Below are 72089 nucleotides of genomic sequence, written 5' to 3' on the forward strand. Positions count from 1 at the left end.
AACTGTGTTTTGGCGCAACATGACTGGGATTGAATTGAGTCTGACTTGTTTACTGTGAGTCTTTGTCACCACTTTGTTCAGAATTTTTAAGGGTAGAATTTGTAGGTGGAGCCAAGTGGCAGAAGGCTTCTACTTTGGTGGCCACAGGATGTTGTGGCTGCTTTTTGTAGATGATGTGGTTCTCTTGAAAAACCAGGTGGTAGCTTGAAGCAGTGGGAAAGAGAATTAACACCTCCAAATGTGTCTCCATGGTTCTCAGCAGGAAAAGGGTAGAATTCCCACTCAAGGTCGGGAAGTGGAGAAGCTTTAGTATTTCTGGTTCTTTTTCACAAATGAGGGAGGAGGTAAGAGATCCCACACCACTGCAGATATGGGTGCTTTACTGGTCTGTTGAGATGAAGAGCGCTGAGCGTAAAAGTAAAGCTGTCAATTTACCGGTCACTCTATGTACCTACCCTCACTGATGGCATCAAGCTCTGGGTAATGTCCAATAGAATCGGATTGCAGATACACACAGTGAAAATGAGTTTTCAGCACTCAGCGTTAGAGATAAGGTGAGAAGTTCAGCCATTCAGGAGGGACCCAGAGCAGTCAGAGCTAGTTGAGATGGTCCCGGCATCTGATTAGGATGTCTCCTGGGTGCCTCCAGGTCAATGTGTTCCGGGTATGTCCTATTTGGAGGAGGTCCCAGCATAGACTCAGGACACGTTGGACACATTATGTCTCCAGCTGGCCTGGGACTGCTTAGGCTGCTTCCAACACGATCTGCCCCCAGATAAGGGATAAAAAAGTGGATGGATGATCACCCTGGATGTATTTAGGGCCTCCTCAGACCTTCGCCAGATCATCAGCTATTCTGTACCAGTAAATCGGCCTCTATGCTTGCTTTAAACTCCTCGTAACCTTCTGTGCTGTTTTGCTCTTTGTGTCTCCTGTCACCGGTGCTTTGGATCACCCCCCACGCTAACCTGTTACTTCCTCAGATTGTCTGAAGCTGGTCTGCTATCTGCTACTACTCACCTGCTGCCTATCCACTGCTCACTTTAAATAAGAAAAGGATCGGAGAGATCACCAACCTGCCCTACCTCCACTCTGAACACAAGTGGATGGGGTGATGCAGGTGAGAAAGAACGCTTCATGTCTCTTTGAAACCAAAACAATACAATTCGACAGCTTGTGCAACTATTTGAAGAGTTTGGGAAGTAGGAGTGCTGTTTTGCTGTAAAGGCAGCCATCACAACACTCTCTGTCAAATGCAAAAACACAAAGGTGCTGAAACTCTTTGAACACTGTTGTTGTAGTTATTTTGGTTTTGGACACATTATGTCTCCAGCTGGCATGGGACTGCTTGGGCTGCTTCCAACACGATGTGGCCCCGGATAAGGGATAAAAAGTGGATGGATGGATCTTGCAAATTCTAGTTGGAAGAGGCCCTGAATTCATAAAAAATGTTCTTTTCAGTCACCTGAACTTTTCACTATGTGTTAACAGCATTTAATACTGAAACACGTTTGTTTGAGATGGGCCTGTTTAAGCCAGATAAATTAATACATGTGAAAACAGTAAATATACCACATAGATTCAGCTCCAAAACCTTAACTGAAAAAAGAAAAAGTGGCATTTAATATTTTAATCTTCATCAGTGAAACTAAATACTGTATCGCTACTCTAATTCCATTTGTTCTCACACATTTTCAAATATGTATTTTTTCCTCTTTTTACATTCTTCTTTCAGACAATAAAACACTCACATTTTGAGGAGCATTGATGACACCAGTGTTGTAGCCAAACTGAAGCGAGCCAATCACAGCTGTCCCTACTGTGATCATCAGCTGGGGCGTCACCTATTGTTATAAGACAGAAAAAGAAGACTGATAATTACTGTTGGAAGAGGAAAAATCCCGTTTTAAACATGTTACAACCCTCATAAAACTGTGTGTGAATAGATCGAATTTGGTTTGAAGCTATTTTTTATTCTAATGACTTTATCACTTGATAACATTCATTTCTCTCGATCATTTTAATTCATGCAAAAATAAAAAAGCTAAATTTTCTTTTAATAGATTGCATTTATATAGCGCTTTTCAATTCATTCACACACTGGTGCAGGCAGCTACAGTTGTAACCACAGCTGCCCTGGGGCAGACTGACAGAAGCGAGCCTGCCATATCGCACCATTGGCCCCTCTGGCCAACACCAGTAGGGTAGAGTGTCTTGTCCAGGGACACAATGACCAGGACAGAGAGCCCAGGGATCGAACTGACGACCTTCCGGTTACAGATGCGCTTCCCAAACCCCTGAGCCACGGTCGCCCCTTTTGATATGTTGTACTTATCACTCACTCACTTTATTTCTCTAGCTGCAAACCTCGTTCATGCACCCACACAGCATTTTCAATATTTGCCTTTGCTTTGTCCAGCATTCAAATACTCACTGATTTGTGCAGTGTGGACACATGGTGTGTACACCATATCTTGCCCAAGACCAGGAGCCAGGGATCGAAGAATCAACCTTCCATTTAGAAGAAAACCTGCACTACTCTGATTGTTAAAGTCAAGTTTTACCAGGCTGCTACTCGTTTTCCTTTACTCTCTTGGAAACAGAAATCAGGAACCGCTGATTGCTCTAACAGTTGTAGTGCCCAGAATGAGGATTGTAATCCTGGAGGAGCTTCATATTGAACAATGAGCTGTTTCAGGAACCATCATCAGGAATGTGAGGTGTATGGTTAATAAAATGGATAAACTTTGTGAGCTGATCAAACCCCTGGGAGCAAATCAGAGTGAAGGTGGACGTGTTTCATGGAGGACTGCAGTATTGCAGTTAGATATGACACACTCAGACATGGCTTCAGGACTTTTTAGGTGAACAAAGAGGTTATTTTGCACTATAAGTAGAAATGCAGAGGAATTGAACTGTAGTTCTAATTGAAATGTTGTGTAAACTTTGAATGGATGGATGCGGCTCAGGTGGTCATGCAGGTTGTTTATCGTTGATGGATTGATCCCTGATGCATCGATTGGCATGTGTAAATATATCTATTGATCTGGTTAGTTAAGTAGCAGAGGGGGTTGTTAATCAAGTTCAGCTACTTTGGTGTTAATGAAATTAACAACAGGTGCACTAGAATACGAATACATTTGCTCCTCTTCATATTTTCTGACTATTTTTGATTAGCTTTACATTTGGCTAGGGTCAGTGCCACTACTGGTAGCATGAGGCAATACCTGGACCCTACAGAGGGTGCACAGGTAGTTCACCTCCTCCAGGATGGCACAAACAAGGTTTGCCCAGCTCCCCAGAACAGACTCAAGAGCATACCGGGGAGCTGGGCATGTTCATAGAAGGTCCAAAACTAATCAGCAGTACTGGTATCTGCCTCTTTTTGCAAGCAGAAAGTGGATTAGTGCTGCCATAGTCCTGCAAAATGACCTCCAGAAGGCCAGTAATGTCTCCCACCAACCAGTGACTTCTTGTGGGTGGCCTGTGGGCTCGACATCCTATAATGGGCCCTGTGCTCACTGCCTGGCACCATGCAGCCCAGCTGGCATTTGACACAGAATACCAGAACTGGCAGGTCCACCACTGGTGCCCTGTTGTTTTCACAGATGCAGGTTCAACCTGAGCACATGTGGCAGACATGAAAGGGTTTGGAGAAGTTGTGGAGAACATCATACTGCCTGTAGCATCTTTCAGCATGACCAGTTTCATGGTAGGTCAGTGACTGGGGGGCTAATCCACAGAGACCTCTACATGCTAGGTAACGATACCCTGATTTCCATCAGGATGTAATCCTTGGCCTCCATTGTCAGACCCTACACTGGGGCAACTGTAAGCAGTCAGTTCCTGTAGGATGAAGGAATTGATACCATTGACTGACCCTCATGCTTGCCTGACCTAAACCCAGTAGAACACTTATGGGACATTTGGTACAACCAACGCTTCCAGGTTGCACCTCAGACTGTCCAGTAACAGTCTGGTCCAGATCTGGAGCATGCACAGCCATGCAAACTATTATTTGTGAGTGTCATTTTGAATTGCTGCAGTAATATTTGGATAAAATGGACTAACCTGCTGCATGATGTTTTCACTTTGATTTTTGGGGTGTCTCTGATCTCATCCATTTGTAGGCTGATACTTTTACCTTCCATTAAACAAGATCCTTTTTTTCATGACTTGTTTCAAAGTGTTATCAGTGCAGATAAAAGCATTGTATCATTGTGTGTGCGACAGGGTGAAGGAAAGAAATTAATAATAATAGTAATTATAATAAAGTTTATTTTATATAGTTTATATGTATTTGTGTGCTTGCTCATTCATTTGCAGTGCTATAGCTTCTAAACTACTATTATAGCTAAGCCTGTAATAATATTAACGTCTAATCCCTGTCATGTCAGGAGTGCCTCTGCTGTACAATCAATTACATCAGCATATACAGTACAAATGTACACAGGTCCTATAATGTGTAAAACAACTTTACACAAAATTGCATGGCATGCTGTATAAAAGTGCTTAAATACTTAAATTCAGACCATCTTAAAAAACTGCTTATCCACATACTAATGCATCAATTTTACTTCTTTACTGATAGTTTAAGACTGATCGTATTTTATTATTTTACAGACATTTAAAATCACTTGTTGTAAAACTGTGTTTCTGCAAAACATTTGTAACACAAAGACTAAACTTCTCTTCTGTTGACGCTGCTATCTCACAGTGTAATAAGAAAATGGAAGCACTGCTTACAGCTGTAAGAAAAAGAGTAGAAGTCCTGACTGTGCTGCTGAATTTAGGTCAAACGCACCATTAAAACATCCTAATTTCTGTATCTGAAGTTGTTGTTTCACTCACTATGACATGATGTCTGTTGTGAAAAAGTGCTGCCACATAATGGATTAAACACTGGATTTTTTAAATTGTTTTCCTGACCTATTTATTTTTTCAACAAACAAAATCTTCATCGTGTATGAATCAAGCAGCAGTTACCTTGCCACTGCACTCCATGGCAGCCCACAAAATCCAAAATCCAGATTGTCAGTAATCAGTCAGGTAATTTACTATCTACAAGAAAATAGTGCTCATGATGTTGCCTGCTAGACTTGAGTCCTACATCAGTGTAAACAAATCTTTTTCAGTTCCTTCCTCCATTCACCTGCAGCAGTAAGCAGCTTAGTGACGTCAGCACTAAGTGGATCTTAATGAGCTGCTGAGGTCCCAGCAAAGCAGCACTATCATGATGTTGACATCCTAGAGCTGAAGTCTCAGAGCTCTAATACATTCACTGACTGATTTAGTCTTAGATGCATTTAACAGGAAATAAGAAGCAGCTGAAATATGAAATTGCTCACAAATGTTTTCAATGTACATCTTCTTATAGATGATTAAAAAATGTAAATAAAAATTTAATTTAAAAAAACCTAGTGGGAGTTGTCTCTTAAGAGGATTGTTGGCCCACTATTAATCATGAGCCTCATCACGTGAGCCAAGGAGTGAAAAAGGCGTCTGTAATGATCACCTGAGGTTTCAGGTGAAAACACTGTGAGACCTTGCCTCACCCTGTCATGTGACCTATTGAGGTCAAAACTACACAGTAAGTGGCTGACAGTTGGTGTGGTCAGCTGCCGCTCTGTTCAATAATGGTTACTCAGAGTGGACACAGAGGAACTCTACTTTTCTATCTGTCTTTTACCTGATTTAGTGCTCAGTTCAGATAAAATAGTTACAGTGGGTGATTTTAACGTCCATGTAGTTGCTGAAAATGACAGCCTCAATATTGAACATACTGTGACTCACTTGGCGTGAGTGTAAATTAGCCCACCCACCTCTCAGATCACACTCTGGCTCTCGTTCTGATAGAAACTGAATATTTAACAGTGTTTCCTGAAAACCTTTTGTAAAATCATTCTTAATAACTTAACCTTTTACAATACCAGTGACCCTTTACAATAATGAATTACACAGCAGCGGGGAACACACTATAGCAGATGTCTCTGTGAAAGTGCTGTAACTGAGAGTATGGACGTAATCCCACCAGTGTTATCTTCCTCAGTGCCATGTGCTAACAGTGCAGAGCAGCCACCTAAACTCTGCTCTCACAGAGGTCGGCTGTCGTGTTATTAGTGTTATATCGTGTGTACGACTCTGGATACTGACAAAGAAATCCACAAATCACAAGTACTTGACTCCCTGGTGTAACTCGCATATACATATGTTGAAAAAGATAAGATGGGAATAACCCCAGGTTTGTTTTCAGAGCTTTAGCCAGGCTGATAAATGCAGAGGGCCATGAGTGCCAAAATGAATTAAATAAATACATCATGAAGTATTAATTAAATGTGGCATCAATTAAAAATATATACATAATTGATTAAATATTAGTTCGTTTTATTTTAAAACATTGAATTAATTATTAATTAATATTATTGAATATTTTCTAGTCTAGAAATTAATGATCAAATCTTCAGAAATCTGGTCAATCTAACAAGATAGAGTCCATGTGCAAAAGTGCTCCAACATTTCTGGAGATGTTCGTTCCCGCTAACACTCAGCTCAGTTTTCAAAACTGCTGCTCCTCACTTCTGAGTGAAGGTAAAACCCAAGGTTTGACGTTGGGTTTAGCATTTCAGCACCTGATTTGTGTGGGTTTTTTTTGTCCAGGATCAGTATGACCTGAGACTAAACCACGCTATTGCTCTGTAGAATGCACTCCACACACACACACAGTTTGATGCTGAGAGATCTCACGTTTATTTCTGACTTTTGTACAACAGTTCACAGTCTGGTCAGCGCCGGGCACAGCTCTTCTGAGAACCCCCTTCTCTCATCTCCCGCCTCACTTAAAAGAGGGGAAAAGACCGTCATCAGTCCAAACGCCACCAGCTGTGTTCTCACCTGCCTCCCCGGCACCGCCCCATTGAGCTGGGTGAGAGCTCCAGTTTTGCCCCGAGTGAAGTTCCAGTTCCCCACATTCACCTCTCCTTATCTGCAGCGCATCTGCAGCAGTCACCCTGGATGTATTTAGGGCCTCCTCAGACCTTCGCCAGATCATCAGCTATTCTGTACCAGTAAATCGGCCTCTATGCTTGCTTTAAACTCCTCGTAACCTTCTGTGCTGTTTTGCTCTTTGTGTCTCCTGTCACCGGTGCTTTGGATCACCCCCCACGCTAACCTGTTACTTCCTCAGATTGTCTGAAGCTGGTCTGCTATCTGCTACTACTCACCTGCTGCCTATCCACTGCTCACTTTAAATAAGAAAAGGATCGGAGAGATCACCAACCTGCCCTACCTCCACTCTGAACACAAGTGGATGGGGTGATGCAGGTGAGAAAGAACGCTTCATGTCTCTTTGAAACCAAAACAATACAATTCGACAGCTTGTGCAACTATTTGAAGAGTTTGGGAAGTAGGAGTGCTGTTTTGCTGTAAAGGCAGCCATCACAACACTCTCTGTCAAATGCAAAAACACAAAGGTGCTGAAACTCTTTGAACACTGTTGTTGTAGTTATTTTGGGTTTTTTTTTAAGAAGAACTATGGTCGAATGACCAATGTCAACAACTAGTCTCCAGTCTAGTCTCTCGTGGTGTGGCTGTAGCTCAGGTGGTAGAGCAGGTCACCTACTAACCGGGTCGCATTCCATCAGAGTGTGAATGTGAATGCTAGATAGCAGTTAGAGGTTAGGGTGCTTGTGTGAATGGGTGTGATTGGGTGAATGAACGAGTTGTATAAAGTGCTTTGAGTGCTCAGATAGAGTAGAAAAGCACTATATAAGAACCGGCCCATTTACCAGTCCTTGACATTGTCCGTGTCTCGGCCTCGTCTGAGTATTATTCTCCAGGTTGTGATTAAAAACATGGATATGAAACATCATAATGCAAACAGCTGATCCTGATGTCCTCATATATGTTTTAATACTGCGAACATCGGTGCCATTATGAGGAAATGAGCGTCAAGTCACATTTGGAGTATTATAACATGCTCCCACGTGAAGGTAACACTTTGGTTATTATTGTTTATGTATTTGTATTATTATTTGATTCTGCTTTGCTAATGCCAAACTGCTTTAATAAAATATCCTGTAATTAAAGTCTAAATTGTAGACGTTCTCTTTTTGACCCTTTGTGAAACAGTATTAATCCTCAGTATAAACAGCACTTACAGGTTACTGGAGCCTTTTAAAAGTTACAGAACCTGGGGGCCTACTATTCAGGCCACTAAACTGGGACCAGTTAATTACCAAGTGCACAGGTGTTACTGGCTTTCTCTTTTCTTATCAGACGAGTCAGGGTAGACGACTGGACAACAGAGGCAGTAAATGTTGGGCAAATCCCCTCATCCATCAGGCTCCATACTACTTACTGTTACCTACAGGATCAGAGGTTAGGGCTTTTTAAACAGGGAGCCGTCCTGTGTTGGGGGAACACTACAGGTGTCCTTTATTATCAGCTCTGATGAGGAAGTTTGAGCAGAAGTCAGAGCTAAGCTACGTTGTGTAGCACTCAGCTGGCAACCTTTATTAAAGTGTTTTTATTACAAAGCTTCAGAATATCAGGATGTTAGAAAGCTAATGAAGCTAAATAGTTATTTTAAACTTATCTATGGATCATCTGCTCATCACTGTAAAACTTCGTTAGTTCAGAGAACTTTAAAAAGTATGTAAACTTGTTGCCTTAGAAAAACAAAGCAGTCAGTGATTTATTCATGTTTTAAAAAGTGGCCCAGGCAATGAACTATTCTTATCTAGCAACCCTCTTATGTTCTTATTGGATCTTAAAGCATCAGTATACAACTTATACAATATTTCACATTTTGAATATGAAGTGAACACTGTTGTGGCAAAGATTTTATTTTTATCAATAAAAACAGGCAGGTGGGGTTGTCACTGGAGACACAAACGTAAAGCAGAATTCATTTATCAGTCAGACGAGTGAACATGGATGCTTTCAGAACGAACACACTGTTAACAGGCTTTTAACCACTCGAGTGGAAGGTTTAAAGGTTTAAAGGCTGACTGATGAAAATGAAAACATTGTACAGACTTCAAAATCATATTTCTCTGTTTTCATTAGACTCTGGCATATATAATATCTTGAGCTTCTTGACTTTCATGCATTTCTCCAAACCTTTTTAAAGAAAATATTTTTTACTTAAAAAAATAGCATTACTTCTTTACTGAGTTTGCAAGACCAACATCAAGAAAAAGAGAGAGAATTTTAATTGCAAAGAAACTGAAAACAGATCATCTGTTCAGCTGCAACACTGGAGTGGATTAATAACATGTAAAATCAAGCAAAATGACAAGTTTTAAAACAACCAGAGATATATAAAGTGCTGCAGACTATAGCAGAGGTACCAACAAACATATTGGTGCAATTTGGAAGCATTGTTCTCACTGCAAGTCAGTCAAATAAATAATTTCATGTGAGAATCATTTGTAAATGTCCTTGTGGGTCTCAGCAACAAAACAGTGCCCATAGTTGGTGCATTGTTTGGAAGCAGGGAGGAAAGGGGTGCAGGCTGGTGTAATCATAACAATGAATGTGCTTCTATACTTCAAAAAAAAGTTCTGCTGCTTCAGCTACACGTGGCTGTCCGGATGGATACAGCAGGCTGATGACAAAGGACGGGATCAATATCTTTGGAAAATGTTTCTGAGCAGAAGGTGGCGATGACCATGTTAGTCCTCGATGGAGGTCAAGGGCACTCGGCGGAAAAAGAAACTGGATCCTCTAAAGAGGTGACCCTGATATGAGAAGGAGCATACATTAAAAAATATATTGTGCACTGAGGAACTCCAGCTCTGGTCTTCTGACTTAATCAGTTCCAGTGTAGCCACAGCCAGTGTTAGTTACCCAGTGGATAGACACGACCTGCATCTACACAGTAGTAACCCATCCAGAATGAAAGCTTTGGTCATTATTTGAGACACATGTGATAGAGTAAAGAGATTTATAAATCAAATATCCTGCTTAGAGTACTTATGATGTCTTCAAACACAATGTTCCTGGTGGGTTTCTCCCCTTTAGTTATTAAACCTGTACTCCTATTCTTTGTAGTCCTATTGCTTGTGCTTGTACAGCTCTGCTTCAATTCAAACTTCACATATTTTGTACTCCAACAGGACACCGTGTTTGGATGTCTTTAAGTACAGACATTGGCTACCACCGTGTCCAAGTTTAAACATTCCTATTGCTGGAACAATACAGGATTCATTTGAAACAAGCTTTAGGGAAACACTACCACATACTGCATTAACTGTTGAGTAATTACAGCCATAAAGTCATTTAAAATAATTGGACATATGAACATAAATACAATGATTGTTTTTTCATATCCTAATGAAAACCCTTTGACATCACCAGTGCAGCTTGACTTGCTTACAATGCCCTGTCAGGCTTTTTCTCCAGTTTGCTCTATGGTCTCTGTTTTTCCTTTTAGTAACTGCTGGCCACTGAACTATCCAGACTCTTGAGTTGCTTTTGCAGTATGCTTTATGCCACTGAAATACTGTCCGATCAGCTGTGCAGTATTTTACTGAGCCTGAGCAGAGAGTATAGGCCCGTACACGTCACAGTTCATCCTGATACTTCTATCAGCAGTCAAATTATCAGTAAGTGACCCGGTTCTACTGGCATCCATACATGCACACGTTGCAACACTACTGCCACCCTATTTGTCCCCCTTACTCTCCACTATCCTACTTTAGTGTAACTAGTGGTTTCCACCTTTTTGTAAACCCTCTGCATTTACCTTCACAAAGGGGTTTCTTCATTATAGATTTCGACAGTGATGGACCGACTGCCCCCTTTCTTGACATGGCTACATACTGTGAATGGTTTTTCTGATCTAAGGAAGGATTCTGCCTCTTTAGTTGTCTTCTGTGGTATTTCAGGCCTTTTGTTGCTGAACCAGCCAGTGCATTCCTTCTTTTACAGATTGTTAATTTCAACATTCCTAAAGTTTTTGCATCCATCAGCATCTCTATTACCTCTATTCTGAGTTCCAGTGAATTTGTCATGGAATAATAAAATGGCATTACAGAATCAAATGCCATGTGACATAGTGAGTGTACCTTGTTGCTCAGGTGATTCCAGCAGTGCAGCCAGGAGCTAAAGACGGGTGACAGAGGAGGAAGTCCTGCAGCCAGTCTGACAAGACAAAGCTCAGCAGTCAGACTGAAGCATCAGCAATTATTTTGCAAAAAAATATTAAAAGCATATTCACTGTAAACATAATGTAGAACAAAAAGCCCCTATTCTGGAGACAAAAAGGGTGAAAATGGTGAACCATTTATTGTATGAGCTTAACATGAGTCAGATTTCGAGATCTTAATTCCACACATACAGTGATTTGGAAATGCTGTCAGACTCCAATCAATGCATACATGGTAACACAAGAGCAGTTCATGGAGGAATTTGTAAACATACTTAAAACTTTAACTTCTGTTATGAGCACTGGTGCTCGTACTTCATCTACCAATGGTCCTTGAAATATTTCTACAACTTCAGTTCTGCTGAAATTATTGGACATAACTTGGAAAGCACATACTAAAGCCCTGGGTTCATAGTATATATAGAACTAAGCTGCTAGAAAACAGATGTATGTGGCAAACTTCCAAAACAGGAAGTTCCTCATTTAGAATTACACCACTTTGTTTTTAATCATTGTATGAAAAAAATCTATGAGATCAGGAATCCAACTGCCATTTGATTGAAATTATGGATTTTAAATGATATGAGCTCCAGTTTCTCTAATCTTTGTTGATATGGTCAGAATAAATTGGTAAAACTAAGGTTTGTGTAATTGTTGTCTTTTTATTCTTTTGCATTCCACAGACCTGCAATCACAGCATCATGTTTCAGTTGGTGAGAAAAATGATAGCAGAAACCATTTAATACGAGTGCGATAAAAAGCTAACTGTAAACCTTGAAAGAGTCTACAGCGTCAGGTTTAAATCAATATTACATTTTAACACTAAATTGAAAAAGTTCATAACTGTGTTTAGCTTAATGACTCACCCACAATTGTTTACCACCATAAGATCAGCAACCAGCATGAATGGATATGTAAGGACACTTACTGCAATCTAATGAAGCACAAAACGCACACGGCATTATTACTGAATTATGACATACAGGAGAAACCTTTCATGGTCTGAAGAGAGAACTTACGCCCATCACAAATTTAGTGTAGCTTCTCACTGCGGAGGCTTGACTGAGCTGTGAAGAAATGTAAAGAGAGGGGCTAAATGTTATTCAATGAATTTACATGTCTCCAGAAACAAAAACTAAAACTAATGCACTTAAAGTTCAATAGTTACAATTGTTTGTATAATAAACAACAAATTACCATGTAAGCATATACAAGTGTCTCTGAAACACCTGCATAAAATGATGAGTTTTCTTTCACTCATCATTTTAGTTTTTGGTGTGTGAGGAGTTTGTGTGCTCCAGTAATCCCAGAAGCTTTGTTCTCAAGTGCAATTTGCTGCTGGTAGGGTCTCCGAAATCAAATTGGTGAGGAGCCAGACACCCTACACAGTGTAATAAATCAATGGTCCAATGTACCCTGCTCCGGACAGGGTCAGCGGGGATCCTACCCTGCCACCAGGAACAGGATAGAGGCTTATGGGTGAATGTCTGCTGGCCAAGCCTTAGCTCACAGCCTGGCTAGGAGCAGCATGAAAAAGCTAAGTGGGTTTATTCTCCTGTGGGACCACCACTCTCACAGGACAGGCTGTAGAGGAACAAAATAATAATATAATAATAATGGATTGCATTTATATAGCGCTTTTCGTGACCCTCAAAGCGCTTTACAATTCCACTATTCATTCACTCTCACATTCACACACTGGTGGAGGCAGCTACAGTTGTAGCCACAGCTGCCCTGAGCCAGACTGACATGAAATGTCGGTAACGGCACATGAACATGCGCATGGTACCCGGACACTATAGATCACTGGATGATTTTGTAATCAATAAAGACCAAGGAATTGACCTCAGGAGCAGGACTGTATCATGGCACAGATCTGAGGATGGCTACAGAAAGATTTCTGCAGCACTGAAGGTCCTAATGAGCACAGCGGCCTTCATCATCCGTAAATGGAAGACTTTTGGAACCACCAGAACTGTCCTTAGAGCTGGCCACCATGTCAATCTACATGACAAGGGTAAAAGGGCCTTATTCGGGAGGTGCCCAAGAACCCGATGGGCACTCTAGTAAACAGCTCCCAGCACTGCTCTGTGGAGAGAGGAGAACATTACTCCAACAACCTGCCCTGTATGGTAGAGTAGCCAGGGTGAAGCCAACTCCTCAGTAAAAGACACATGAGAACCTGCCTGGAGTTTTCCAAAAGGCACCTAAAGGACTGAAATAATGAGAAAAAATTTCTCTGGTTTGATGAAACAAAGATGGCTTCAGGACTACTGTGTGAATGTCTGGCCCTGCCAGAGCCCTGACTGAAATCTGACTGAAACGCTCTGGAGAGAAATGGCTGTGCACTGATGCTCGCCAGCTGAGGTTCCACAGAGAATGGGAAATAAGCTGCCCAAAAATAGGTATGCAAAGCTTGTAGCATCATACTCAAAGAGGCATGAGGCTGTAATTGCTGCCAAAGGTGTTTCAAGTATTGAGCAAAGGCTGTGAATATTTAAGTACTTGTTATATTTTTGTCTTTATGAATGTATATTTGCAAGAATTTCAAGCAATTGTTTTCACTTTCTCATTATATGTTATTGTATTCAAATTTTGCAGTGAACAATGAATAGGGCTGTAACATGACAAAATGTGGAACAAATGAAGCTCTGTGAATACTTTCCAGATGTACTGTATAGAGCTGGGCGATATGACCCAAAATTCATATCTCGATATTTTTTAGCTGGATGGCGATATAAGATATATATCTCGATATTTTTTTAAAGCCATAAAGTAAGAACAAAAAGAGAGTTCTTAGTCAAAGCTGTGTCCCAGATGTCACACAGGCACTTTTATTAACATACAGCATAGATGTACATGAAAAAAATTACTCAAAAATAAATTATGAGCATTTATTAAATAATGATGCTCCATAAATAAAAGAAAACTATGTTGTTTTGTGCATAACAAAGAGCTCACAATTGTGCAGTCAAAATGTAAACTAACAGACGCTGAGCATAATAACAAAGACAGATTTCACAGCTGCTCTGTTCCCAACTTCTACTGCGTGACTGACAGCCTGGAGTTTGAAATCCGCTTCGTAACCATGCCTCTGAACAGGAGCCATTTATGGTCCTTATACACACACAGTACGGTAATATTACGTTGAAGCACAGTACGTATCACTCCGCGAGGCTCCTCGGTAGCCGTAATGCTCCGACAATCCATCAAGCGGTGCAGCTCCGTAGCTTAGCAACGTCGTACTAAAACATTTTTTGACAGATTGCTGAGCGCTGTGTATCACATAAAATCGGTTCGCGGTCATCAAGCACAACCAGAATTCATACAAAAGGCGCGCAGTCAACTTTTGAGAGAATGAAACGATTTTAGGGGCTGCACGGCGTTAGCTTGCTTAGCTCGTTAGTGCAGTTAGCTCGTTAACACGTTGACGCTGTCCAGCCCCACGCATGACAAGATAGACACAGCACGGAGATCTGCCGTGTCCATCTTGTCGCTGCCTGCAGGTGAAGCGATGGGGAGGAGAAGTTGTGTTCAGTGAAGGAGAGGCGAGGCCGAGTAACGTTGCGTAGAGACAAAAGTGGGACGAAAGAGGCAAACCTGCGGCTCCACAAGTATAATTATAACGTAACATAGACTATATCGATATAAAGGATATTGTCACATCTTATATCTCGTATAAAAATATATTGATATTTTTAAAAAACTCGATATATCACCCAGCCCTAGTACTGTATGTATTATGGGGGACATACATAAAAAATGTCTGAGCAACGGGTAATTAAAATATGAAAAAATAAACCTATCCTGTAAAATGCAAAAGACAACTAGTATATGAAGCTAAATTTTCAATCGTCATGAACTACCAGTCAAAAGTTTTACAACACCCCACATTTTCGAGTTGTTTATTGAAAATGATGCAGTTTAATGTCTCATTGCACTCTGAAATGAAAGCATAGTACAAATAAGTAATTGGAGTTAAAAAAGAAATCATGGAATCAGTTTATAGACCAAAGTGTATTCTAAACTCTGACTCATCAGAGTAGCCTCCTTTGGCAGATGTAACAGCTGAACACAGCCGTGACATTCTTTCTACAATAGAATCAAATATTCTCCCATATCTGTAGCAGAAGTTTCCATAAATGTGGACCTTGTAGGTTGCTTTGCTTTCACTCTTCTGTCCAGTTCATCCCAAACCAGCTCAATGGGGTTTAAGTCTGGAGACTGTGCTGGACACTCCATGTTTCCAAACTCATCATCTTGTTCTTTGTTCCTCTGGTAGTTCTGGCACAGCTTGGACTGATGTTTTGGGTCATTATCTTGCTGTAGGATGAACCCCTGACCAACTAGGTCCATACCAGAGGGTGCTGCATGGAGCTGCAGAAAGCTGTGGTAGCTGTTTTGGTTCAGGGAGCCTCTCACTCTGTACGAGTCACCGACCCTGGATCAGCAAACGGCCCCAGACCGTCACACTTCCTCCTAGGGCTGTGCGATATGACCAAAATCTCATATCCCGATAGGACATCTATCGTCCCGATAACGATATAAATCACAAAAATTTAACATTTTCTGTAAATTCTGTGAATCTCGGCCAGCTCAACTTGCCTGAAGTGTTTCCAGCTGGGTGTCGTGTAGCTGGAGTCCAGTGTTTTAACCGATGCATGAAACGATACATTTTTAGACACAAGTTGTAACAGCCGCTGTTTTCTTTGCATTTATTACACAGCGTGCTGCGGGGAAAAGCCTGTTCTAACGTTTGAGTCAAAGGTTTATTTTTTAGCACCCGACGGCTTTTTTTGGCTTCTAATCCGTAAATACCCTGCATACTCTTTCACGTGATTCAGTTTATTTTGAAAAGTCTCAACAGGATCTTGAGCTTTATTGTGAAAGGTTTATGTGGAAAATAAACAAGCGGACGACAATGCATAAAAACAAGCGCTTGTCCGTCTGTAGTGTGGTTATATTAAATATAAGAGAAAGAGAGAACTTTAGGAAATTAATATAGCCACTACAGTGACCATCAAAACGATGAAAAAATATTGCCGTAAACAGTTTATTTTGCGACACCACGAAACAAACGATAGCGTAAAATGAAACAATAGACGTTTTTATATCGTCATCTGATATATATCGTTATATCGAACAGCCCTAGTTCCTCCTCCATGTTTGACAGTCGATGCCACACACAGTGGAACAATCCTTTCACTAACTCGACGGCGAACAAAGATCCTGTGTGATGAACTGAAGATTTCAAATGTTAATCCATCAGTCCATAATACCTTCTTCCAGTCTTCAGTAGTCCAATGTCGGTGTTTCATGACCCAGACAAGCCTCTTTGTCTTATTCTGACGTCTGGCTTTCTTGCTGCAACTGTCAAACCTGCAGCTCAAAGTCTTCTCTTCACAGCTGAAACTCAGACTTTCTTACTACGACCCCTACTGAGCTGTGCTTGAAGCTGTTGTCCTGTGAGCCGCCGATCACACAAGCTGTTAACTCTCAGAAACTTGTCGTCTGATTCAGGTGTGTCTTTGGGTCTGCAGACCTCTTCCTGTCACAGTTTGTTTCTGAGCCTTTGGATGGTGAAGGAAACTTTACTCACTGACACTTTGACTTTCTTTGCAGTTTCTCTGTAGGACAGACCGACATTTATAAGTGTTATGATGGTCTGTCTCTCTTCCATTGTTAATCACCTTTTTCTGACCATTTTTGTAGCATCACACTACTTTCTGCAGTACAATACTGTTCAACTGATGCTGACGAGGGTTTGGTACCACAGTGTGTTCCAACACTGCTTAATGGTCTGCATGTATCAAGTGTGTCTCTTCTGTATGTTGTTTATTTGCAATAAGGCAACTTTGTCATTAGCCTAGCCCAGGCTTTTGTCTAGCTGGTGATGATGCTAATGCTACCTCTGCCTAAACCCTAGCTTAGCCTAGCTTTTTGTCCATGTGACTATCTACTTGTTAGGTGATGATGTAACAACCCTGCTTCTGGGTCCAAACTCCTCCTGCATTAAGGCTGTTGTCTTTTTAAAGTATTGTAATGCTTTGTATTTTCTTCAAACAACACTAAAAAGCCCTTAAAAACTGTAGGCCTCTCGGCCTTTTTATTAGCACTATTCATGTGCACTGCATCTTTAAGCTCAGTTTTTAAAACCTTACGATGTAACTTGAGTCCACAGGCTCACGGTCTGCCAGACGCCCAATATTTGTATGTTGGCATATCATGGCATATCATTTTCAGATGGAAACTGGTGAGGTAAATTTCTTCTAACTTAAAATACACTGAACTTTGTGAATCCTCTTTTTCATGGATGCCTGGGTGTTAAATTTTATAGAAACATCTGGGAGAACAGCCAAACTTATCATTTTATTGAAGATAAAAGACCATTTTGAACTCTTTTAAGAAGAGTTTTGACCCTGAAATGACTAATAACGTCAGATGTCAAAAATATATTTTTCTACAGAAAGCACTCAGACATAACATAGTTGTAAGACTGTGTGTGGAAATGGGACAAGCGGAGCAGAAAAGCACTATATAAGTACGAGTCCATGATCACATCAGGATAGCCAGTGTCAACTTTAAGAAAATATTTTGCGTTTTGTATGATTAGCAGCATTGGCCAAATAGTTTTCTACGATTTAATTGCTTGCTTTGCAATCATTTATATAAAGTTTACATTTCTTTCTAAATTAAATGTTATAATATTCCGGTCTACTTCCGGGCCTTTCCTCTGTTGACAGGAATCTGGATTAGTCTTATTTTGTTGAAGGGATATAAATTGGAATATATTAAGAGATTTTAAATTACGAAAGGAATTTTACAGTTTCATGAGAGCTCTTTTGTTTGTAACATTGTAGCTCTTACAGTATGTTTTTGAATATACACAGGAAATCTTACCACATTAACAGGATAATACGTATAATACAGAGATTCATTTGTCAAGTGTGCAACCTCACATTGTTTAATCCCCCTTACTGCACTGCACTGTCCATTACACTTTACACTTGAGCCACTTAATGTTATCTAATTTTTGCATTTTGACTACATTTTAAATTCTGTTTTTTGCTTTGTGGAAAATAAGAGCGCTCTATCTTCTGAGGCACAACCTCACGGGTAGGTGTGGCTCAGGAGGTAGAGTGGGTGTTGAACATGCTCTTCAGTGCCCATCTAGAACATACAATAGTTTTCCTATTACAAATATAGTACTATTATAAAATTATGTTTATTGTCAAAGCTTGTTGAAATAAGTAAAGGTGACAGACTTACACTTTCATCCACAGCATAGGTGTTAATAAAGTGAGCCAGGAGATTACAACACCACAGAAACAGAACCTCTCCCAGGACATGCGGTATGAGACCACTGCAAACACACAAACACTGCTATGATGGTTGGAGGTGAAAGATCACGATATCTGAGCAGTACGGACTGTACTAATAAAAGCATGACTCACACATAGAATCCAGCAACTCCTTCCTCCTTGAAAATCTTGACCATACAGCTGAGCATCCCACTGAAAATCAGACAGACCTTTATTAACACGGGCAGAAAGTCGAAACAAAGGTTTTTCCAGTTTCATCTTGTGTTTTTATGTAGATGTGAGTGCAGAATGTTTCTTTTAATCCACTTTCTTCATCTACAAAACACTTGTATGAAATTTATGTTGTATAAACCAAAGTCTTACCCATACTTGACTTCTCTGCCAACAAACTGAGCCATGCAGCGTACTGACATAACTGCCAACGCAGAAAAGCTTATCAGATCATTTCATTCAGACAAGATAACACTGTCATGAGGACTGGGAACATGCTACAAACTGTAAACTGCAAACAAAGATTGATGCCTCAGAATAGTTCAATATGTAAACAAGTCTGTTAGTCCAACATGAGATTCCTGCTTCATGTGACGACTCAAATCCTTCAGATTTTAGGCCACTGTTCACAATCAGACATTAAAAGAAGTTACAAATTTTCAAAGTACGCAGTAAAGACAGAATTCAATTAAAAATACTTAATCAGTAGTTAAAAACAACAAAAAAAAGAACACAGTACTTCTTTCAGTTATACTGACCACGCAAATTTATTTAGAATACAGTCACATTTTAATCACATGTTGACCGAGTGCTTTAGTTTATAAACTTTGAGCACTTCATCTACCTCAGACGTGTATTCACTTTAGACTCACAAACATGCATCTCTTTAGATTGTGGGCGGAGCCAGATAACCCATTGGAAACTCTGGATCTGGAGTTCAAACCAGGAAATGTCTTCCTGTAAGGTTATTTAACTAACCTCTGCATAGCTTTTTTATTTACTCAAAAGAAATGTTTCATGGCAGAATAAACATTTCCTGTTGCTGACATACCATGAAAAGGATGGGTGGCTACTCTGGACAGGCACTGGATGATCATCTCATGTGAGGTCTGGGAGACAAAGCAATGTAAAGAGAGCTTCTTCAAAGCCAGAAATAGCAAGACAATGTCTACAAATATCCTCTGCTTTCCAAATTTTTCACTTGATCATATGCCTACCACTTGCCTGTCTCAAATTTGCCTAGAGAAATTCCAGGGAAAAGATAAGAACTTCCTAACAGGAATTATGCACAATTTCTGGTTCCTACCATCATTTGGTTTCTCAAAAACAAGTATTTCAAGGGATGAAGGTTGTTTTTAGATACTTTTTAGCATTGTTTTTTTTTTTTTTTAAAGGAACATAATCTCTGATGAATGCTTTCAGGACCTGGTTGAACATCTGCCATGAAGAATTAAGACAGTTCTGAAGGCAAAAGGGGGTCCAACTTTCTTTTGGTCCATTTTATGGTCCTGCATAGGACCATTTCAGCTGACGGCAGGTTTCCTCATATATAAACAGCATAAAGTTATAAGTTATAAACATTACATTTTTTTATAATGACTATAATTAGTACTACTGATGAACAATGGGCGTTGAGGTCATTTTCCTTGATCATTAATATGCAAATTGTCATGACCAGTGATCAATGTCTCTGTGGCTTTCAAACCCCAAATCACACTGTGCCAAAAACTGGTCCACCCCTAGGATCGAGTCCCCCAGGACAAACAGAGTAATGTAGTGTTGTGATTTATATATTGGGAAAACCAAACAAACTCTGGCTAAGCAGATCAGATTCGGGGACCACGGTGTCAGTGTTTGTTTCCCTCATTGTGACAAACGGCAACAATAACGGCCTTTTTTGTTCGGCCTCAAAAAAGGCAGTTCTGATATTTGTGAAACCAAGGACGCCATTGACTGGTCAATCAGTGGCATGCAGTCTGCTCACATCAAACTTTCAAACTGATTGACTTGGAACCAGAGCTGGCAGGAACCTGGTAACACCACCCAATGGGAAACCTTAAAAACCAGGTCCAGTAGGAAGTAGTGCAAAAAAGGCTGTGTTTGTTTTCCATCATGTTGCTGACCCGTTACCTGACTTGTAGTAACTAGTTCTGAGATGTTTTGCAAAATTTATTGTTGTGGCATGATACCACGTTTCAGGTTTTACACTGTGTCCGTCCCAATTTTCTGGAAATGCATTGATTAATCAAATAGGATCCAATATTGTTTTCAAATAAACCCAAATCTATCAGTTACAGTATTTGATACTAATCATCGTTGAACTATTTACCCTTAAATTTAGGGCTTAAATGATTTTCAAATCCCTGTATTCTGTCTTTTTCACAACTTATGAATAAGCTGAATAAGGAAACATTTGTACAGTACAGCTACACTCTAAATGAAAGAAGTCTGGAACAGCCCTCACAGTGTTGTCTCACCTCTTTGACCACTTTCCTGAGTGAATTCTGCTGTTCGCCGTTCTTAAACAGGACGTCTACCTGCTGAACAAAGAACTCTGATTACCCTTCAAAACACACTATTGTGTAATCAGATATTTAAAGAACATAACATTCATCAACAACATGTTTTACAAAATGGAATAAAAATACAGGCACCAGTGCTACTCTATGCTCTGCTGAGAAGGTGATTGGCTGCAGACTCCCATCTCTGCAGGACCTGTACACCTCCAGGACACTGGGGCGTGCAGCTCGGATCAAAGCTGACCCTTCTCACCCTGGACACAGTCTGTTTGACCTGCTCCCCTCAGGCAGGAGGCTCCGGTCCATTCGCACCAGAACCTCTCGCCATAAGAACAGTTTCCTCCCCTCTGCTGTTGGACTCATGAACAATAACCACATGACTGTTCCCACCACTAACACGTGACCCTACACTATGTTCACTGCATCATTCCATGTTTGGACCTGATGATCACCTGCACCCATGTATATATCTATCTGCTTAGCACTTTTAATTCTTTAATTCTTATTTTTATGTCTATTTAAGCGTTATATGACAGTATGTTTGCACTAAGTACCGTAGCAATTTCCTAATGTTGTAAACCTGCTCAACATTTGGCAATAAAACCCTTTCTGATTCTGATTCTACAGCTCAACCTGCACAATCACTTAAAAAAACAAGTTTATTTTTGCAGAACCACAAATGCTTATGCATGTTTTCAATAAAATCATATACATGAGCACAGTGATTACACTTTACTGCCTGTTATTTCTCAAAGGTCTATTCAAGCACATCAGCGGTTCTTATTTGTAACCAGTAACAAATAAACACCATTTACGTCCTTTGAACCTCACTAATATTTTGACTACAAACTGCAGCAACATAAACAGAAAATTACAGACCATGAATACATGAAAGGCAAAAATGAATTAATTAACAATAAAAAGGAATTTAAAATGATTCCTATTGTAACACTTCTGCTATGAAACTGTGCCCTGGCTGAAAATCCATATGATACAGCAATGTGACAGCAGAAGGATTATTATCATTGTGAAAATTCACTGAATGGGAAAAAGCTTTGAATGTGCTTTTGTCAAAAGACTGAAATGGTAATGACAACAACACTGAGCAGCAATACAAACTAAATTAAAAATAATATTTAAAGAAAAAAAATTAGCACAACATTGACATGAAACCTGAAATAACTTGTCCTCTGTCAGGACATCACAACGAAAAGGGAACACAAACACTGGAAATGCCATCCCACTGATTCAGGAGACTTTCCTCTAACCAGACAAAAGCAGCCTGCAAAGCTGGGAGAGCTTGCTGCTAGTCATCGATAGAGGAGAAGAGTAAAAACCCAAGGTTTCTTTTCAACACTGATTATTATTTATTTAGCTTTAATAATAGGCGGCAAGGTGACGGTAAATAAACCACTTCCTGTTCGAGCTGTTTCAGCCAATCACAGATCATTGAGACTACAGGCATGTCTCAAGTTTTAATCATCTTAAATTAAGAAAACAATGAGGATTTGATTTGATTTTATAAAAGTAGTAGTTGTGTTAGTGCAGTATAGTGTCAGACGAGTGCCTGTAATCTTCACACACTTGGCAAATGCATTTAAATACACAGGGGGAAAAACTGACCATCTTATTTGCAGCATGGCACTGCTGGGCCCACAGTGACCCTGTGCTGTATCTGAAACACTGTGACGTGAAACATTTAGCAGCATGTTAAAGTAAAAATTCGGTAACACTCCAGTATGGGAAAAGTCAGAGTGTAGTGTTGATGTGTATTAGTTTTTAATACGAAGACTTGTAAGGAAAGTCTAATATCAGCTGTTTAAAAGTTTGGTTCCCACACTTTGTGTAAAGTACAGAGCGCGCCCTCATCCCTCATCATTGGCTGTCACGTTGCTTCTGTATAAGCCTTTGCAACATATGCAGCTCTGTTTTTGTTCTTTTTCTTTCAGATTTTAAATAGTTGGTCACACCAAGCATCAATACAATATTCCAGCTCGTCCAGGTTGAAATCTAAAGATAACAAAGAGAATTACATATTTGTCTCAATTTTCAGTTTAATGTTAAGTTCAAATTGAATCACAGAGGTCACACTGTCAGAACTGCTAATTCAAATGACTTATACAGGCACCTCTGATGGATCCAGCTATAGAGAAACATCTGCTCATTCATTTTACCAAAGTCGTAACATTTGTACCATCTTAATCTCATTTCCTGCTTACCTGTTTAACTTTGCTCCTCACCACAGTAGAGATGGCACTGGATACAATACGTGGTGAGAGGCCGCGAAGAAGTCCTCTCTTTCCATCCACCTTCACAATATGCTGCGCTGAAAACAAATTCATGTCCTATAAAACATTCATACTTTGTCCAGTTAGACAATAAGTCATCCATTAATCCCACTTCACTCACCATAAGAGAAAAAGCCAGGCAGGTATAAGACTCTCCTTCCAAACATAGTTGTGCCCACAGTCGGGGGAAGAGGCTCATGTCCCACCTGGAGACAACAGCACTTTCAATTAAACAGATTTTCTACATGACCATTTTCTTTTTTATTCAACTACAGCTTCAGGTGTTTGTTTTCCAAGAGGATCCTGGACGACTTAAACAACTGACCAAAATATATTCAGACCCTTTAAATCAGTGACAAACAGAACAATTCAGATTTTGAAAATCAGACATAATGAGCCAAAATGAAAGAGTAAAAAAAATTAAACACTGAATGAGATGAAGTTAAAGAAAGATGACCATCACAGCAACATGTCATCAATTTGCCTTTTGGAATAAAAAAGCCACCCTCAATAAAAACCAATTTATCTGGATGTGCTTATGCTAATAGTAAATCAGTTTTATTTAATCAAGATATAAAACAAAGCACAGGTCTGATTAATATGTTAAATGAGAAATGGGTTGAGTATGAAAATTATTCTCATGGCTGGATTTTTATAGACATGATCCAGATTTGACCCTGGCAGATTAGTGTCAGTGTGTGACTGCAGCAGTGTGAGAAACAACTAAATCTGTTTTGCTGTTATTTAGAGGCAAAAATAACAATAAGGGACCAATCATGTTAAGTGATGCGGTTTACAGGTGACAAGTTAGAAGAAAAATCAGTGTAAAATTTGTATGTTTTTGGACCTCAGTGTGCTAGAACAGCATGTGTCTGTTCACATTAAAGTCTCTACTGAAAAAACCTTCAATAAATCTTAAATACAGATGGTCAAGAGAGCTGTTTGGCACACGAGTCCAAAATATTTCACAGTCAATTATTAAGCTGAAATCTAATGACTGTGAGGTGTACAGTCTACAGTCCTATCAAAAGTTATGGAATCACCAACCTTGATTTGAATAAAGTAAAACACAGTAAAAACTCTGAAAGAACATCCTCAAACTACAGATGTGACACAAAACTATCAGTCCATGCAGTTCAACCCAGCTGTCACAGAGTGAAGCCCAAGGTGCATGTTGGACAGGTCGTCCATCACAAGCATCTGCAGTGGATCGAAGCTGGTTTATGTTTAAGAACTGGAGATTCTGGCTTCATTAAACAGGCCCAAAAACAAATCACATTGCTTTAATTAAAGTGGACATGAAACACTACAAGAGTAAAGGTTCATTTACACTATGGAGACCTGCTCTCAAAAGCAGAACAGGTTTAGCGCCATCTTGTGCCACATGGCATCACCGCGTTGGTTGGTTAGTTGTGGCTAATAGACTTAAGCATTATTCAGAGATTATCTCTCTCATACAATCATGGAAAGACCAGCCCCAGCACGGTATGTACCACCGGCAGACAGAGGAGGTGGCTGATATCCAGAAATCCTACCAGTGGCTGGACAAAGCTGGACTGAAAGACAGCACAGAGGCACTAATCATGGCAGCACAAGAACAAGCTCTGAGTACAAGATCCATAGAGGCTGGGGTCTATCACACCAGGCAAGACCCCAGGTGCAGGCTGTGTAAAGATGCCCCTGAGACAATCCAGCACATAACAGCAGGGTGCAAGATGCTAGCAGGCAAGGCATACATGGAACGCCATAACCAAGTGGCCGGCATAGTGTACAGGAACATCTGTGCCGAGTATAACCTGGAAGTCCCGAGGTCAAAATGGGAGATGCGCTCAAGGATGACCGAGCTAAGATCCTGTGGGACGTCCAGATACAGATGGACAAAATGGTGGTGGCTAACCAACCGGACATAGTGGTGGTGGACAAGCAGGAGAAGACGGCTGTAGTGATAGATGCAGTGATACCGAATGACAGCAACATCAGGAAGAAAGAACACGAAAAAGTGGAGAAGTACCAAGGGCTCAGAGAAGAGCTGGAGAAGATGTGGAGGGTGAAGGTAACGGTGGTCCCCGTGGTAATCGGAGCACTAGGTGCGGTGACTCCCAAGCTAGCTGAGTGGCTCCAGCAGATCCCGGGAACAACATCGGAGATCTCTGTCCAGCAGAGCCCAGTCCTGGGAACAGCTAAGACACTGCACAGGACCCTCAAGCTCCCAGGCCTCTGGTAGAGGACCCGAGCTTGAAGGATAGACGGCCCGCAGGGGGGAGAGGGGAGTTATATATATACCCAATTATTCAAAATAGTGTGCAGTGAAAAGAGAGTGCTTGCAGACCTTAATAAGTTGTAACACCTGGCTAGGTAAACGAAAGCATGGCCCCAAAATAATGCAAAAGATGTTGCTTGTTCCAAGTGAAGTGTGTTTAAAATTGAGAGAAAATGGAAAAAGGACCTCACAGTAGAGCCATCAGAGTCTTTCACTACAGGACTCGAGGCTTACAGTTTTTCCTGTCATCGAGCTTTTGCAATACATTTTCAGTGTTTAAAACAATGCTGGATGTTCATTTTAAGTTTGGACGGCTTTACAGAATGAACACAACAGAATGTCTTGATGCATCATCCACGTCAGGAAATCCTAAAAAGTTGATTCTGTTCATCTGGACGTTTTAGTGGGAGAAACATTAGTGGCATCGTCAGTTTCAGCTGACTGCAGCTTTACAACCGTATAAACAGTACATTTGTAAATTCGATTATGGTTCGACGTAGCAGAGACAACTGCTTAGATTTACAGTATTTTTGAGGTGAGGCTTGGATTTAAAAGTCAAACGCATTTTCGTATTGATGAAGGAAACAAGATAACACTAGACTCTTCTGCCCATAGCGGTTATAAATGTAACCCACAGCAAGCGATTACATTTCACTGCTAAGCTAAACGAGTAAATAGAAGCATGAGTTGACATATTTCCAAAAACAGTACGGAAGCTGTATATTCATATCCAGCCTCTATGATGACTGTTAGCTAGCTACATCGGCTACCTGTATTAGCAGCTTGACGTACAGCAGCGGGTGTGTGAGGGTTGTTACACCCGCTCCCAGCAGAAACACTGCGGTGTCCACGTCCACGGTGGTTGGTGTAGCATCCTGCCCGACACCGACTGCTGGACCATGCAGGTTTTCTGGCGACTCCATCTTTAGTTACCGTGAACGAGGGAGACGGCTCATTAGCGTTCTGTATCAAAACGGACTACAACAACTTCCGCTTTTCAGAACAATAGTCTCAGCTTCACAGACGATTTAAGTGGAGACATTTTCTAGTGAGTAAAACGCAGTCGTGTTTATAAGAGTGAGAGCAGATTTCACAACGTATTCTGTCTAAAAATAGCAATCTGTTACCAAAACTCGTGAAGTCATAAAAACACGTGCGTGTATTTCTTATCTGCCTCAGCCAGAGAGCTTCCTGTCAGTGTGGACAGAGATTAACAGCGCCTCTTGGGTAGTCTGCCTTACATTCTAGAAATAAATAATAAACATTGAAAGGCTTGGGTAGCATTCTGGTTAAAAACGTATGAACTGGTATATTTTTCTTATAGTGCTTAATTTAATTCTGGATCTAGACGAAGCCAATTGGACGGACTTAATCTCTCTGTTCCTGGTGTTTCTCACTATTTTAGTAGCAGCATTTTGCATCTTTAAAAAAAAAAAAGCATTATTTTTGAAATATTCCTGACGAAACCAGGAACTGCAAAAAAAAAAACAAAAAACAACAAAAAACTGCATATGTTCATTTCTGATTACATACATACACAACTATCAGCCTTCCAGTGCTTATTCAACATAGCAGTGCTGTTCATGGCTCAGTCAGCTCATCCATCCATCCATCCACTTACCCAACACATAACAAATGTTTTTAATTTTTGGTTTTGTTTTGTTTTGATTTTTTGGTTTTAAAGTCAGTTACAGTATAGAACATCCCTGAAGCAACCCAATTTATCAAATCATATGAGATCATGTGCAAAAATAAAAAACTAGATAAACATAAAACATAAAAAGAAAAATGCAACATTTTTGTAAAAAGGACAAGAGATGAATGCTGCAGGAAATTATCAATCTGGTGATAACAAAACCAATTAAATAAAAAATTTAATTGGTTGCAAAAGTGGTTGCAAAGCAATACATCTCACTATATGTTGCTGTCAGCTGAATTCTCTATTATTATTATTCATATTATTATTATCATTATTATTGTTATTATTATTATTATTATTGTTATAATCATTATTACTATGCTTCCTATTCTTTCCCACACCGTTTGTCATGGAGGCAGAATTTTCATACCAAATCAACCAATGAGATGTATGTTTTACATTTTTAGATTTTTTAAATTTATTTATTTCAAAGAATTCTCTCAGATTTAATTTAATTTCAGATCAGGTCATCGAGACGAATCATCTGCTCCAGTCTGCGTGCCAAATATCCCGGAGTCAATGATGCATGTTTTACAAAGTGCTTTGAGTGCCATGAGAGAGTAGATAAGTGCTTTATAAGAATCAGTCCATTTATTTATATGTTAGAAATGATACAGCGTGCTAAAACAGATGTTATCTATACGTGCTTTTGCTAATAGTAAATCATCTCTAATCATAATATAATCAAAGTATAAATCTAATTAATGTGTTGAATGAGAAATGCAATTTGAGAAATAAAAATTATTCCAATGTTTGAATTTTGTGTGTGTAGACATGATTCCTAATCATCCTTGGCAGATGTGTGTGTGTGTGTGTGTGTGTGTGTGTGGCTGGCTGCAGGAATGTGAAAGATACGATAGTATGAGTCTCCGCCCAGCATTATTCATGATTCTGAGTGAGAAAAAGGGTATTAAAAATGTTGTAGATGCTAAACACAGAATCATAATTTATGATGATTTCAATGCAGCAGACCCCTCCAAGCACTCGGAGGGATCTGCTGATAGTTCATCATGCTATTAACTATCAGTAGACCCTCCAAGCATCTGGGTCATTAAAACATGGCCAGATATTTGCTCTCCAACTACAGGACTGTTTTGATCTGATTGGTTCACTCAGTCTGTCCTTTTCTACATTAAGTGTTTTAAGAAAATGTGACAGTGACAAAAACCATCTAGGTTTTTCCTAACCAAAAACCTTGGATGACAAGTGAAGTAGACTACAGGCTCTGATCAGAACTCATAAATCAGCCTTCAGGCTGAGAGGCAGTTCCCTGTACAGCACTGCCAGAGCCAACCTGCAGAGGGCCATCAAACGTGCCAAGGAGGCCTACAGGAGGCGGATAGAGGGCGTCCTTACTGACAACAACCCCTGCCAGATGTGGAGAGGTATCCAAACTCTCACTAACTAACTAACTAGCCCCCCCAACCTCCAACAGCAGCCTCAAACTCGCAGAGGAGCTCAACAACTTCTTTGCTCAGTTTGAGGCCACCCCTGAAGCTGAATGTTCTTAAAACAGAAGAACTCATAATGGACTTCAGGAGGCACAGACAGGTCCACTCTCCTCTGATTATAAATGGAAAATGGGTGGAATCTGTCTCCACCTTCAGGTTTCTGGGCACCCACATCTCTGCTGTTCTCACCTGGACCCACAACACCACCGCCCGGTAAAGAAGACCCAGCAGCAGCTGCACTTCCTCCCTGTCCTGGGGAAGAATAAACTGGACCAGAAGCTGCTGCTGGCCTTCTACCGCTCCTCAGAGGAGAGTGTGCTGGCATTTGCCAGAGAACACCAAGATTGGCAACTTGGCCACTGGCACCCTGTGCTCTTCACAGATGAAAGCAGGTTCACACTGAACACATGTGACAGACGTGACAGAGTCTGGAGACGCCGTGGAGAACGTTCTGCTGCCTGCAGCATCTTCCAGCATGACCAGTTTGGCAGTGGTCAGTAATGGTGTGGGGTGGCATTTCTTTGGGGGGGGGGGCGCACAGCCTTCCATGTGCTCGCCAGAGGTAGCCTGACTGCCATTAGGTACCGAGATGAGGTCCTCAGACCCCTTGTGAGACCATATGCTGGTGCGGTTGGCCCTGGGTTCCTCATAATGCAAGACAATGCTAGACTTCATGTGGCTGGAGTGTGTCAGCAGTTCCTGCAAGACGAAGGCATTGATGCTATGGACTGGCCTGCCCGTTCCCCAGACCTGAATTGAGCACATCTGGGACATCAGGTCTCGCTCCATCCACCACTTTGCACCACAGACTGTCCAGGAGTTGGCAGATGCTTTAGTCCAGGTCTTGGAGGAGATCCGTCAGGAGACCATCCGCCACCTCATCAGGAGCAAGCCCAGGTGTTGTAGGGAGGTCATACAGGCACATGGAGGCCACACACACTACTGAGCCTCATTTTGACGTGTTTTAAGGACATTACATCAAAGCTAGATTAGCCTGTCATGTGTTTTTCCACTTTCATTTTGAGTGTGACTCCAAATCCAGACCTTCATGGGTTGCTACACTTGATTTCCATTGTTTAAAATCACACAAAAATTATCAAAGTATTTAAGGTATTTAATAAGAATATTTAATTCATTCAGATCTAGGATGTCTTATTTTTGTGTAAATATACATATACACATATATTTACATATATACATTTATTTTCTCCTGCACAGTTTGCATGGAGCACCCATAATTTCTTTGTACATGTACAATGACAATGAAGGGCTATTCTATTCTATTCTATTCTATTCTATTCTATTCTTAATTGCTTACAAACTGATCCTAAAATCAACTGTAAGTTTAACCAATAGAATTAATAAGAAAATTCAATAATGATTGTAATAACAGGCCTTCTATGCCAGAAACATTAAGTTAGGTGACTGATGTGTATATACATCTACATGTGTCAGTACTGTCTCTTTAAATGTTTTCCCATGACTCGTTTCATGTTGGCTTGAAATAAAATATCACCCTCTGCTGGTACTGCAGCTTACTGCGATTTGAGCGTGCGTGCACATTTCAAGCCTCAAGTAGAGACAAACTGTGACATCCACACAGTGGACCAGAGTGCCTGTTACACACTTGCATGATGTCGGGTTTAAGTGCTAGGTTTATTCTACACACGAGAACAACTCAAAAACAAGCATGGTGTAAAAGGCAGACACAGCAGATCAATTGATTTACTGTCATCATGACAGATGCTGGTTTCAGCTCACTGAGCATTTCCATTTACGCTGACAGACACAAGCCCTCAGACTGCTGTTAGATACATCACTTCACTAGACCATTTTATTCTGCTGCGATCTAAGCCAGAGGTAGTAAAAATTAGGCTTAAAGTGCAATCTTTTCTTCTATCACAACAGCCTGTGTCCATGCATCTTTCCTCAGTCTGACACTACTGATTTTACTGTAATGACTAAATGAAAAACAGACATAAAGTATTTTTGCCTCGTCTTCATACAAATGGTCATTGGTCAAATTAAATGTGTTGCCCTGTTAGTAACCACTATGGCTGTACTAATGAACAGCATTAGTGACTAATGCTTGTCCTTTGAGACGTCAGAGCAGCATTTTATATCACTGACCACAATATTGTATTAAAGACATTTAGAGCTGCAGCGGCTCGAATCATATCTGATAGATTCCAGATTGTGCATGTAAATAGTCACATGTTCAACAGACTTCTGTGTTGGGACCAACACATTTTGCACTATACATGCATCCCTTAGACAATATTATTAGAAAACAATGCATACATGTTAATTCCTATGCAGATGATACCCATCTTTATTTATCCACGAAGCTGATGATACAAATCAACTAGTTAAAGTACAGGCATGTCTTAAAGACATAACAGCCTGGATGACCTCTAACTGCGGTTATTGTACTTGGTCCTGAAACCTTAGAAACATTGTCTCTGATGAGATGCTTTCTTTAACTGTCATTAGCTTGGCTTCCAATAACACTGTCACAAATCTGGGAATAATTTATAATCAGGCTATGATTTGTGCAATATCTCTAAAATTAGAAACATCCCGTTTCAGAGTGATGCTGAAAAACATGCATTTATTAGATTTTGGCTGGACTATTACAGTCATCATTATCATATTCCTCTAGAAGCTCACTGAAAAGCCTTCAGTCGATCCAGAATGCTGCAGCGGGAGTATTGATAGGGACAAGGAAGAGAGAGAGCAGATTTCTCCCATGTTAGCGTCTCTTCATTGGTTACCTGTTGGATTCAGAATTTAATTTAAAATCTTTCTCCCCACTTCTCTTGAATAATCAGGCCCCATGTTATCTTAAAGACCTCATAGTACCTTAGTATCCTAACAGAGCACTTCACTTTCCATGAAGTGGAACTTGTGGTTCCTGGGGTATACAGAAATGGAAAGTAAGGCAGAGGCTTCAGCTATCAAACCCTTCTACTATGGAACCAGCTCCCAGTTGGAATAGGCTGTAGTGCAAACAGTAGTGTTATAAAACTCTGGATCTCTGTTCTGTAGTTTGCCATTTGGCCTGTCTCACTTTTCTCTTTAGTAAAATATTGTGATCAGTGGTGTCGAACACTGCACTAGGTCTAACAGGACCAGCACAGAGATGAGTCAGTTGCCAAATGCATTCTAAACCCTGACTCCTTAAATGACAAGTTAACTGTTTGAAAACGACTCTTTCAATAATTTTTTAAATGAAAAAACGAAGGTGAGAAAGCAGATTATAATGAGCTAAGACAGCTGAACCAAGTAAGGGCTCTTAAAGTAATGGTACTCTTAAAGTAATGGTTTTTAGTAATTAGTAAAGTAATTTTCTGACTTTTCAGCATGAAAAGTTGCAAGTTGACACATGTTTGAAAAAATTGGACATATTCCTAAATATTAAATGATAAATGGACTGGTTCTTAATATCACATTTTTCTAATCTGCTTTACAGATGCTTTATACAACAAGTCTCACTCACCCATTCACATACATTCATACGAGTCCTGGGGCTCGGTATCGATTTCAGTTTCTATAACTGATTCGATTCTGATTCATTTTTGACTCAGACAGTCAGAAATGTTATTGTTTTGGGCAAAAAACATTTATATTTAAAAAATCAATTCAGGATTTAATGAATCGATATCATGTTATCCAAACTAAAATTGGTTTCAACAAAAAGCATTATTCTGTAGATAAATACACCCCATCAGTGTTATATGGATCAATCTTTCTGCTGCAGGTTAGGCTCACTTTAAACAATTTATATTCTGTTTAATCTCCAGTAATGCAGTCATGTGGGGACCTCTCTAAATAAAAAGATCTGAATCAACCCAGAAATACAGATCTGCAACTTGATTTTAAAAAGTATTTTTAATGTATTTATTAAAAAAATACAGCTGAATTAAAAGACTTGAGTGTGAGCTTCTGTGCGACATGTTAACTCTCAATATCTTTGATTTAAATTTAGTCAACCAGGTGATGCTAATCTGAAAGTGTTGGCAGAACCAACACTAAACAACGCTGCTCCAGTTGGTATGGCAGTATTCCTGAGCAAGACAGAGATGTCTCTGATGCCTTCATTGGAGTGTGCATGAAAGCACTTAGGCACAGAAAAAGTGCCTGTATGAATGTTGTATAAATTACAAGTAGAGTAGAAAAGCGCTTTATAAGTACCAGTTTATTTACCATTTACCACAAAGATTTCAGTGGCTCTGGAATAAAGAGGAGTTAACTCTGCATCCAGAGACAATAGCCAACCATGGCTACATACAGTACTGGAGTAAGGATGGCTGTAAAGAGTCATAAAATAGCTTTATGACAGAATGCAGTATAAAGATGAAGAGATCACTTTGCTTTGGTATGTTTTAATGGATGTCTGTGTTTCACTACACAGGCAGTCCTGCCTCGCAGGCCCTTATGAAACACCACTGCAGTGCACTGTACAGACAGAACAACTAGTAGTGATACTGGAGCACCAACACTAACAGAGCCATGAATCAAGAAATAATTACAGACTAAAAAATACTGAATACAAATACTAGATATTATTCACGTAAACCAAAGCACTGATAGGGTTCTTCAACAAAAACAGGACATTATTTAATTATTTAACTACAAATTCTCCAAAAGGCAACAGGAGCACAAAAATGGTAAAGGGGCCTGCTGAATGAGTCAAATGAGAGGAGATGAGGCCAAGTAAACAGCGATCAATCACAGCTGCTTATGCTGGACTATCACTACTTCTTTAGCTCTACGCCTAAATAAAGGCCAGACTGAAAACAGTTCATAGGTGAAGTTGAGAATTTTAATGGCATGTGATTGACCATTGTTAAGGTTCAAAATATTGAGGAGGAATCCAAAAATAACCACAGATCCAGCCGGGTGCAATTAGACGACATTTTAATGAACACATGTGTGAGTTCAACAGCCCAATCAGTATTGAACTATCTTACAATAGTCAGACAAAGGTTTTATAGGGTTGGGAGTGATACTGCTCCCCCCCCTCTCAGACACAATACAGCATACGTCAATGCAAAACCACAAACGTTCAGTTAACTTTGACACAGTTTTAAAAGAACATCTTCTTCGGCCCGACCCCAGGTGCTTCCCCCAGCTCGCCTTCGCTGTCGCTTATCTCTGGGACATCTGGTGTACTTCCTGGAACAGACTACCACGTACGCACCCCACTTTGCAGTTATAGCAAAACATGATTAAACTCTTACCTATATAAATGAGTCTCTAATATGTGTGTGCGCGCACGCATGGGGCGCGCAGGCGTGCTGTGTACTGCGTGTCACGTGTCATGACCTCTCACTCACTATATGTGTCTGTATGTGTGTGTATGGGTGTCTCGCCCTTAAATGCTCTCTCATCTCACCCGTTGCACTTCTGACCTTTCACCAGAACCGAGGCTCATCCTTACATGTAATACCCTAACTGGAACTATATATGTAATATGTTGAGTAAATGTTTAATCAAGAGCCTCTACTAAAAGCTTAATACAGTTTCATAACCTACTCACAGTACTTGCACTCAGACTCTGCTTTCAGTTTCACTTCTGCAAAAGCATGTAACTTCAAAACATGTACTTCCTGTCGCTGCAGCTCAGTTTTCTCACCCACTGAAGACTCCAGTGTAAGAATATAAAAAACATTCAAAAGCCTTTAAAATTATAGATTCAACTCAACAGTTTAAAGTGGTTCTTCCTGGACCTGTAATAAAGACTTATATAATACCAATATATTTGAACATCTGAATGCATCTGAATGCAACATCACTATTAATAATGAAATGGTAATGATGATTATAAAAATAGCAGCAAAAATATCTTCCTCTTCCTGACACCATTTAAGAAATAAGTGCTTAAAGTGACGTCACTATTTTGGTTGTTTGGGTGGGGCTAATAGACTTACATTAGTAACTAACAACAGAACCAATTGCTCAAGGTCAAATAAGGAGATGGGTTCCCATATTCATAGAACTGTACCTTGTAATTAACTTGGGTTGCAGCATCTGGGAAGTTTATATACTGTCTTCTCAATACACAAATAGCCTTACATACTCTGTGAACGACTTCACACACTGTTGGTTCACTGAGCCCACATAAATCCCCAGCTTCTCTGTGAAAGGTGCCAAAAAAACAAAGTTATGAGCACCTGCAGACTTACTGGAACTGGCCATCCTCTTTGGGTAACAGATGAAAGACTGGGTTCCAAAATGAAATGATCTCCACATCATTCAATTTATGCATTTAAAAACAATCTCAAAAACTGCTGTTATCAAAAAATCGCAGTGGGTCACTTCTGTCAACAAGAATTTGTCTAGCAGGTGGTATTCACTGATCATCATTGACATACTTTAAGTGATCCATGTGTCTTCTTCAGCAAACAACAATCTGAAGTTAAACCTGCCTGCTGGGAGGTTTCATTTAAACTTTAATTTATGCCTAGACTAGCTCTAATCTTCCTTCAGGAAACAAGCTTAGCTAAGTCAGGAATAGACTTAGTCTAGTGCTGACCGAGGAAGCAGATTTCTGTTAGTCTGCCATAAAAGCCTGTTCAAATCTAGGACCATCTTTAATCTCCACTTTAGTGTTATGAGCTAACACTAGCCAGCACAGTGCACGCAGATACCTGCTAGTTGTTGCTTGCAGAGTAATAAATGTTTTCATCGGACTGAGGACTAATTTGCTTTTGAAGTCAGCCTAAAGAGCCGACTTGAGGAACTTCAGGTTTTGGCAGTCAACAGACCTCCCAATACTTTTAGCTTTTTTAGTTAAATTCTTAATTAAATTCATGGCACCTTGCAAACTTGTAAATATTTATTCCAAACAGGGATCTTTTTGATACTTGGGACATTTTCAAATCCTTTATTACCAACTGCTTATTTTGTACTTAGCAAGATTTTTTATTATTTTTATTGTTTGAACATACAGAACAAACTAAGGAAAATTTTCAATCAAAAAGTAATTGTTTAAGTAGCTGCTGTCAAGCATTAGTGATACCTTCAAAAAATTTAATTATATTAGTGCTCTGGATTTTGAAAAATCTCCCATAAACTTGAAGTGGAAGGTTGAGGAGTCTCTGAAAGTGTTTTACACTATCAGGAATACTACTTTATAATTATGTGGTTTTTAGCTTTCAATTGAATTCTGACCTTAATTAGACGAAAACCTGTTATTAGGATAGACAAGTGAATTCTGAAAAAATGACTGAATCTCAATATTTCAGTCTCACGGGAGCAGGCTGTACTGACGTTGGTCTGACTAGTAAACAGCAGGTATGTCAGACATAAATCATCCGTACCAAAGCTGTAGGTTGTGAAATGAAAAAGTCTGCTCTACAAATTGATATAAAGCAGGTCGAACAACCACCCCCTGTTCAAATGTAGTAGAGTGCTTAGGTGTTCAGTAACACGACCTAAATGCTTCATGTGATGGAGAAACTGTCATGTCTAAGCTCAAATAGGATTAAGGAGCACACGCAACAGGCCATCTGTGAGGGCTGGAAGAGAAATGTGCAAGGTGAGATGAATATTCATGGAGCAGGTAAGTGGATCGGTGATCTTAAAAGGTCCAATAAACCTGGGTGGTGGAAAAACAAACTGATTTTTTGATTGAACAGTATTTACACCGGCATTCATACAGAAATAAAAATACTAACAGCTTTTTTCTACTCAAACAGAGCTTCATGACTGAGCTGGATCGTTCTACCTCACATCAGTTTAGAGCATTTTCGGCTTAATGATTTATGGTCCAAATGTTAAACATATGGACCATATGTGCAGTGAAATTGTATCTTCATATTTTGAATACTTCTCAAGACAAAGTTTTTGAACTATGGCTGGTCAACTCATGTTCAAACCATTTTTTCAGACACTGAAATTAGCAGAATTTGAAATTTGAACACAAACATCTCAAAGCACCAAAGATAACAGAAATTTTCACCAGTCTTTCATACCACACGCACAATTCTACAGTGTTAATGATCTGAAATGACCTGTAGCATCCTCAACAACTCCCAGAGAGTTGAAGCAGATAAAGAGCTGCTCATACCCAGAGACTGTGCAGACTGTCAACATAAACTTTATTATTATTAGTTACCGGGACCTGTTGATTGGGTCTACATGGCTGTGGGAATCGCGTTTTTGGGATTGTTATTGTTGCATGTTTGATTTATATGCAAACTGTTCTGTACATTTCTGAAAGTGCAACTCACCAACAACACACATCACATTCTTGTGGCTACATGAGAAGGGGCCGCCTGTCAACAGATTATTGAAGGAGTAAATATGACCCTGTTGACTATCTTTATGATATGTTTCATTGTTTAAAGTTCTGGAGGTTTTGGTCAACTTTGGTCAACTTACAAGATGGTTTAGAACAGTTGTTTTTGATGACAGCTTTACAGGTCTTTGAACTGCACAGAAACTGAACACACTTGAAGGTGGCCACATAAACTGCATTTCAACATATTCATTGATTTCTTGAAACTCTGTGGGGACTGAAAAAAAGATACACAGGTAACACTGCATCAGGCATTAGTAAGATATTAGTAATTACTTAATTTGTCATTTATATTATTCATAATAGTTTGTCATTTCTAAATACAGACATGAATATTTATTCTTGCTTAATAAGCTCATATACTGTGTTTGTCATGATCCCTCAGTTTTTGTGCCATAGCAGAACTCTGTGGAGAGTTCTCACCAGCATCCAAGGTCCAAGTTGACCTTGAAAGAATTTTTTAAGGAACCATATAAAGTAATATATCGTATAAAAGGGCATGGAGAGAGCTGTGTGCTTATTTGTGAGTGTTAGAGGTTTTGTTATTTGACAGACAAAAAGTAAACAAAGTCCTGACTGACTAAATACTGACAGAAAAAGAGAGAGAGGAAGGGACAGAGAGATTTTAGATTTTTCAGTTATTAAAACAAAAGTCAACAAGACAATTAAAAAAGAACAACGCCACTGACAGTGACCATGCACCGGATGGGCCCGAAGACCTGCAGGTCTTTTTGGAGACATTCCATGCCACAGTGGAGGCGTGTTGCTGGCCGGCGGTGGAATGGCTGCCGCGGCTGCTGCCACTGCTGTCGGGGGAGGCCCAGATGGCAGCCCCGAGTCTGCCACTTTTTGGCACAACACCGGCATCCCGAAGGAAGTTTGATGACATCTGACATCGGCGTCGGATGTCCGGAGAGGAGCAGCCATTCTCCTGGGTGCGGAAGCTGCAAGGTGGCTGCAGCCTGGACCCTCGGAGCAGGAGGCCCGCATGCTGCCGCTGACCATTCTTGAGCAATTCCTATTGCCCGGCGATATGGCGCGTTGGGCCGGTGACACCAGTCTGGTCCAGTGGACGGGGCAGTGCCAGGCAGCGTTTGTGCGGGTCAAAGAGGCTCTCTGTGGGGAGCCGCTGTTTTACACACCTGTTATACAGCACCATAGAAAAGGAGTTTCTGGTGATCCAGCGGGCAGTTTTCCTGTGCTATTACCTCCTGGGGTGCTTATTCTCTGCTCAGACCACGCCCCGCTCCAGTGGCTCCACAGCATGAAGGATGCCAACAGCTCTTTAACTTCAAGGTAGTCCGTAGGCCAGGGACAAAGATGGTTGTGGCTGATTTCCTCTCCCGCTTGCGGTGGAGGGGAAAGGGAGTAGGTTCGGCCAGATGTAGATATGAGTGAAGTTGGCCCCCCCACCTTCTTCAAATCCAACAAAAGTGGTATCAAACGTTTGTGCTACGTTTGTGCTGGTTTGTGCTGCTAAAATTGTCATTTGTGCTGCTTCTGTTTTAAAGATATTAATGAAACGGTAAAAGTCAAAAGGCCAACCAGCCCCCCCACATTACCCAAATCAAACAAAATTGATGTTAAAGGTTTGTGCTGGTTTGTACTGCAAAAATTTGTTTGTGCTGCTATCATTTTAAAAATTTTAATAAAATAACGTCTTGATGCGTGCTTAATCATCCAGGTAAGTAAATCCCAAAAGGTTGATTCTGTTCATCTGGACATTTTCAGTTGGAGAAACGTTTAAGTCACTCATCCAAGTGACTTCTTCAGTCTCAGCTGACTGCAGGTTTCCCAGATCTTATAAACACATGTGAGTGAAGTTGGCCCCCCTACCTTCTTCAAATCGAACAAAATTGATGTCAAACATTTGTCCTGCAAATTATTTTGTTTGTGCAGATTATGTTTCCCTAATCTTATAAACAGTACATGTACAGTGAGAGAGAGATGTTACATCTGTCTTCACTTGCATCCCAGTCATAGAAGCGTTGGAGGTAGTTCATAAGAGATTACAGGATCACCCCAACCTCAGCAACAGGACCGCTTTCAGCACTGATCAGTTGTGTTTGCTTTTGGAACTGTGTCTTAATTCCACCTATTTTGCATAAGGGTCAGTACTACAGGCAGAAACCTAGGTGTGCCATGGGTTCCCACAGGCCCCTGGTCAAAGTCACCAAACCAGTTCGTAAGCAGGTACAGGTGTGGCCAGAAGGGTCCTCAGAGGCACTGCAAGACTGCTTTTCCACCACAGGCTGCCACACACGACAACACCACAGACTTTCAGGAATATACAGAAACTGTCATTGCCTACATCCCAAAATGCATCGATGATGTCACAGAGACCAGGTGTCACGGGTTGCTTAGAGGATCCACTCGCAGGACTCCTGAGTAGCGTTTAAACAGAGACGGTTTATTTACAGATCTTCACCAAGTGTATGTACAGACAGTGCGGGGTTAGTGCTATATACAAGACGTGAGGGGCAGGGGTCCAGGGCTCCAGGGAAAACGGGGAAAATCACACACACGCTCAGTTCAACCTCTCTCTTCTCCGCTAGCGACCAGTCACTCCTTCCACACTCCACACGGGGAAACACGGGGACGGGTCCGGGGAATCTAGGAACAAAGAAACACTCGTTAAGTCTCTGAGACGGAGGCACAGGAAACTTGAGCTAGACGTGTACTGACTAGAGCCTTCACAACAATCCAGCGTTGAACAGCTGATCTCCTCCTTCTAATATACCAGCTGGTCTGATGAGGCCCAGGTGTTCCCAATCCAGGAAGGCGTGGACCGAGGGTGTGAAGCCGCCATGAGTTCTGGCAAAACAGGGGAGAGAAGGAGAGGGGGGGGGGAGAGAGGGAAAAAGAGAAGAGAAGGAGGGCTAGGAGTGGAGAGATTCTGATCAGCACCTTGCCAATCCTGCAGGTCGTGACATCAGGACTATCACTGTCCAGGCCAATCAGAAACCATGGCTCACAGGTCAGGTTTAAATGCTCCTAAGGTTGAAAAATGCAAGCCTTCAGAGCCGGGAATTAGGTGAGCCTAAGAACAGCAAGGGCAAACCTGTCACGTGGCATCAGCTACAGCAAAGCTTCAGCGACAGCAGAGATACTTGGAGGCAGTGGAGGAATACAAACCATCACAGACTACAAGCCCACTCTGCAGACCGTGGTGAACAAATCCCCAGACAGTGTGTGGAGATCCCTTGCCAAAATCAGTACACGCAAAGCTCCAGGTACTGATGACATCCTTGGACGAGCACTGACGGACTATGCTGTGGAACTCACAAATGTCTTCACAGACATCTTTAACACATCACTAGGGTCAGGCCGCCGTTCCCACATGCCTCAAAGCCTCCACCATCATTACTGTGCCCAAGAAGTCATCTACCTCCTGCTTTAAGGACTACCGTCCTGTCAAACTCACCTCCATCATTATGAAGTGCTTTGAACGGTTAGTCATGCATCAAATCAAATTATCGCTTTCCCCCAATCTGGATCCATTTGAGTTTGCATACCGGTCAAAACGCTCAACCGATGATGGAATTTCAACTGCCCCTTACTCAACCCTCACACATCTGAACACTAGAGACTCATATGTCAGAGTGCTGTTCATAGACTTCAGTTCAGCCTTCAGCATCATCATTCCCCAGCAACTCATTCACAAACTGGATCTGCTGGGGATCAGCACCTTGCTGTATAACTGGCTGCCAGATTTCTTGACAGGAAGACAGCAGATAGTACGCCGACAGCAACACCTCCAGCCCAAGAACACTGAATACGGGGCTCCCCAAGGATGTGTGTTGAGCCCCTTCTCTTCACTCTGCTGACCCACGATGAGATCTACTACAGGGGTGAAGTTAACCATCTGGCAGAGTGGTACAGCAACAACAACCTGTCCCTGAATGTGGAGAAGACCAACAGCGACTCTACTTCCTCTGCAAACTGAGAAGCACAAGAGATTCAACCCCCATTATGAGCACCTTCTACAGAGGCACAGTTGAGAGTATCCTCACCAGGTGCATCACTGTGTGGTATGACTCCTGCACTGGGTTCTGCAGGAAAAAATGACAACGGGTAGTGAGAGCAGCTGCACCTGCCTCATCTGGAAGGTCCTCTCCATTACAGGTGACTCCACTCATCCCTTCAGCAGCGTCTTCAGTTTGCTGCCATCAGGAAGGATACTGAAGAGCCTCCGGGCCAGAACACGCAGACTGAGAGACAGCTTCGTCCATCGGGTTGTCAGGATGCTGACCATCTCTGAATCAAGAAGGGGGGCCCAAGGGTACATCTTTCGCCATCCTACAATGCTGTGATTGTAGCCATTCCCCACTTTCTGTGAATGGTACTTGTCAAGGGATTTTAGGATTTTGGGATTTTTATTATGTTATGCTTAAAAGTACATTTCATTATCTGGATGTGTTTGCTCTTTTAGTATTCAGCTTAAATGGGGAAGTTACGCTCTGTGCAGACTCAACAGGAAGCCTGCACGCAGCACAGTTCTATTTTATCTCTTCCTGTACGTCTCTGAGAATGCTATGAATAAAAGGCTGACAACTGTTCCAGGGCGCGAGTCTCCCTGAGTCTCACCCGTGTACACGTTAACCTGTCTGAGCTTCTTTATTCTGACCTGAGTTGCAATACAGGAAATCTCCTGACATTTCTTGGTCCTTCGAGCCGGATGGGACACAACACTTTTGTGTGACCCCACAGGAAAACCTCATCGAGTCCTGACGTCGTGAGAAGCCCGCGCTGAAGTCTGTCGACAGCTCCTCTCTAGGTAGAGGATAAAAGTCCACAGACGTGAATTCGGGTTCTGGCCAGCGTTTTTAAAAGTGGTCCACAGCGGTGGGGGTCGATGAGGCAGACCTGAGAGACCGGCAGTGAATCAGCAACCAGGTGAATATTAACACTCTGAGACACCTCGCGTAAAACGTTTAGGCTCGCCCAGAGGGGCTGGTAGCATTCCTAAAAGTAAAGGCTCGCCTGAAAAAGGGCTGGAAGCATTTTTAGATAAACCTCGTCCGTAAGACGTAGAACGCGTTGAAAAGGTATTGTTGTTGTTTTATTTTTGTTGGTGGAATAAGTTGATTTTACAGCACAATAAGGAGGCTGAACTATTCCACTAATTTGTTTACTGTTGGCCACCCAAGTACTGGTGAAAAGAGAAAAAGGTCGTGTTTCATCACGTAGCAGTGACACCGCTTTCAAGAATAGCTTGAAAGTAGAAGGCCGTGTCAACTACCTCTCTCGATTCTCGTGCCAGAGAAGGTGCCGCAGTTGTGTAGTTGTAAAGGATTATAATGGGTAACGAGGCTTCAAAACTCACTGCTGACGAGCAGTGGTTAGAGGAAAAATGTCCAGGCGCCAGACAAATTAGTGCATATAGATGGAGAAATCCAAAGAAAACCTAAATGTCCCACGTGGGAGGGAAAATGTATAACTAAATTATAAGAAACCCTCCAAGCAGAAATAAATACTGAAAAGGATGCTAAAAAGAAAACAAAGCGTACACAAGAGTTGTAATATTTTAAAGCATGGAAAGAGGAATGAAGTGGAATAAACAAAAGGTTAAATTAAATTAGAGCTTATCTAATGTCTTCAAACTGATAATAGAAAGGATACCAACCTGTAAACTGGTATTAACAATGAAACATAGTTGGCATGACGACCGTGCCTAGAATGAATAGAATGCATGAAACCAGATAATTCACACGAAAATATATTAAACAATTAAAGAGATGCATAAGGTATATTACGGCTGTGTCATTGTTCAGCCAAGGAAAGAGTGTCTCCAGCTTGGGAAGGTGTGAAGCTGCAGATTCACACAGACCCGTGATGGATACATAATAAAATATAAACTAATATACTATTGTATATTAGTAGTAAAGTAGTGTATTGTAATATACTGTTGCTGTTATAAAAAAGGAAAAACAATACAATGATAACATTAATAATGACATACTATTAATAAGAAGAGGCACCTCAGTCAGTTAAAAGTAGTCTGATTCAAGCTTAAGGTTTGCTCAAACTCTGTACAATGATATATGAGATGAAGAAAATAAGGAAATAACTACACTAATCAGGTGCATAGAGACACTTGACCTGCTTGTAAACCTGTCATCTTAGATGAGACGTTGTTAAGATGAAGAGCAAACCTATACTAACAACTAATGAGCCAAACCCTGTATACAACAGCTAAAGCTACAAGATTGAGAAGCTGAATTAAATATGTGGACACTACCAAGCTAATGAGGAGCGGTGACGCGCATGGAGATTGTTGCTTTCGGTTTAGAGTGTTGTTGAGCTTTATAACTATTGTTTGCAAATGTTGCTAAATGCCTGTGACTGAGATGCTGGTTTTGCTACAATTGTATAAATAGAGTTTGAATTCATTACTGTGGATGTACAGTAAGTGACCACTATATATCTTTCAGTAGTAACCTCTCTTGAGGTTACTACTGATGCCGGTGTGTTTTAGTATTTTCTCCAGTTTATGTGTGTGCTGTGAGAATGATTAGAGGTTTCAGTTGTTTTTCTTTGACTTGCTCTTTCTGATTATGAAAAGCGTGTCTGAAATACTCGTATGGAAGCATATTTTGAGTGATTTTAACTGTGTGAATGCTGTGAGTAGTAGGTTTTGAGTGATTGGGTGTGATTTGTACAAAAGGTGTTGGTTTTAGATCAAGATTTAGTAGAATTAAAGAGGGTTTATAGGGTTTATAGGCAAAAGAGTTCGATTAGTCTGCAGAAACAGGAAATATGTGTGCCTGTGGTGTGTCAAGACAGCTCACAGAGAGAAACAGACGAGTTAAACTCTAAGAAGATGAAGCGAATGAAGGTTTTAAGAAAAGTAATGAAAATGATATTAATTGTATGTTTTAGTGTATCAATACAGGTGGATTTCTCTCAACCTGGAACCTTGAGTACAGCGTCAAAAGCATAGATTAATTGGGAAAGTGCGAGTGCGAGAATACAGGGTATAATTGGGTTGAAACTGAAGGCTGAACTCATGATTGTTTAGAGATGTCCGCCATGTCATAAACAAAAGAAGGTAAAAATAATGACAGAAATAATTGACAACTATATTAATGAACAGACAACACATACTCAAATTGTTATATGTGAAATTATTTTTGGAAAGAGTCAGAAATGAGATAGTTTGAATTTAGAACTCAGTGATAAGATGCATGAATTAAACCTTATTGTAACAAACACTTGCAATGAAGAAAGCAGCTTACACTCAATTAACATGAACGCAAAGCCTTGATGCCATAGGCAATTTGTTTGTTTTTGTTTGTTTGTTTTGTAAGTTTGGAAAACAAATTTGTGATCATACTTGTAGATCACAGTGACACATAATGATTAGGCGTATGATTTGTTGATGCCTAGTTTTAGAGCTGTGAGCTATGAACTGTAAGCAATGCAAAGTTTTTCCCAACTTAGAAGTTTGGCACATGCCAGACAACTTTCCTATGTAGGCATTTTGCTTTCACAGTCACACATCAGAATTGAAAAGTGTGGACAGCACACTTCTCCCTACTTTGCAAGATGGTGACGCACACTGCTGTATAAAGGAGCTAGGAAGCTAGATGAGGAAACAAAACCACGCGCTGACCTTCACAGCACCCCACAGGCTGGTTTCGTTAACATCCTTGTAGACGGTTCAGCATCCAAAAATAGCCTTGGGCGGAACTGTGTAGGTTATGCGGTAACCACAGTAGACACAGTTTTAGAAGCAAAAGCACTAACTTCCTCACACTCTGCACAGAGCGCAGAACTCACGGCTGTCATACGTGCCTGTCAACTGCATGAAGGACAAGACATAAACATATACACTGACAGCCAGTATGTCTTTGCAGCTGTGCATCATTTTGCAAAAATTTGGCAGAATAGAGGGATGGTTACTTCTACTGGCAACCCAGTGCAACATGGAAATCTTTTAAAGGCACTGTTGGAAGTGATAATGTTGCCAAAACAGTTAGCATTATGTAAATGTGCTGCACACGAGGAAGGCAACTCAGAGGTCACTAAAGGCAATAACTTCGCAGATCAAGCCGCAAAAGCAGCAGCACAACAAACTACAGACATTAATGTCTGACACCTCAATGCAAATAGCACTTGATGTGCTTATAAATGAACAAAAAGCCGCACCAACTACAGAACAAAGGAAATGGTTAAAAGGTGGAGCACAGCTAGAAAATGATTTGATGACTTGTAATGGCAAACCAATACTACCAAACTCCCTACACATATCAGCAGCATTATTGACACACACAATCATGTGTCAACAGGAGGGAGGGGTGGTAGATAAAATTTCGGAAATTTGTCAGAACATGCATGATTTGCCAAAAACATAATGCATGTAATGCACACCACCTCATCCTCTTCATACAATCCACATGGATTTTATCGAGCTAAATGAATGCCAAGGCTCAAAATACGCTCTAGTGATCATAGACGTATTCTCAAAATGGCCAGAAATCTATCCAGTAAAAAAAGCAGACGCCATCTCAGTAGCAAAATGTTTGTGCAACCATTTCATTCCAACATATGGCATCCCCACTCTGATAAGATCAGACAATGGGACGCATTTTGTTAATGAAGTAATCAGTAAGGTCTCTGAAGCACTAGGATTTAGCATCAAACACCACTGTGCTTACCACCCACAAAGTGCCGGACTAGTGGAAAGAACTAACGGCACAATAAAACAGAGACTGAGAAAATGCATGGAAGAAACAGGGAGACCACGGCCTGAGTGTATAGGCCTGGTAAAATTGCGGATGAGACTGACACAAAGTTCTCAGAAACTCACACCTTTTGAATTAGAACTACACTAGCCGAATGGATGACTAAATTACTTGAGAATAAAGAGATTGTTCTAAACAACCAACTGCCGAGTGACATCTCTCCAGTGTCTTGCAGGTTGAAACCAGGTGATTGGATCCTGATCAAAGTAATCCAAAGGAAAAATTGGAGCTCACCAAGGTGGGAAGGGCCTTATCAAGTGCTGCTCACCACACCTACTGCCTGCAAAATAGCAGAAAGACCGTCCTGGATTCATCAAAGCCACTGCAAAAAAGTGAGTGACAACCTAAATGTTTAGACGCTGACACCCCTAACTCCTGGTGATCTATTGGTGGAGGGAGGGCTGATCGGGTACACCCCGCCCTCTTCTTCTTGCCGGTAGTCTACTCATCAGAGATCACAGGTGTGTCTGGTCATCATGAAGACGAAGACACTCGTCCTCCTAGTGGCTAATGTTGCACTCCTGGTGAGTTTATTAACACTCACCCGAAAGAAAGAAGATGAACAACACCACCTGCAGACAAGATGGACACATGACAACTCACATCTTCGTGACATGACACAAGACCACATTCACCCATGGATGAACAACGCATGGTATCGATATATACATGACAGCACACCCAGGAAAGACTGCTATGTTTGCTCCTATATGCCCCCAACGACACAGTACGCCACCTTGTACGCGAAGGCAATGGACATAATTCAGGCAAAGTGTGCCACAAGCTACGCCAGCCTTGGGTATCAATTCCAGGGAATCGTGGTCAACCATGAGGAACCTCTCCAGATAGGACTGCGAAATGGCACATGTGACGAATGGTTCTGGGTTGACCTGAAAGTGAAGCACAGAAGTAAGGCTAAATCATTCCCAGTCTTTCTTGAAAACAATGGGAATTTGAGCCACAGCCTATGCTACCGCCGAGAGAACGGATCCACGCCAACGGGAAACACCACCAACTGCAAAGCAGTACAGACACACGCTCCTGGAGGGCCCGTGAAGAGCAGCAACATCTCAAATGGCACCTTCTGGGTGCAAGGGATGGCCTGGCTCTGTGGCCAACGGGCCTATTTTATCCTTCCTGGGAATTGGACAGGTCAGTGCACTCCCACTTTCAAGATAACCATGGACGCCACGTCAACTTCAACGTCAACAACAAGGAAAAGACGAAGCACCCCAGACCTCAAGCAGCATGATTCCGTGTGGGGTTCCGATGTCCCAGAGGAATTCAAACTATGGACTGACAGACAGAAAGTTACTCACGCACTCTTCCCATGGGTGGGGGTAGGAAAACACCCTTTAAGGGTAGAGACTCTAAACTACTGTTTTGGACTTTTTCTGAATGCTTCATGTAAAATCAACGACGAACAGGATCAAGAAATTGACGCTCTGCGCATTGCAGTAATGCAACACAGGGTAGCGTTGGACATGATTCTCGCCGAGAAAGGAGGACTATGTGTCCTCTTTAACAACACATGCTGCACATACATTCCAGATAATGTACACTCATCCAACATGACTGATGCTCTGAAAAAACTCAGACAACTTCGGGATGCACAACAACAAAACTATGCCACAAACACAGAAGACTGGCTTACGTGGCTTTTAAGCGGCTCTTGGAAGTCCCTGCTGATTAAAGGACTTGTTTTTGTTGGTGTTCTTCTGCTGTTATTGTGTCTTTTCACTTCATGTGTCGTACCTTGTTTGAAGAACATGGTATCAAAAATGGTAACTGCTTCAATTCATGCTTACATCACCCTATCACAGAATGAAGAAGGTGATAATGAGATAGACACTTGGATATAACATACTCACAAAACCCACTATTTTATGATGTCTTGGCTAAAAATGTTTACAAGTGGCCATAGACTGATACAATGTTAGTGGTTGCTATGTACATATATAGGAGGAAAGATCAAACAACAGGAGGGAATGTCAAAAGATTTTAGGATTTTTATTATGTTATGCTTAAAAGTACATTTCATTATCTGGATGTGTTTGCTCTTTTAGTATTCAGCTTAAATGGGGAAGTTACGCTCTGTGCAGACTCAACAGGAAGCCTGCACGCAGCACAGTTCTATTTTATCTCTTCCTGTACGTCTCTGAGAATGCTATGAATAAAAGGCTGACAACTATTGCAGGGGGTGCGAGTCTCCCTGAGTCTCACCCGTGTACACGTTAACCTGTCTGAGCGTCTTTATTCTGACCTGAGTTGCAATACAGGAAATCTCCTGACAGTACTCATGGCCATTGATCAGTAGGCTTTGATTAGTTGCATTGATCAATGGTCATAAGAATTTGCATACTAACAATCATGGAACTAACCCCCCAGCACATTGTTCATTCAGTGGTGCTAGTTTCCTTCACTATGCAAATGTACTGTTTATAAGGTTGGGGAAACCTGCAGTCAGCTGAGACTGAAGAAGTCACTTGGATGAGTGACGAAACGTTTCTCCAACTGAAAATGTCCAGATGAACAGAATCAACCTTTTGGGATTTACTTACCTGGATGATTAAGCACGCATCAAGACGTTATTTTATTAAAATTTTTAAAATGATAGCAGCACAAACAACAATTTTTGCAGCACAAACCAGCACAAACGTTTGACATCAATTTTGTTTGATTCCATTAATGTGGGGGGGCTGGTTGACCTCTGTTGACCTCTAGAAATTTTTGTTAATATCTTTAAAATGATAGCAGCACAAACAAAAAATTTTGCAGCACAAACCAGCACAAACGTTTAACATCAATTTTGTTTGATTTGGGTAATGTGGGGGGGCTGGTTGACCTTTTGACCTTTACCTTTTCATTAATATCTTTAATGAAAAGGTAAAGGTAGCAGCACAAACCAGCACAAACATAGCACAACTGATTGACACCAATTTTGTTTGATTCCATTAATGTGGGGGGGCTGGTTGACCTTTGATGACCTGTAGAAATTTTTGTTAATATCTTTAAAATGATAGCAGCACAAACAAAAAATTTTGCAGCACAAACGTAGCACAAACGTTTGATACCACTTTTGTTGGATTTGAAGAAGGTGGGGGGCCAACTTCACTCACCAGGTGGAGCAGTGAGCTCATGGGGTAGTGCCGGGATGTCAGAGGATAGGTGATTATGAGGGGACTAATGACTCTCTCCCCTTTATAGTGACAAAAAAGACTGGCGAGAGGAGAGTGTGTAGTGGAGGAAGCCACAAAGAGGGCAGAGAGACCGTGTCGAACTCAATAAGAGTGCTTGTGGTCAAAAATAAAGCTTACACCATGCTAATCGTACACTGTGTGGGTCCGGTCATTTCACACTTCTCTTTAGCTGCCTGAGGACAGAACGTCCCTCTCACCTCTTACTGTGTTTTTGTAGAATAGTTCCCACTGGCACCCTAGAACAGCATCAGAAGCAGATTTTAACTTTGGGCATATCACTAATGCCATAACACACTGGACAAGGATACAGAGTCCAAAGAACACCTTTGAGATCTGTGCTTACTCCAGAGTCCATATTCTCAACACACCCCACCCACCACTTTAATCACACTCTAGATCTTGTTTTAACATATGGCATAGAAACTGAACATTTAACAGTGTTTCCTGAAAACCCTCTGCTGTCTGATCATTTCCTGATAACATTTACATTTACAATAATTGATTACACAGCAGTGGAGAGTAGACTTTATCACAGTAGATGTCTTTCTGAAAGTGCTGTAACTAAGTTTAAGAATATAATCCACCCACTGTTATCATCTTCAATGCCCTGTACCAACATAGAGCAGAGCAGCTATCTGAACGCTACTCCAACAGAGGTCGATTATCTTGTTAATAATTTTACCTCCTCACTACGTACGACTCTGGATACTGTAGCTCCTGTGAAAACTAAGGCCTCAAATCAGAAGTACCTGACTCCGTGGTATAATTCTCAAACACGTAGCCTAAAGCAGATAACTCGTAAGCTGGAGAGGAAATGCCGTGTCACAAATTTAGAGGATCATCATTTAGCCTGGAGAAATAGTTTGCTGCTTTATAAGAAAGCCCTCCGCAAAGCCAGAACATCTTACTATTCATCACTGATTGAAGAAAATAAGAACAACCCCAGGTTTCTCTTCAGCACTGTAGCCAGGCTGACAAACAGTCAGAGCTCTACTGAGCCAACCATCCCTTTAACGTTAACTAGTAATGACTTCATGAACTTCTTCACAAATAAAATTTTTATCATTAGAGAAAAATTACCAATAATCATCCCACAGATGTAATATTATCTACAGCTACTTTTAGTACCATCGATGTTAAGTTAGACTCTTTTCTCCAATTGATCTTTCTGAGTTAACTTCAATAATTACTTCCTCCAAACCATCAACGTGTCTTTTAGACCCCATTCCTACAAAACTGCTCAAAGAAGTCCTGCCATTAATTAATGCTTCAATCTTAAATATGATCAACCTATCTCTAATAATCGGCAATGTACCACAGGCCTTCAAGGTGGCTGTAGTTAAACCTTTACTTAAAAAGCCATCTCTAGACCCAGCTGTCTTAGCTAATTATAGGCCAATCTCCAACCTTCCTTTCATATCAAACATCCTTGAAAGAGTAGTTGTCAAACAGCTAACAGATCATCTGCAGAGGAATGGCTTATTTGAAGAGTTTCAGTCAGGTTTCAGAGCTCATCACAGCACAGAAACAGCTTTAGTGAAGGTTACAAATGATCTTCTTATGGCCTCTGACAGTGGACTCATCTCTGTGCTTGTCCTGCTAGACCTCAGTGCTGCGTTCGATACTGTTGACCATAATATCCTATTAGAGCGATTAGAACATGCTGTAGGTATTACAGGTACTGCACTGCAGTGGTTTGTATCATATCTATCTAATAGACTCCAATTTGTACATGTAAATGGAGAGTCCTCTTCACACACTAAGGTCAATTATGGTGTTCCACAGGGTTCAGTGCTAGGACCAATTCTGTTTACATTATACATGCTTCCCTTAGGCAGCATCATTAGAAGACATAGTATACATTTTCACTGCTATGCAGATGACACCCAGCTCTATCTAACCAGATTCTTACTCTGGATGGCATTACCTTGGCCTCCAGTAACACTGTGAGGAACTGTGATGGCTGCATGCAACCACACAATTGAGATACTTAGGTAATATTCATTTGATCTTTTGTCTTATGTTTACGTTATGCTCTAAAGCTTCTGTGATCATAAGTTAACTAATTTGATATTTTGAGTTTACCTGTAATGCATGACAGCACTAAGCTATAGCCCAAATGGTGGCATAGACTTTGCTTTGCATTGTTTGTTATTTTATATAGGTATGTTATATTAATTATATTTCTGCTCTTTCTGAGTTACCTGACCTCCACTCCAGTCCTTCCTGGTTTGGCTGAAAGGGGAGGCTGAGGGTGGAGCTGGTTTAAATGCAGAAGCCAATAAAGTGGATTGGACCATCTATTGTGATCATGTAGGGGGAATGGGGTTCTTCTTGAATGATGGTTAGCTGTTATCTCTTTAGTTTTCACCTTTGGTGTATATAATGGTTTGTTCATTTGCTATATAACTAGAGCTGTTTCTCATTTGGGCAGGTCAGTTTGTTGAGTTATGTTTTTGTTAAGTGACTTTTGAGTAGTGGTCTGTTAAGTTAACCTCTTTTATGGGCCCACTTGGTTCTTAAAAAGTTTATTTTTGTTATTTTGAATTTTTGTAATCATCTGGTCCTTTTGGGGGTATAATATAACCCTTTTTTTTTTAAGATTATATTTGTGCCTGTGTGTTCCTGGCTGCTCAGATCATGACAGGAACCTTGGAGTCATTTTTGACCAGGACATGTCCTTCAATCCACATATTAAACAAATATGTAAGACTGCTTTCTTCCATTTGTGCAACATCTCTAAAGTTAGAAATATCCTGTCTCAGAGTGATGCTGAAAAACTAGTTCATGCATTCATTACTTCCAGGCTGGACTACTGTAATTCTTTATTATCAGGATGTCCTAAAAACTCCCTGAAAAGCCTTCAGTTAATCCAAAATGCTGCAGCAAGAGTCCTGACAGGGACTAGAAAGAGAGAGCAGATTTCTCCTGTTTTGGCTTCCTGTTAAATCCAGAATTCAAAATCCTGCTCCTCACATACAAGGTCTTAAATAATCAGGCCCCATCTTATCTTAATTTCAAACACCCCTTCCACGAGTGAAATATCCACTTTACAGAACGCCTCCAACAGCATTTCGGTTTTTTTCCAGCTGATTGTTCCCTATGTAAACCTCAAGTCCAGATTAACACTCTTCAATTTTAAACCTTATTATTTCAACCAACCAACCAACCCGTTTTTATTTTATTTTATTTTTCGTTTCTTTGCTTTTACTGGTAAATCAACACCAACTCCCCTCTATTGTATAACTCTTCTACTCCTAATAAGTCCACTTTATTGCGTGCTCATTTCACTGTGATTTTTTTTTTTTCTTTTAACACTCAATCCTGTAATTTTATATCTATTAATCTGTCACGCTTATTAGTGGCTCATGATTGCTTAAGGCTTATGTCTGAACTTGACCACCGAGCCGGAGTATCATTCGATCCTAACAGGACGACCACTCCATTTTCTCTGGGTCAAGACAGCTCATTCGTCTTTAACAATTCTCTACTGATATGTCAGCATGCTACAGCTCGATATTATTATATGGCCATGTGCTTAACAAACTCAAATCATCCTATTAAACTTTGTGTACTTTATCTTATCTCCACAATTTAATCTCAAAGGGTCATCAATTTTTTATAATCAGTCCTATCACCACAGCATAGGCCGCAGTGAGTTATACTTAAATGCACCATGTGTTATTATGCACAGTAAAATTTTACCGGGTTTCTCAAAGGTACTTATTTGTTTATTTAAGCCTCAGGTAAAAACACAAAAAACTCAAACGTCAATATCACCCGTTATGTATTGCCTAAATTAAAACAGCTTTAACTTCAAAACATCCAGCTTTGCATCACAAGAACAATATTCCGAACCCAGCTCATCAATAACATCCTTGCAGCAATGAAACAAAGCCCCATGTATATCCCCATATAAACAAAGCAACGTAATATTTACAGTCAGTTAACAATATGTATAAATCATACTTATGACCTCAAAAACACTTTAAACCAAAACAGAGATCCTTGTGCGTTTCACAGCGGCCAGTTCATTTACATATGTTCGTACTTTCACCGTCCGTTACCCGGTCCAGTGGTACTCTATGTCAAAGGGACTAAAGGCATGTTGGCAGAACGATAAAAACGCACTGGCAGCTTCACCTGGGTCTCTTTCGTGTGTCTCAATGTATTTTTCCAAGCACCGGAATATCAGGAAACTACGAAACAGAAAGCTAAATAACTCTAACTCTGACCGCCTTATATCTGCGGACACGGTAAAACCATAATGGTTCTGCGGCGTTTCAGCCCAACAAATGCATCTCATATGAATAACACTCCCCGTACGTGAATATTCAATCTGACAAGATCCAGAAACAAACATCCTTTTTATCTTAAGAAAAATCAAATCACAGTCCATATATTCTATCTCACAACTCAGCAAAACAGTCATACACTCATGTCAAAACTTAAGACTTTACTCACAAAATGGTAATAAACAAAACCAGCATTTCAAATACACGCATTCAGCAATACATAACAATTTCTATAAACTTCCCAAAACTCTAGGGATTTCGCAGCCACGTTCTTTATTAAACAGCTGTTCAAACTCCTTCGTGCACTCACGTTAGCAGCCGTTTCATTTACATAGACACAGGTTCTCTGAAAATAACTCACAGAGCTGCAGCATTCTCTCCCTCAGTCAAACTCATCACGCACTCACACACTTAAACGGTGACCCTTAAGCTCGGTCACTGATCACACATTCACCACATTTAATTCGACTCTATTTATCCTCTCGTAATATGCAAAACCAACCTCTCAGTTACAGACATTTTAGCAAAATTTTCCAAACAATAGTTACACATTCAATCCACTCGAAACCGAAAGCGATAGTCACTATGAGCGTCACTGCTCATTTACATGAACACACACCATCTAAAAATAGCAGTGTTTCTGATACAGAGACTCCCTTCAGCCGAGGATTTCTTACCATTATATTATTATCTTACAGAGACGTCCTTATTTTTACAACTGCACAGATTTTTTAGGCCTCTTAGTTCCTATAAATTTCGACAAATTTACCCATAACGGTCCGACCGATAAAAGTCCCTGACTTTTTAGCGACCAATTTTAGCCAGTATTCCGTCCCTGACGGTGGCCCGATGCTAATACCCCAACCAAATTTATCGTAGCCAAAAAAGCGCAAGTACCGTTTCAAACGGTCAAGTGGTTTAACCACTGGCTTTTCTCAGGATGCCCTGTACCCCACGGTCAAGCCAAACCGAGCTAAGCCTATTCAAAGATAGGTCAACGATGTGCGTCCACATCGAGGAGGGATCGCAACGTCCGGGCTATGCGCTTCTTAACAGACGCCGCTGTCGTTCTAGAAAAATTTACAATAATTTGAACCCACAATCTACACTCCCAAGCAGGAGTAAGAATCAGGCAGACCTATTCTTATGGACATAGGGGCTCCAACCCACAAAATGACCAGCACAAAATAGAATCAATGACCAATAAGGGTCCAACCCACAAAATGACCAAATCCCCTACCAAACTAAATTAGCAGCTTCAACTGCTTTTAATTCTCTCAGTACTGCACTTTATTAGTTTCATTATCCTTATTTCAACCAATATGCTCATGAGATTACAATCAGAATCAAATCAAAACAGACATTCATCAGTAACTTTCAGTGAGTAGACTTTCTAATTTTGTCGTGTTCAATCTGACACTTTTTGGAAATTCACTTCAACAGGTAGTGTCTTACCTTTTTTTAATTCGCCGGCGAATGTCCCCTCACTTCCACCACTGATTTCCGTCTGTCCGCCTGACCACCTCGGACCCTGTCCAGCGCCTCCCTGGTCTTGTCCTCTCTCCAACCACCGGAACGAGCCCCCAAATGTTAAGGTTCAAAAGTTGGAGAAAAGGAGTACGGAGGGCTCACAAGCAAATAACAACTCTGGTCCGGAAGATGTGGTCAAAGCAAAGATTTATTGATAACACGCGTGGAGTCCGAAGCTGGGCAAAGTCAGCAATCGAACTGAACTCACAATGATTAAACAAAGGTTTTATATGGGTACAATAACAAAGCCCCCCTCTTTTGCAAAAATAGACAAAGTACAGCTTACATCACTTAAACCACAAAATGTTCCTGCTAACTTTAACATAGTTTACAGAACATCACGTCTCATCTCCATCCCGTGTGTCGCCCGCGTACGCTTCCTTATCTTCCTGTAGATCAGGTATACTTCCTGTAAGCATCTGACAATCTGCCGGCACAATTTGCAATTGCAGCAAAAACACATCTTGACTTCTTACCTACCAAAATAGATCTGTTATGGTGTGTGTGTGTGTATGTGAGTGTGTGTATGTGTGGGTGCCTGCCATGTAGGCTATGTATGTGTCATGACCCCGTCTGCACCTTTGCCTCACACTGCTCGTCTTAGCCAGACATCAGGCCTGTGCACCTACACAGCTGAACTCTGTGTGATTTCTAGGGTAAATGTCACACTCGAACCATGAAGGAAACTTACTCAAACTGAACTGAAACTTAAAACTTACTCAACAGATATAAGGTATAAATGATAAAAACTTAAATCTTAACTTTAAAGAATATAAGTAATAAAAGATAAAAAATCACTCCAGGCGTATGTAAGCAGGTGTGTTGCCATTCCTTTCAGAGCTCCTGTCCTCCTCACCGTGTATTGGCTGATCCTTAACGCCTGCCAAGAGTTTCTGACCTTCACTTGACCAGGAGCCACAGCTCTTTAATAAGCTCAAATGCAATCATGTATAAACGATTAAAATCATTTTCATAACAAAAGTTCTCTCTTCTCAGATCTACCCATATGTTTGCTTGTCTCTACTACAGTTCAATCATTGAAAATCACACTGATCAGCATGCTTTGTGGAAATTACAGATTACATCATGGCAAAAGCATTTGTCAGACCCCTCATGACCTTGTAGTACCATATCACCCTATTAGAGCACTTCGCTCTCACACTGCAGGCCTACTTGTTGTTCCTAGAGTATTTAAAAGTAGAATGGGAGGCAGAGCCTTCAGTTTTCAGGCCCCTCTTCTGTGGAACCAGCTTCCAGTTTGGATTCAGGAGACAGACACTATCTCTACTTTCAAGATTAGGCTTCAAACTTTCCTTTTTGCTAAAGCATATAGTTAGGGCTGGACCAGGTGACCCTGAATCCTCCCTTAGTTATGCTGCAATAGACGTAGGCTGCCGGGGATTCCCATGATGCATTGAGTTTTTCCTTTCCAGTCACCTTTCTCACTCACTATGTGCTAATAGACCTCTCTGCATCGAATCATATCTGTTATTAATCTCTGTCTCTCTTCCACAGCATGTCTTTATCCTGTCTTCCTTCTCTCACCCCAACCAATCACAGCAGATGGCCCCGCCCCTCCCTGAGCCTGGTTCTGCCGGAGGTTTCTTCCTGTTAAAAGGGAGTTTTTCCTTCCCACTGTCGCCAAAGTGCTTGCTCATAGGGGGTCATATGATTGTTGGGTTTTTCTCTGTATGTATTATTGTGCTATCTACTGTACAATATAAAGCGCCTTGAGGCGACTGTTGTTGTGATTTGGCGCTATATAAATAAAACTGAATTGAATTGAAGTGAATTGAATATGGCTACAATCAACACAACCACATTGTGTTGAGAATAACTTACCTAAGAAAGTAATTTGCTACACTACTTGGCTAGCTTTTTGTTAGCATGAAGTCTGCAGAGATGCTTGCAAAGAGGTGAGAGAGTTCTGTTAGCAATATAAGGCTGTTATTTCTGTCCTTGATGCAGTCTGCATTCTAACTTTGCACACTTGTCTATTTGTGCAATAAGAACAACAGCAATATTGGTCAAAAGGCCAGAGGCCGGTAACTGAACTGCACCCAGAGCAGAGATGGGAGGAACGATTTAACAATGTTTAATTTCAGAACTAACACTTGGCAGTGACAAAATATACAGTGGCTTGGCGAACATACCGTGGTAACGTGGCTGTGGCAAAACAGAAACAGGACCGGGAAGGCAACTGGGGCGTGACGGGTACATACCGAGGAGAGAATGGAATTAGAATGCAGCCAGCGGTGAGCTCCAGAAAAACGGAGTATAATAGTTTCCCAGCTTCCTTTGGAGGAGTGACAGGAGGGTTGAGGGAGAGGTGGTGTAGGTCCGGGTGAGTTTGACGATGTGAACTGGCTGACCTGAGTTCTGTTGGTTCTGAGACAGTGAGATGATAGGAGGGCAGGCAGGTGAGGCACGGAGAGATTTCCAGAGAGCAGGTAGGAAATCCAGAATCCAAGAGAGGAGTAGTTCTGAGCCGTGGAGTTTCCGGAAGTAACTAGAGTGCAAGACAACAAGGTAACAAGGTAAGTAATGCACTTGGGGTAGAAAGCATGAAACGTGAGGCCTGGTTACCAACATAGAGTTGTTGATGAACTGGTGGAGAAGGGACATCAGCATGGAGCTTAAATCTGCCAGTCTAGTTGCCTCAAGAATGGGTTATCTGTCAGGAATATGGGCAGTGGATCAAGCCCCAACTCCTCCAGTCCTCATGTTTAGGCATAACCCTCAGTTACACCGAGTACATCAGTGTATGTGTGTTAAAGAATTAATTAATACCCAGAAAAACTCTAACTCTTTGCTTGACACCATCCCTTCGCGTATAATTAAGGAGGCGTTCGATACTATTGGGCCCTGTATCCTAGCTTTAATGAACTTATCATTGTCATCTGGCTGTGTTCCGACTGCCTTTAAACATGCAGTCGTGCAACCAGTTATAAAGAAAGCTAGCCTTGATCATAATACGCTAGCGAATTACAGACCGATTTCTAAACTTCCTTTCTTGTCAAAAATCCTAGAGAAAATAGTGCTTCAACAACTTCAGACTTATTTAGAGAGAAATGGTCTATATGAAAAATTCCAGTCTGGATTCAGACAGCGTCATAGTACTGAAACTGCTTTATTAAGGGTTTTTAATCACCTGCTCCTAATTACTGACACGGGGCATCCCGCAATCTTAGTCTTACTGGATTTGACGTCAGCATTTGATGCTGTTGACCATGATATTCTTTTGACAAGGCTTGAACAAGTAGTTGGCCTAAAAGGAACTGTCCTTACATGGTTTAAATCGTATTTCTTTGATAGGTCATTCTCAGTCATGATAGGAAAATATTCTTCCACACCTGCTCCCCTTCGTTGTGGTGTCCCACAGGGCTCGGTGTTGGGCCCTGTGTTGTTTTCCTTGTATTTGTTGCCATTGAGTTCAATATTTGCTAAACATAATGTCTCTTTTCATTGTTATGCGGACGACATTCAAATTTATCTTCATTTGACCGGACCTGCGTCCTCCCCATTACATCTTCTGCTTGACTGTTTAAGGGATGTTAAGGAATGGCTATCACAAAATTTTCTTACACTAAATGAGAAGAAGACAGAAATTATTGTCTTTGACAGAGATACATCTTCAGGACGGCTAAATGACATATTTGGTCCTGTTGCTAGTCATCTTACTGACGCCGTTAGGAACCTTGGAGTCATTATGGATAGCTCATTTAAATTAGACAAACAGGTATCTAGTGTGGTTAAATCCAGCTTTCATCAATTACGTCTAATTTCCAAGGCTAAATCTTATATTCCCTACAAGGATTTGGAGAAACTTATTCATGCCTTCATTACTACTAGGCTAGACTACTGCAACTCCTTGTATATGGGCCTACAACTCTCCCTCCTTCAACGACTGCAGCTAGTTCAAAACGCCGCAGCTCGCCTTTTGACTGGCTCAAGAAAGTATGACTCTATTACTCCTGTCCTGGCAAACTTACACTGGCTCCCCATTAAATTTAGAATTGATTTTAAAGTTTTACTGTTTACTTATAAAATTTTAAATAACATGGCACCTGATTACCTAGCTGATCTTCTCTGCCCATATAGCCCCACAAGAGCACTAAGATCATCAGACCAACTGCTCTTAGTGCAACCCAGGTCTCGCTTGAAAACCAGAGGTGATCGTGCCTTCGCCGTTGCAGCACCTAGATTATGGAATACACTTCCTTTCCATATACGCGCATCGGATTCTATTCAGTCTTTTAAATCACGTTTAAAAACATACATGTTCGACATTGCATTTAAGGTCAATTAGGGCAAACTGCATCCGGATTGCATTGGATTATGTAACTATTTTATTGTATTTTCATATTTATAATTTTATTATACTTGATTTTATCTGTACTATGATCTTATGGAAAGCACTTTGGTGTACTTCGGTCTTGAAATGTGCTATATAAATAAACTTTGATTTGATTTGATTTGATAATAAAAGTGCTGCCATCAAAGTGTAAAATTACCACTACTCCATTTTTCTTGTCTACTCAAAGCACTTGCAGTAGAAAGCAGTGTGAGTGCACAATTGGAGTAGAAAGGTGCCATAAAAGTACCAGAAACTTACATTTATTTTTTTTAACAGAAAAGTTACAATATCTGTTCGTGCAGCTAGTTGGTAATCGTTCTCTGCTTCCACGTTTACACTGCAACTCATTTCATATCATAAACCTCTGTCCACACCATCTCAGCAATCTTAATTATATTTAGCCACCTTAATTATAACATCAGTGAATGCACAGCAGTCTTTATTACTGGTTTCATGTGCTCTCAGTCAAGATTACAGTTGAGCTGCATTGAGTGTTCCCCTTTGTCCTGTGATCTGCAATCCTTTCTCTGCCTTTGTTGTGATGGTCTCCTCTTATCAGACCTTTTAAATGTCCTTCACCCCTGAAGACCAGTCCAGCTGATGAGACTGTGCCAATACTCACAACAGGCACAGTGACTCAGTCACCCATTACCGTCAAACACTGACGAGAACAGAGAACATTTGCATCAGTTAATTAGTAAAGATGCCCTCGACTGTGAAATGAGACACTCATTAGCATATATTAGGAATGTGGTGCAAAGCTGTTTCTGTCCTGGGATGTAAACGGGAAGGTTTACAGCGTACACAGCAGACGAGATTTCAAAAGGGCTGATGAAACGAGGAGACAGTTTTTTAGATTCTGTGTGGAGCTGAATATTTTAGGTAGACAACCAGACTTTCTGACCTTGTGAGTACTCGGTGTGGAAAGGCAATCACTGTCGACTTGTTGCTAATTTTCTGCAGTCTTCTTTAGCGCAGACTGGGTTGCCTTCCAGAGGCGCTGACGTGGAGATGATGCTGGACATACAGGACATTGAGTTCAGCCTCCTGAGAAGGGAAAAATGGAGGCTGCACCGCAATAAGGCTGAGCTAGAAAGTTAACCAGGAAGAATTTGCGGGAATTTTAACATTTCATAGTTTTTGTGTTGAGATACAGGAGTGAACTAAAACACCACTTTAACCTTGCATTGCATTGTAGGTAACAAACAAGCTAGCTATTTTAAATGATAAATGATGTTCCTGTGCCTTGATTTGGCAAGCAAATAGCAAGTAAGGCTGAAAATTGTAAAAATCACTGTGGCTATATTCAATATAATTTGTTCAAAATTAAAAACCAATTCTAAGTTGCAAAACAACAACAAACAACCAAAGCAAGACATCAAAGTCAATCAAAAAGGTTATTTGGTTATTAATTATGTTTGCAATTCCTCTTGGTCCATGTGATGGCCACACATGGTAAGCTCCACACCTCACCACCAGGTCATTCACTTTAGTTTATTTTGCGGTCACTACTTTAAATATATTCAACTTATTGTTCAATATTGTTTCTTTATTAAATTTATTTTTCCATTACACCTTCCATCGTTTATATGGCGTGCACACATACTAACACTGCAAGGTCAAAGTTCTGTTTGATGTTATATTAATACATCTTTCTTTGCTTGAGTTTCCTGAGGTTTGACTTCTCCTTCCTGTCTGGCAAAGGGCTGGGAGAGCTGAAGTACCACTGACTAATTGGATGAAACCACATGCATCATTGCCTGGGGGGTGTTTCAAGTTTGTTTAATTGTTTTGTATTAGTTGGTTATATGGCAGCCATTTTGTTTCCCCCTTGTGTGTCATTTGGTTTAGCTAAGCCAGTATTTAAGTTCCCCTGTGTGTCATTTCAGAAGGTCAGTTTGGCTTATGTTTGTTTGAGGTTATGTTAATTGTTATCTTGAGTTTAGTTTATTGACTTGACCTCTATTAGTTTGCCTGTTTAAGTTTTGGCTTTGTTAAATATCTTTTCATATTTTGGGTCAATAAAACCCCTTTTTCGAACTAAACACCTGTGTCCTTTATGCCTTACTGCTTGGTCCCTGACAGTCTGGTTAACAAACTGATAAAAAAAAAAAAAAAACATGCTTCAGATGAGTGAGCATCTAATCTATTATGTCTAGTCAAGTGGTCAGGTTCAAATTAACTGTGGCTATTTACTGTTAAATAGGCTGTTTAGTAACTATGTAGCTGCTGAGGCTAACTGGATACAGAAGTACTGCAAAGTCAGCAGAATGCCAGGAGTTAAAAGTACTACAACAGTGTGTACAGTAAGCAACACAGAAATTCATGTCCCCCCCCCCCAAACAACTGCACAGACAGTTTATGCCTTAGTTTGCAGTGGTTTGAATCATATCTGTGTAATAGATTCCAGTTTGTTCGTGTAAATGGAGAGTCCTCTTCACACTAAGGTTGATTATTTACATTATACATGCAGAACATACGTTTTCACCGCTATGCAGATAATACACAATTTATTTACCCATTGAGCCAGATTACATACACCAAATATTTAAATTGCAGGAATGATTTAGGATATAAAGATCTGGATGGACTCTAATTTTCTGTTTTGAATGCAGGTAAAACTGACGTTATTGTACTCAGCTCTAAAAATCTTAGAAATAAGGTGTCCAACTAGATGCTTACTGTGGATGTCATGCAGCAGCAAGAGTAACGACAGGGACGACAAAGAGAGCGCAGATTTCTGCCTTATTGGCTTCACTTCATTGGCTCCCTGTTAAATCCTGAACCAAATTTAAAATCCATCTCATCACACACAAGGTTTTGAATAATCAGACCCCATCTTATCTTAATGACCTTATAGTGCACTATCACCCCAATAGAGATCTTATTCTCTTCTAAGCACTCTACTTTTAAAAACACTCCAGCAGTCTGCAACACTCAGTTTTCCTTGTTTGAGGCCCAACATGTGATGTGTTGCAGCATTGGAGCTGGTACCTTACAAAAGCACATGTGAAGTTATTGACAAAGTAATAACTCATCACTGCAGTGCTCTGTCTCATCAGATTGGTCATATAAGTGATTTTTGCCATGTGTGAAGCATAGGTTCTGCAAAGCAGTCTATACATCAACATACAGTGTGTAAGCAACCTTACACAGTGTATGTGTAAGATCTTGCTTAGGATGCTGCATTGAAGAAAATTGAGGTGAAGGAGGAGGCAAAGCAGATGGAGCAAACAGAAAGCAGCATGCAACGCTGTGGGAAGCGGCTAAGATTGTCCAAAACAATATTGAAACATTCTGCTGATCCTCTTACCTTTGGAAGGAGAAAGTACTGATTTGTGGCAAGGCGACTAAGCACTGGCTCATGCTTTTCAACCTGTTTTTTCAATGGCTAGTGTCAACAGGTCTATTCTGACATAAATGGAGAGAAAGTTTATTTACAAGTTAGTGAATGATAATGAATGAGAAACAGGTTAGCACAGTCAATTCTATTTCCAGGCAAAGGGTTTGGTATTGCAGACGCTCCGTGGACACACACACATGTGCTGTCAGTTTTTGGGTCTCTGGGTTTGCAAAGAGGTCTGCATAGAAAGAGGGATTAATCCAGGGCAAGATGAACAGATGGAGTTTTAGAGTTTTATTAATTGTGACTGAAGCAAGCGCTGAAATCAGGTCATGTAGTTAAAGTTAGATCCACAACTTTTTGGAACTTTGCTTCTGTACACCACCACAGCAAATTTTAAGTCACATTTTTCAACTTTAATTCAAGAGACTTAACAAAGGTACTCAGGCATTTTTATACCATCCATCCATCCATCGTCTTATTTGGGGCCGGGTCCTGGGGGTAGCAGCCTAAACAAGGACGCCCATTCTTCACTCCTCCCAGCCACCTCCTGCAGCTGGCCAGCCAAGAGTAATCCCTCCTGTGTGTCCTTGGTCTGTCCCAGGGGCCTCCTCCCAAAAAACCTCACCCAGGAGGCATCCTTGTGAGTTTCCCGAGCAACTTTAACTGGCTTCTCTCCGCTTGAGCATCTTGTCCCTGATCTAGCGTGGGCACTCCACCTTTTTATGGATGAGGACCATGGCCTCAGACTTGGGGGTGTTAATTCTCACTTCTGTTGCTTCACACTTGGCTGTGAAAAGCAGAGACTGATGGCCACCACCTAATGAACCCAGCAGAACCACAACATCTGCAAAAAGCAGAGATGAGATTCTGAGGCCACCAAAAAACACTTGACTACACACAGGAATTTTTTCCATACAAACTATGAACAGATTCGGTTACAAAGGGCAGCCCTGGCTGAGTCCAACACACACTGCAAGTGAGTCCAGCTTATTGCAGTGCAGACCTCCTGCAATGGTTATACAGGGATTGAATAGATCTTAGCAATAGACACCCCATACTCCCGAAGCACCCACGGGAACATGGTTGTCTTCTCCAAGTCCACAAAATACATGTGGAGGCAAACTCCCATGTACCCTCAGTGCATGGCTCCTCCTGTGTCCAAGGTTCAATTAACGGCCTAACTCTCCTCTCTAGTACCCTGGCGAGGAGAGTTAGTCCCAAGGAGGCTGAGGAGTGTGATCCCCCTGCAGTTCGGGCGCACCCTTTGGTCCCCCTTCTTAAAGATGGGGACCATGATCCCAGTCTCCCAGTCCAGAGGCACCATCAAGATCTCCAGACAATATTGTAGCGATATATTAACCAGGACAGCCCTACAACATCCAGAGCCTTTAGGAACTCAGGGAAAACTTCATCTACCCCAGTGCCCTGGGCACCAAGGAGTTATTTAACTGCCTCAATGACCTCGCTCCTAGTGATGGGAGAGTCGTCACCCTCGTCCCCAGACTCTGCTTCCTTTAGAGAAGACATGTCAGTGGGATTGTAGAGGTCCTTGAATGATTCCTTCCAACACCCGATTCTGTCCTCAGTTGAGGTAAACAACACCCCATCCCCATGATCCACCATGTGAGAAGAGTACCACTTTTAATTCAAATCAAGCCAAGTCAATTCAATTTTATTTATATAGCTCCAAATAAAACAGCGTTCCCTCGGGGTACTTTATATTATAAGGTAAAGACCATGCAATAATACAAAAAAACAAAGAAAACTCCAACAGTCAGCTGACCCCCTGTAATGAGGTCTTTGGGATAAGATGGGGCCTGATTATTCAAGACCTTGTATGTGATGAGAAGCATTTTAAACACATCATCTTGTTTTGCCATGTTGTTTGGCTGGCTGTTGTTATAAAACTAGGTTGAATTGACCACCTCTAAAGGAAGCAGCTGAAAGAAAAAAAAGAAGTCAATATTTGATGATGCATGTGACACATTATTGAAAAAGTAAGGTAAAAAAAAATTGTATAATATAATCCATATAATGCATTACCTTTTAAAAAAATTAACAATTAACATGTAATACAAAGATGATTTTTGTGAGTATCCCAACACTTCATACATATCCCAGAGCTGTACGTTGTATGAGGTTTGTGGTGATGCTGCAGTGATAATTTTGTCTTTGATACTGGTGAGCTCCTCAGCACTGGAGAGAAAATGCAGTTTCTTTCCAGTATTTCCCGTGTTAGATCGAATGTGTCAAAGTGATACAGCTAAACCTTGACACGGTAATATGCCATCAGGAAAATTAAGAAAGGAAACAGCTATTTCTTTTCATGAGATTATCTTTAACAGTGGCAACACAAAGAGATGATTATATTTCTCACCAGAAACGGAAAATAAACACTTACAAAAGATTTTATGCTATGTTAAGTAATTGAAAATAACAGAATAACATCCTCTAATATACTGACAGACCTCTAACATCCTTCCATCCCCTTGTCTTGAGGATAAAGTAATAGCATCTGTGGGAGCTGTTGGAGCCCTGCAGAAGATTAGCCACATCCTAAATCAAACAGACTTAGAGTCTCTCCAGATGAATGTAAAGCATCATTTTTATGTGTTCTGGACATAAAGGCCAACACATGAAGGATTAGAGCAGGAAAATACAGCTCTGTTTATTTTATACAGGCCTAAAAAATATTCTTTCCTATTAAACTCTCTGATCTGAACCTGATAAATAATGTCCAATAAGATCTATTTACACTGACTGCCCTGACACAAAGTTTTATTCATGTTTCATCAGTACTGTTGCTGCAACATTTTGGATCAACTGAAGGCTTTTTAGGGAGGTTTTCAAGGCACCCTGATAACGCCAATAACAGTACTCCAACCTAGAAGTAATAAATGCATGGCCAGGATGAAGTAGGTTTGATCGTTGTTCTGGAAATCTGTCGTGAAACAAAGTTGTGTTGCGTTTTTGATTGTTAGAATCAACGGGTTTACCTTTCCGGTGGCTGTGTCTCATCTCACCTCTGGTCAGTGAGAAATATTTAAATATTTATAACACTTTCTTTGCTCGCTTTGAAGTCCAAAACAGCACCACTGCACAGAAGACCCCACCCCCTCCTGGTGACCAGGTGATGACTCTGTCCCCGGACAGCGTGAGGAGATCCCTCAGCAGGATCAATGCACGTAAAGCTCCGGGTCCTGACAACATTCCTGGTCGTGTACTGAGAGACTGTGCAGTGGAACTCACTGATGTCTTCACAGACATCTTCAATATATCACTTATCCAGGCTGTCGTCCCCACATGTTTTAAAGCCACCACAATCATTCCGGTTCCAAAAAGTCATCTCCTCCTGCTTTAATGACTACCGTCCTGTTGCACTTACTCCCATCGTGATGAAGTGCTTGAACGACTAGTCATGCAACACATCAAGACTGTCCTGCCCCCTCCCTGGATCCCTTCCAGTTTGCGTATCGGCCCAACCGCTCACGATGATGCTATCTCCACTGCACTCCACTCAGCACTCACACACCTGGACAAAAAGACTCATATGTTCGAATGCTGTTCATAGATTTCAGTTCAGCATTCAACACTATAATCCCCAACAGCTCACTCAAAAACTGGTCCAGTTGGGGCTTAACACCTCTCTGTGCAACTGGCTGTTGGATTTCCTCACCGAAGACCTCAAGCAGTACGGGTCGGCAGTAATACATCCAGCACCATCATTTTAAACACGGGGCCCCGCAGGGATGTGTGCTGAGCCCCTCCTCTTCACTCTGCTGACCCATGACTGCACTCCATCATACAGCTCCAACCTCTTCATCAAGTTTGCGGACGACACAACGGTGGTGGGTCTCATTAGCAACAGGGATGAGACCGACTACAGAAGTGAGGTGAGACGCCTGGCCTCGTGGTGTGTTGACAACAATCTCTCTCTGAATGTGGAGAAGACGAAGGAGATTGTTGTGGACTTCAGGAGAATGCACACCCAACATGCTCCTCTGACCATTGACGGAGCTTCTGTGGAGAGAGTGAGCAGCACTAAGTTCTTGGGTGTGCACATCACAGAGGATCTCTCCTGGACGTACAACACCACAGCACTGGCCAAGAAATCACAGCAGCGTCTCTTCTTTCTCCGCAAACTAAGAAGAGCAGGAGCACCAGCCCCCATCATGTACACTTTCTACAGAGGCACCATCGAGAGCATCCTGTCGAGCTGCATCACTGTGTGGTTTGGAGCCTGCAATGCGTCCTGTCATAGAACCCTCCAACGCATAGTGAGAGCTGCAGAGAGGATCATTGGTGTCTCTCCCCTCCCTCCAGGACATTTACAGCACCGTCTCACTAAAAAAGCCCTTTGCATAGCGGCTGATCCCACGCACCCAATGCAAAGCTTCTTCAAGCTGCTGCCGTCAGGGAGGAGACTGCGGAGTCTCCAGGCCAGGACCAGCAGACTGAAGGACAGCTTCATCCATCAGGCTGTCAGGAAGCTTAACTCCTCCCGATTCTGCCCCTCTCCCCTCTCTCCTCCACGGTCTCACTGAACTCTGTCACACACACACACACACACACACTCTCTGACTCACTCACTGGCCTGCACCAGTTATTAGTCACTTTGTGGAGCATTGGACTGCCATTACCTCATAAGACTTTGTTGTTACACTATCTCCTACCGTACATTACCAAATCTCCATTTGCACTATTTGCCTATTTGAACTACCTTGCCTGGTTTACACTCAGTGTCATTTACCCTTACCTGAATATTGTATATTGTATAGCTTTTTTTTGTTATATGTAAAATTGTACTGTATTTATTTAAATTTTACTTTTAATTATTTTACTTGCATTTTTAACCACTCTCTTATATTTAAATGTTCATTTGGGTTTGAGAGTAACGAAATTTCTATTCTCTGTATGTCCTGTACATGTGGCAGAATTGACAAATAAAGTTGACTTTGACTTTGACTTTGATATGCCTGCGCTTGTGCGGAGGAGCTACCCACTATGGGAATTGTTGTCCAACCACTGGGCCTCATGCTCCAAAGGATCCAATCACTGCCTCCTGCCACTTGGGCGCATCTGGTGAGTGTGGAGTTGGGCCCGTTGTTGTCCAGTGTCGTGGGCAGCTTGGGATCTCCTACATTCATCCACCAGAGGGCTGCTCTGGTCACGCCTCGCCTTCCAGTGTTTCAGCCTGAAGTCCTTCAACAGAACCCAGTTGCCTGGTTTAAACAGGTGTAGAGGTCCTTCTACTGGTCTGGGCAGGGCTGCTTTCACTGTGACACCATTGCGTGGACATGCCTGTCCATTGTGGGGGTTCTGCCCCCATTCTGGCAGGATGTCCAGACAACACCTTGTAGGGGCTAAGGTGTGCTGGAGGTCTGGTTCACATGTGCATTTGGCCAAGTGAGGCTAGTTTCTTTGCAGCATTTTGCTAGTTTGGTTTTTAAGCAGCCGTTCATTGTCTCCACTGCACCTCCAGACTGTGGGCGATTTGCACAGTGTGTCCTTTTCTGCCTGAGAGGCGAATGACTGCACAGTGGAGATGTCAGCGAGGTCAGGTGTGGGCAATGGAGCTAACAGGAGTTGCAAAGGCTGGCCTTCTGAGGGTGCTGCTTTCACGGCTGCATCAGCAGCAGCATTTCCCTGTAAGACTGGATCTGTTTACCTGTGTGCGCTGTGCATTGTTCCACAGCGATGCGAGCAGGTACAAGGATAGCTTCCAGCAACGGAGATGGTCAGCAGTCTGGATTGGTTTCCCATCGGATTTCAGGAATTTCCTATGTCTCCACAGGCGCCAAGGTCATGCACCACACCAAATACATAGCGAGAGTCAGTGTAGCTGGTGACAGAGTGACCTCCAGTGAGGCTTCTGTGAGTGCAACAAGTTCTGCTGTCTGTGCAGAGAAGTCGCTGGATTATGTGTGGTGCAGCGCTTTACTGTGATGTTGGGTATGTCAAGCAGTATAGAGGAGTACCTGAGCCAGCGAGCTGCAGAGATGTGAAGTTTTCTGCTCTAACAGAATAAGGGAAACTGCGTGGGGTACCTGTGCCATTAGAGGGGAATGTCCGGCTATGTCACGAGAGGTGAGTACAGCCTTTTCACACGCTGCAACCGCGGGAGGCCCCCAGCAAGGCCTGCAGCTACCGGGTCAAGCTTAGAGGAGTAGTAAGCAACAGGCTGGAGCAGATCCCCCTGCTGCTGTAAAAGAACAGAAGACATGAAAACATTTTTTTCCTCCACCATCGGAGTGTAAGGACCCTCCAGGGTCCAGGTAATGCATTGGTGTGTGGACAGGTTCTTACCATGTATGCGTGCGGCCAGCGGAGCTGCCACAGAGGAATAATGTGGTATAAAATTGCGGCAGTATGAGGTAGCCCCAAGGAATGACATCATCTGCTGTTTAGTAAGTGGTTATAGAATGTTTGTGACAGCCTCCACCCTTTTGGAGGAGATCTGTCGGGAATTACAGGAAATGACGTGGCCTAGGAATGTGACCTGCTCTGTACAGAACTGAAGTTTAGATTTGCTGGCTTGTGACCCTTGTGATACAGGTGGTTTAAACGGGAGAGAGAACCTGCACTGCATTGTTCTTGTTTGGGTGCACACAGTAACAAATCATCAACATACTGCAGTAAGACTGAGCCTTGTGAGAGATTCAAATCAGGCAGAGAGTCCCTCAGGACGCGTTGTAGATTGTGGGAGATTTGCAGTAACCTTGACACAAGCGGGTGAAGGTGCAGGGCTTTCCCCGGAACTCAAAGCAAACCATAATTGGCTGTCTGGGTGTACTGGAACAGAGAGAAATGCATTAGATAAATCAACAACAGTGAAACACTTGGTGTTAGATGGGATCTGAGACAGAATGGTGTGGGGTTTGGAACTACAGGGGCTCTAAGGCACTACAGTCTTATTTATGGCTTGTAAATCCTGCACAAAACGCCACTGAACAGGTTTGTTGGGTCCTCTAATTTTCTTTACAGGAAACAGTGGAGTGTGAATGGGTGAAGTGGGACGTGGCACAACTACTCCTGCTTTTAGCAGAGAGTCAAACACTGGGGTTTTTCATCTATAACTTCCTGTTTCAGGGGATATTATCTCTGACATGGACGAAAGGAGGACTTTGGAGTTATTACTACCGCCTTACAGGCTTTAATCAATCCTACATCATACTTTGACGAGGCCCACAGTCTGTCGGGGACCTCTGCCAGCAGTGGGTCAGACTGCATAGAGTCTGGAGGGTGGGTCGTTTGGACCAAACATCAGCTGAGCAAACACAATGAACTGTGCACAACATAACTTTCTTGTACGTATTCAGACTTGGGAGAATTACACTGTGGGGTCCTCTGTAGCCTGCCAGTCACAGGTTCTGTTGCACCATACTTCCTCAGATCTGTCACCAGGGCCTTGTGGGGAGGTCTCCAGCAGCCATGAAGCAGTGATCTGGAGACATACAATGCTTCACTGCCTGCACAAAGTTCTCTGCCACAGGCCCGTCTCCCAGCTTGGTGATGCCATCAAAACAGGAGATCAAATTTATGTTTGATTTGCACATGACATTAGCTGGATACAGGTCAGACCACAAAAATCCATGCTTAAATTTTGATCCTTTGTCATCTATGCAAGACAGCAGTGTGGTGGTAAATGGACTGATTCTTATATAGCGCTTTTCTACTCTCCCGGAGTACTCAAAGCGCTCTGTACAACACACCACATTCACACCCATTCTCACAAGCACTACCTCTATACTGAGTGCTTTCTAACTACACTCACACACATTCATACTCCGATGGATGCATCGGAGAGCAACTTGAGGTTAGTATCTTGCCCAAGGACACTTGGCATGCAGACTGGAGGAGCCTGGGATCGAACCTCCAACCTTCCGATCAGTCGGTGACCTGCTCTACCTCCTGAGCTACAGCCACCCTAGGCCAAGAAATGAACTTCTCACATTTCTCACATTTGGAGTAAGGGAATCTTCCCCCCAGCATGAGCTGGGGTGTGAGAGAGCCTGACCTTAAAACAGAGTGAGTGGCTCCTGAATTTTACAGCATCACATTAAAAATAAGTGATGCTGTAAATCAGACTGATGGTACACGAGCGCAGAGGCTTCAGAACTTAGAATCCTCCGGTTTCTAAGATTTCTTCAACTATAAAATAATCCAGCGACAGCTGTCAGAATTTCCACAGCTACACAGCAAAAAGTAACTAGTAGTTATTTCATCAAACTTCATCTTCCAAAATGAAAGCATAAACACAATGTAACTCAGTATACCGCAGTAACCTGAATCCTTCCATCAGAAGATGTGGCATCACTGCTTTGAAAGTTAATGATCACATTACGACCCTGTTCCTTTGGGCTCAGCCCTCCTGACTGTCAAAGTCAGTTTATTTGAGCAAGGATTCAGCTTTACAGTAGTTTTCTTAGGAACACTGAACGCCGCAGAAAGACACGGTATGAATGTGATGAATCTTGGAGCCACTTTACACTTTACTTTAGTGATACAGCTGATCTCAGCCTGGACACAAACTGGCTTCCACAACAGTGAACAGTGTTGTTCACAGGGGACACAGATTGCTTCTTTCACTCCTCTTTCAAACCATCTGTCTTCTGTGTCCAAAATGTGAACACTGGTGTCCTCGAAGGAGTGACCTTTGACCTTTAGATGCAGATGGACCTCCGAGTCTTGTCCTGTGGAGGGGAGACACAGAGACAAAATCAAAGAATGAGAAATCACCAAAAATATAACCAGAAACTAACTGTCTCAAAGAATATTACTAACCAAAAACATAAACACTGGGTCACCAGACTCAGGACCATGACAGGCACTGTGTCATCTGTAGCACCACCAACTAAACCCTCTACGTGTGATACTATTATGCAGAGCGGTATGTTGTTATTTTAATGTTGAAGGACACACAAATTGTAATGCCTTACAAATGGACTGATTCTTTTAGAGCTCTTTTCCACTTTATACACCTTGCTTCGTTCTCACATTCACACACATTCACACTTAGGGTTAGTGCCCAAGGATTTTTGGCATGCAGACTGGAGGAATCAAACCACCAACCTCCCGATTATGACCTGACCACCTCCTGAGCTACAGCCACATATACATCAATCTTTTACATTAAGATATAACTGAGAAGTAATATTACAGATATTACAGGGCCTAGTGTAAAAAGAAATAACAACAAAAAAACAGGGTGTGGTTGGTGGCTCGGCTGCAGGGGAGGCGTGGAGCAGCGGGTTCAGGGTGTGGTGTCAGGGAAGCTGGTTTTTCACAGCCGGTGAGCATTTTCTAATCATGCCTTCCCCATTTCAGTAGCAGCTGGGCCGGGGAGAAGGAGGCTGCTGCTTCAGGAGAGCACCGGAGCCAGGGCAGCACGACCTGCAAAGTGCCAGAGCGACAAAGCAGATTGTGTGCAGATAAAAACCGCAAAACATAACAGCAGAGTCGTGTCAGGTCCTTTTGGGATTACACAGGGTTTGTAGTTTATTTTGCAATGTTTGTAGTCCTTAGTCTAAAACACAGCTTTGTTTATCTTTCTGTTTTATCAAAAAGGCAACTATATAAACAGTAGCTGCAGAAATATGGTACAGTTGTTCAAACAAACATCAATATAAA

At 41.4% G+C, this 72089-nt stretch overlaps 2 protein-coding genes and 1 long non-coding RNA gene across 10 annotated transcripts in view; all 3 read right to left on the bottom strand.

Moving 5' to 3' along the window:
• Nucleotides 1-5104, bottom strand: part of LOC116326121 (solute carrier family 2, facilitated glucose transporter member 1-like) — a 21858-nt gene extending 16754 nt beyond the window's left edge. The window contains exons 1-2 of the mRNA XM_039604668.1: nucleotides 4987-5104; nucleotides 1752-1844 (exon numbers count right to left, since the gene is read on the bottom strand). Of these exons, the coding sequence (XP_039460602.1) occupies nucleotides 1752-1844; nucleotides 4987-5004 (111 nt within the window). The 5' untranslated portion in view covers nucleotides 5005-5104. The remainder of the gene's footprint in view (nucleotides 1-1751; nucleotides 1845-4986) is intronic.
• Nucleotides 5105-8825: 3721 nt separating this feature from the next.
• On the bottom strand, nucleotides 8826-26714 carry LOC116326126 (mitochondrial carrier homolog 1-like). 8 transcript variants are annotated; one of them, XM_031747253.2, is made up of 12 exons: nucleotides 26300-26712; nucleotides 23391-23475; nucleotides 23201-23307; nucleotides 20940-20999; nucleotides 19514-19571; nucleotides 18835-18886; nucleotides 18604-18663; nucleotides 18419-18512; nucleotides 12169-12216; nucleotides 12016-12083; nucleotides 11070-11145; nucleotides 8826-9740 (listed from the first exon to the last, which is right to left on the bottom strand). In XM_031747253.2, exons 1-12 carry the CDS (start codon nucleotides 26450-26452, stop codon nucleotides 9675-9677), a joined length of 927 nt encoding a protein of 308 aa, XP_031603113.1. In that variant the 5' UTR covers nucleotides 26453-26712; the 3' UTR covers nucleotides 8826-9674. The 8 variants fall into 8 exon arrangements, 7 of the variants coding, with proteins under 7 accessions (XP_031603113.1, XP_031603112.1, XP_039460207.1 ...); XM_031747252.2 differs by having other exon boundaries at nucleotides 20940-21002; nucleotides 26300-26710; XM_039604273.1 differs by having other exon boundaries at nucleotides 23201-23302; nucleotides 26300-26436.
• Nucleotides 26715-39373: 12659 nt separating this feature from the next.
• LOC120435392 lies at nucleotides 39374-39776 on the bottom strand. The gene is made up of 2 exons (XR_005609697.1): nucleotides 39670-39776; nucleotides 39374-39597 (listed from the first exon to the last, which is right to left on the bottom strand). It is a non-coding gene; the product is annotated as an uncharacterized LOC120435392 (long non-coding RNA).
• Between the last annotated feature and the right edge of the window lie 32313 nt (nucleotides 39777-72089).

Source organism: Oreochromis aureus, linkage group 20 (assembly GCF_013358895.1).
Source record: "Oreochromis aureus strain Israel breed Guangdong linkage group 20, ZZ_aureus, whole genome shotgun sequence".
Classification (NCBI taxonomy): Eukaryota; Metazoa; Chordata; class Actinopteri; order Cichliformes; family Cichlidae; genus Oreochromis; species Oreochromis aureus.

What these genes read in the sequence shown, in the direction of transcription:
- LOC116326126 (XM_031747252.2), bottom strand. Translation starts at nt 26,452, where the DNA reads ATGGAGTCGCCAGAAAACCTGCATGGTCCAGCAGTCGGTGTCGGGCAG. An exon ending in ACGTCAAGCTGCTAATACAG is followed by an intron (nt 23,476 to 26,299) that starts GTAGCCGATGTA and finishes TGTTGTCTCCAG; the next exon opens with GTGGGACATGAGCCTCTTCC. An exon ending in GGAGTTGCTGGATTCTATGT is followed by an intron (nt 18,513 to 18,603) that starts GTGAGTCATGCT and finishes GTGTGTTTGCAG; the next exon opens with TGGTCTCATACCGCATGTCC.